Genomic DNA, 53,569 nt, shown 5'->3' with positions numbered 1-53,569 from the left:
TCTGTTTAATAGATAAGAGGTGTCAATATGTATCAATCTTCGTAAAGTATGCGGATCGCAAGCAACATACACACACTCACACACAAAAAGAAAGAAAGAAAGAAAAAGAAAACGCAGCAAGCAATTTATAAATGCTATGCCAATTATGGCAAACTAGAATGCAAATTTTGTGTTTGGTTGTCGCAAACCGATACGTAATGAAGTTGACTTCACAATATATTGAAATTTACAAAAAAAAAAAAAAAAAAAAAAAAAAAAAAAAAACTCGTTACAGTTGATTATTTTTGCGTGTTGAGCTAATTAAATAACAATTTGATAATAGAAGAGAACCAACTGACATCGTGCAATAGGAACAATGAACGAACATAGATTATAATATAATTTATTAGATAAGAAAGTGGTCATTGGGTCATGTACATGTAGTTCGTTGTTTCACTATTACACTGATGAAATTCGTTCCAAAGATAGACATATGGGTAGCCAATGTGACTAAAGAAAAAGAAAAGCACCTAATCCAAACTTCTTACTCAACAGTTGGTTGTTCAGTGAACCTTTGCAGCATATGTGTCACTGGTTATATCTGGATTACCGTGCGAAGCATACAAATAAAACTATCAGAGATTACCAGTCATTATTGGCAATAGTCCCAGGTTCATCTCTATCAATTGCCCTCCTCACTCTTCTTTGGTTAGTATCATTTTAGGCGGATTTATGTGCAAACAATCTTTACATGTTTAGCTATCCTTAATACATTAATTCATAAGAAGAGACGGATCGGTAGTGAATAGTTTACATCTGCAGGAGGTAAGATATTAAGTTTAAAAATCAAATTCAAATTAATTGCTTTGGTTTGATTTAACTACTGAAGGTCACGAAGTAGTTCAGATTTCCTTGTATGTTGTAACATAACAGTAAGCTCATGGAAGAGGACAAGGAAGCTAAAGCCCTTCCCAAGTAAAATACTAATATATATTTAATGGGGTATTATACTTAAATTCATGGGATAAACGAAAACACCATTTCAAAAGTTTTATCTTCTGTATTTGAGATCTATTGCGCTCCTACTGTACATTTAAAAGATGTAAGTAAGGATATGAGCGCATTGCATGGCAACATATAAAATTCCTGACATAAGCTAACACCTTACTTGCTGTCACAGCTTTTAGATTAATCAATTAGATAGTTGATTTATGGTAACCTAAAGCTATGGGAACTAGGGCCTTCTTAATGTCAGGACTAATCTATATACAGTATATATAAAAATAAAAGTGACTATGTTTGTGACTCCATACCTCTTAAACTACCGGTACCCGACCGATGTCAATCAAATTTTCAACATAGATGAGGTTCGGGCTAGTGATAGTTGTTATCATTTCATTTTGACGTTGCGATTTAGAGGAGGGGAAGGGGAGATATTTGAAACTGATCGAAAATGACCGATATTAGTGTCGAATCCATAGTTTTCGGGCCGCTGAGATGAATAGTGACACTTCTAATGCCGATTAAATCTAAATTCAGCCCCCATTGCCCTTTATGTCCAAAATGAAATGCATTCTCCCCGTGCGAAGAACGGGTATTCTGCTAGTTGTGTATATAAAACTTTTCATGTTTTTTACAGAAAAAACTAAATTAGGGTGGCAGGCATTAAGATTTTTAAAGTTTAACATCCCACGTTACACGCTGAGTTAGGGGAGGGGGTGATGAAGAGATAAATGATGATAGCGGAATGAAGAAATTGGAGGTAAATGAAGAACGCCAAGAAAACTCACGAACAAGGTGTTTGTCTATTATAAAGTTCACTTTGCGTGAATCAGGCTCGAACCAGTGATTCTACGCTCACTATCACTGACCCACAGCGACTCCATTAAAAATTATTCTAAAGAAACTTATTTTGAGAGAGAGTGCGGTATTTCCGAAGTTATATCCCGTAATTATGCTAATATTTTGATCATACTAGTAAATCTCTCAGGTTACTGTGGCAATATTTTACGCTTTCTCTCTCGGCAACTTATGGACATATTAAATTCGTGTACAAGAATGCCATATTAGTTTGAACTAACGTAAAACCCCAGAATAAACCCTTTACAAAATTTCATGTATTTATGTCTAAGTTCAGAAAAAAACGTAGCAACAGTAAAACTTATTGAGTTTTAGAACATCAATTATCCTCTTTTTCTCCTTCCACTCAAACTAGTGAAAACTTTATATACCGAATTTCGAGTCTCCAACTTAAGCGAATATAATCGCACCCTTATCTTTTGAGTAATTGTTCCCTTTTTCCCTATTAAAATCTAAATTTTAATAAAGGGTAAAATTCTGTATATCTTTGTTTATTTTAAATGAAAATTTTAACTGTTGAATTATGAGTTTTTAAAAATAAACTTTCTTTATTAGTGTGTCTATGCTAAATTAAAAAAAAAAAAAGTCTTTATGTGGAACATAAAAGCAGTATACTGTCAAAATTTCAAGTTGTTGAGCTTTTGTTGATGAATGAATCGCTGTAGCTTTTCCTCCCGAATAAATCTTCTGGTTTCTGAGTCCTAGAATTTGCGATTCCATTCTAAAATCTTTCTCAAACTATTAAGAAATCTGCTGGCAAGAAGTTTTTTTTTTCCTATAACTTCTTTTTAATCCCACTGTTTCCAAATGGGAACAATTTATTTTTATAATGTTTTGTCTGTGGATTATTTGTTGTGGAATTATTTCGTCTTTTTACAATAAGGACCTGATACCAGTCCACCTGCTACTACTAAAATGCTCAAAATAGATTAAATGAGGTCAGAATCAATAAGTGTAGAAGGAATTAAGAAATTCTGAAACAAAAATAATTTGGGATTAAATGGGTTAAATAGAAAAATCGAAATATTAGGTTCGTGCGAATAAAACGTCTGTTTTGACGAGTGATGAAAACTCACCTCAGCAACACAACACAGGGATGGATCAACATCACGTTCAACAAATACGCCGGGTACCCTGACAGTAATTGTGTTATTAAACAAGGTCGTATGTAAGTGCACCATGGAGAATGATTACAATTACGAATGTTTTTTTTTTTTAATTCAAATTGGGGCATTCTGAACAACAAACCGCAAGAAAGTACATTCGAACCAGGAATAGCGAAAGAATGATCCTCTCGCTGTTAGTTTGTCAAATTTCGTTCGAATAACACAGAATTGCCAAATGATTCCTGTGTTCACCAAATAACTTCATGTTTGGATGAGCTGCTCAGAAACACCATGGAAGGGGATCGTTGGAAAATTGTTCGTGCCATAACAAGTTTGATATACACCATATCATTGTTGTTCAGCAGAGCCGTACAATCGGTAACGTGAAAAAGCTGGAGTTGACATTGGCCAACAAGAGACGTGCAGTTTTCTGAGCGTAAACAAATAACCGGGAAAGTTTTCTATATCAAATTGTCACTTTTGATGAAAAATGAGATTGGTACGACAATCATAAATGGTCAGGACAGTGGTTGGATCTTGATTGATGTCCGAGATGGTTTCCAAAATTCCCAGAAGATGCTACTGGTATGGGTGGGGTTGATCCATCATGTCTTTCTCCGTACAGGAGGAACAATTACTCTGAACCGTTACAATTCCGAACTCCATGAAATGCACTGCAACTTTGCCGCAATCGTCTAGAAATGCTCCCAAATCATGAGATTCTCGCGTTGCACGACAGTGCACGCACAAATATCACACAAAAAAACGTTGTAGACTCTCCATGAGTTGCAGTATTCCTATTTCATGGATAGGTTAGAAATTAAAAGAATTAACCCATTGCATGCCAGTGACATTCATGTGGATGTCATGAAAACGTATCCCTTATTAAGGGTCGTATTAATCCTGGAGATGCTGAAATTTGTTAATGGATGCAAGGCAAGACTTAGTTCTACTATTTCTCCTTAGATGACAGCACCTTAATGACAGAAAAGACAAAAAGATGTGTTGTCTCGTAGATAGCAGGTCTAAGGGAGCATTCAATTACAAGCAGTGTGACCACCGCTAGTACTTTCGTACCAGATGTGGTACCTTTTGTAATATTTTAGTGTTCTAGTACGTTCATCAACAAATCTAGTACTTTTCTCCTTCTCTTCTTTTCTCATAAATACATTTGCGAGAAAAAAAGGAATCTCATGAAAATTTGGCAATGTACGAAAACTTCATTGTTAAGGGTGTCAGGAGAAAATATCCATTTCTATTGATTTTGTACTGTAACTTATAGTTCATTCTATTGAGGAAAATAGGAAGTACATAAGTATCAAAGAACGAAGGGTTAAAACTAATAAATGACCACAGTAAACAATATTACATATTTGGTGGTCCGCTTAAACACTAATTAAGGAATTAAAACTCCATTTACTCAATAAGTCCATTTATGATATTTCTTGTTTTCTCCCGACATTCTCTATATTTGTCACACTTGTGTTACTTTAGTGTTTTTACAGTGAGTTCTAATACGACAATTAAGCAGCGATTCCTCCAGAATTTTGTTTGGAGGTGTAAAGTCAAACTTGGGAGGGTGTAAGTGGTTTGCACGATTTGTATCGAATTTTGACCGTAAAAAAATTAAAGTTGGGGTTATTTCAAGAATGTAGAAGTCAGTACCCCACCCAAGGGGTAGGAGGAGCTGTCGGTAAAACTTCGTAAAATGTTATAAATCGGGTGAAACGGGAGAAGATAAAATTTTAGTACTTTTTCCCCAAGTCTAGTACTTTTTTCTGCACAGGTTAGTACGAAATATTTTTGCTGGGTGGTCATACTGATTACAAGACACATGTGTTTGTTTCGACGATAAACAATAAGCAACTTCGAGATCTAATTCGGGATCGGAAAAGGGAAACCTTTGACCTCCCGTCAGTGTTGCCAACCTGAAGCAGCATAAAATCCCTTTAGAACATCAGAATTTCCTTTTTCAGTTCAAATGTTTCATAATGGAAATGATTGTTTTCATAATTAATGTAAACACTCTCCTCATGCGTGCAAATAACTATGCCCTATATAACGGTCTAGACAGTATTTTTAACAGTAAATGAAATCGGTATTACAGCATGAACACAAGAAAATGACACCTGGAACGCAAGGGGATAATTAACTCCAAAGCGAACAGGTATTATTAAATTTCTAAAAATGATCCAAAATTAGAACTAAAGATACGACTGAAATTTTGTTTTCGTAGTGACAACATATCATAATAGCAGTTCGATGAAACATAAAAATGAACTTATGAAACTCATATAATGATCTATAATTGGAGCATGGTTTCTAAAAGTACTGGAGAGGTTTGAGAAAAGCCTTCAGGTCTCATCCTAAACGAAGAAAAAAAATCCCAATCTACAAATCCTCGCGGGGAAAAGTGGGCAACGTCTGTGGCGGCTAACGTAGGTAGGGACCGACCGATTCCCGGGATAAGGAGTCAGCTTCTACCAAGTGTCAACGGCCTTCTCAGAGGGTGGATGAGCGGGTGGAGGTCAGGGCACCTTCTTGTCCTTAGGAGGGGAACCTGTACTAAAAGGCGAATGAACCATCAGATGGTCAACGGCATGGAGATGTGGAAATGAAATGGGAATACTACCACACAAGGGCGCCGATTTCTCTGTAAATTTGGGGGGGGGGGGTCTAAGATACAGAAGATATATATATATGAAGATTTTAAGACAAATTGCACTCAAATTATGCCAAATATTGTATATTCACAAATACAGTAGGGGACCCACATGAGCTTTGGGGCCCAGGCCCCCTCGATCTCACCAGGATCGGCGCCCTTGCTACCACATTATCTTTTTCCCAGGAGGGACGAAGAAGGAGAATAAATAAATATGATGGTTCTTTCTGAGGTAAAAAAAAAAAAATCGGAGGTAAAGTAGTCCCCCGTTCGGATCTCCGGGGGAACTATTCCGGAAAGAATCATCATAGGAGAAAATAATAACTTTCATTTCAGCATGAGAACTTGGAAGGTACGAATTCTACGACGTGAGGAAAAACTTGAAAATTTAAAAGTGGAAATGGACAAATGTAAAGTGGACATAGTGGGCTTGAGTGAAGTGAGATGGCCAGGGAAAGATGAGATAGTATCGGGAAATTACAGAATATACTATTCGGGTGGCGATAAGGCCGAGAATGGTGTCGCGATAGCAAAAAGAACGAAGTAGCAAGAAGTGTAACCAAAGTGGAATGCTGTACTGACCGCTTGATGTTTGTAAAACTACATGTAAAACCAGTGAACATTGTGATAATACAAGTGTATATGCCAACAACCGATCATGATGAAAATGAAGTAGAAGTAATGTATGATCAGATTAGTGACATATTGCTTCAGGAAGGAAGAGGTAAGGTGAACGCCACTGTGATGGGAGACTTCAACAGCGTAGTAAGAGAAGGAGCTGAGAATAAGGTAATGAGACCATTTGCACTAGGTAGGAGAAACGAACGAGGTAAAATGCTTATTGATTTCTGTAGGCAACATGATCTGGTGATGATGAACACGTGGTTTAAGAAAAGAAAACACAAGCTGTACATGTGGAAAAGTCCAGGAGATAAGAAACGCTACCAAATCGATTACATTCTTGTGAAGCAACGTTTCAGGAATAGCGTACGAGATGTGAAGACACTGATTCGGATCAATCTCCTGGTGGCGGAAGTGCAAACTTGGTTAAAGTTGATCAAGAAAAATGGGAGGAAATATCGAAAGTGGAACTTGGAGCGACTAAGAAATATCGGCGATGATGTGAAAGAAGAGATTGAAGAAAAATTCTGTGCAATGGGAGATATGGTTGACAATATAGAGAATAGTTGAGGAAAAGTTAAACAGATTCCACAATAACATTGGCAGGATGGAAAGAGCACCGAGAAAATCATGGATAACTGAAGCAATGCTTAAGAAGATTGAGGAACGCAGAAGGGCGAAAAACACGGACAACAATGAATACAGAAGGCTGAATAATGAATTGAGAAGAGAAACGGTCAAAGCCAAAGAAAAGTACATGGAGCAAATATGTGAAGAAATAATGGAACTTCAACGGCGCGGCAGCTATGATGTGATATACCAGAAAGCACAAGAAGTAGGAGGGAAAGCTAACAAAAGTATACGAACGTTCGGCATCGAAGATCAACAAGGTAATGTAAGCACTGAGGATCAAAGAATCCTTAGAATTTGAGAGGGATACATAAAAGATCTGTATGAACAGAAAAACTGCCCCAAAGGTATTGCGATTGAAGCAGAGGAAGAGGTGGATGATGATGAAAAAAGACCCAGTATATTGAAAAGTGAAGTAGTACAAGCAATCAAAGACATGCGAAGGAGAAAGGCCACTGGAGAAGACGACATACCAGTAGATTTGCTCAAGGGATTAGGAGACAACGCAATGAAAGTACTGACATCACTTATTAACAAGATCTACCTGAGTGGAGAATGGCCAAAGGATTTTCTTGATGTTACAATGATTGCATTGCCCAAGAAAAAGCAAGCAAAGAAGTGCAGCGATCACAGAACCATTAGCCTGATTTCCCACACTGGAAAGATCATTGCACACATTCTGAACAGGCGGCTGGAAAGTAAGATAGATGAGAGGTTAGAAGAAGATCAATCTGGATTCTGGAAAGAAAAACGCACCAGAGATGCTATTGGATTGATGATAATTATATAAGAAAGAATTCTTGGTGTAAAGGAAGAGTTGTATTTGTGCTTCGACTGGCGAAAAGCTTTCGACCGAGTCAATTGGACAAAACTTCTGACAATACTTAAAGAAATCGGAGTCAACTGGAGAGATCGACGACTCATTCAAAACCTGTACATAGGACAACGAGTGAAGTTGCGCTTGAATGTAGGAGAAACCAATAGTGTGGAGATTGGAAGAGGAATCAGACAAGGATGTAGTTTGTTGTCACCATTAATCAACATTTACAGTTAATATTTAATGAAGGAAACATTAATGGGAATTGGAGATTTCAAGATTGGAGGACAGATCATTAACAAGATCAAGTATGCAGATGATACGGTTATAATATCTAAAACCGAAGGAGGACTACAGGAGACGAGTTGACACTGGAAAATTGTATGGAATGGAAATTAACATCGAAAGTCGAAATTCATGAGAATATCCCGTGGAAACACGCCCTTATGGATCAGAGTAGAACAAAGAGAACTTGAAGAGGTCGATAATTTCAAGTATCTGGGAAGTATTTTGAAGAGAGACGCTTACTGCACCAAAGAGATCAGGTCAAGAATTGCCATAGCTAAAGAAGCATTCAACAAGAAAATACCACTCTTAACTAGCAGGCTCAATATTGGACATAAGAAACAGTTAGTCAAGTGCTATATATGGATCATTGGACTGTTAGGCTCAGAGACTTGGACATTACGAAAGTTAGAGAAGAAATATTTAGAGAGCTTCAAAATGTGGTGTTGGAGGAAGGTGGAGAAGATAAAATAGGCAGAGAGAGCAACAAACGAAGATGTTTTAAAACGGATAGGGGAGAAGAGGACATTTCTAGCCACCATCCTTCGTAGAAAGGCCAATTGGATTAGACACACCTTCTTCACACCGCCATAGAAGGAAAGATAGAAGGGAAGCGAAGAATAGAAAGAAGAAGAACACAGCTGAACGATGATTTGAAAGATTGGAGAAAATATTGAGAGTTAAAAGAGGAAGCTGAAGATCGAGAAAAGTGAAAGAAACATTTCCAGGCCCAAATTTAAAATTGAAAAAAAAAATATCCTCATTAGTTCCAGGACCTGCCCAAAGGTAGAATACTTAATAATAATAATAATAATAATAATAATAATAATAATAATAATAATAATAATAATAATAATAATAATAATAATAATAATAATAAGAGAGCATAGGTATTACACTAATCAGAAAATGCTCGCAAGAACAAACGAGGAGTCTCATATCACCCTGCTTTGCCAAAACAATGATTTGTCAATTGAAACGTCTCCTATTTTATAGAGTCAAGGATATCATTATACAAGAAATGAGCAGTTATAGCCTCATAACATAGCTATTCAAATGCACATGGTTAACAACAATCCTTCTATAAAGCCACCCTTCCTTGGTATAGTGAGAGGAAGAATAAAAGTATTAAACTAAATTAGATTACAGCAATTTCAATGTGTTTTATTTACTGATACTAGAAAATATATTCTCTTTTCAGGAATATTAATTAATTCCTTTTATAAAGTAGATCCAGTATGGCTACCCTCAAATTCAAAGGAATTTCACCCTATCAACGTGAAGGTCCTCAGTTACCACATGAAAGTGATTTCGTATACAAACGGTAAGAATCATGCAGTTAGTACAGTCTTATTTATTGGTAAATATTCTAATTAAATATTTGTCAATACGTTATACCTTTTAGTGATAGAATATATTACAATGATACTTTTAGTAATAATAATAATAATGATAATAATAATAATAATAATCTATAAATTAAAATGCTAGGTTTATATGTTTGTAGCCAGTTCTTTTGCAATGATATCTCGGAAACCACAAGCTCTAGAAAGATGCCGTTTTCACTGATCGATTGCAAATTTTGTGTAGATTGTTCAGTTTTAATTGAATATTTAAAAAAATACCTGTGTTTCTTTATTATATTTATTAGTGGTACACTTGAAGTATTGACATTTAAAAATTAAACATCATATCCTACGAGTTATACATTCCAACACCACACATTTGTATACGGATTAGTATATCTCTGCGGTGTTTGTTTCATGGACAAATGATAATGAAAAACGAAGGATAACTATTTTTCCAGCCTAAGATGAATTGTTTGGAGTGTTTTGCCTAATGAGCACCATATATCACTGACATTATAATTAATTGTGAGTGTAATGTATTTGTGTAATAAAGAGTAGTGGAAGAGAAAACCTGTCACAATGGCAACAAATTGCTTCTAAATTGCGAAATTGCACTTTTTAAAAAAATATCATGAAAATTGCAATAATGGCGCTGAAGGCATTTTGCCATAAATTCCGGGCTTTACTTACTACATACTGCATCCAAGAACAAAGAAAATACTGATCATAGCGGACGGTAGTGTTCAGCAATGACAATATTTTTTTTTTTTTTTTTTATCTCGGGTACAACGAACCAATTACAGTGCTGAGCCCATGCTTGCACAATCTCGATTAATCTGAATTTTTTAATCCTTCGTATTTCATATCCTGCCGTAGAAATCCTGTTAATTTGGACACATTCCCATTATTCTGTCTTGGTACTGCAATTTTCATAAACAGCTGTATATGTAAGTAAAATTATCGTGAAAATTTTTAAAAAATTAAAATACAATATTATCCCTTATATACTTAAGTTTTCGTAATACTCTTGTTTGGCGTTTCCAAAGAGTAATTAAAAAAGAAAAGTAACTAGCAAGTTATATTCCTAAAGGAATCTTTATGTATGAGCGAATGTGCCCTATTGATTTCAGGGATAAACGTGCAAACAAAGAAACGCTACGTCCGACATGATCCACTTGATCAAATTTCCTATATTTTTACTGTTTTATCATATTTATTTATTCAGTTTTTCCCTGTAATGTCGTGTGGAAAAATGATTATATCTACTGGAGCAGAACTTTTTGATTTGAGCAGCGAAGCTATATGAGAGGTGATCCTACTGCTTAACGTCGGATCCGAATCACATGAGCTTCTGTGGAAATCGAACCCGAGTATCCCGCCACAAAGGCACGTACGTTATCCATACAGCTACAAAGGAGCTCCTTTCTTCTTTCTAACTATTTCCCTGTCTATGCTCATAGACAATAGACATTCTACAAGTAGTACAGGATTTAGTGTACAAAGTTATAAAAATAATTTTATTTATTATATTTCTTGACTTGATGCTTATAATTACATCACTTCTTTTGTTTTAGGTATGCTAAAGGCCTACATCTAGATCAATCTTCATCGTCCAGCAAAAATAGAATCGGAGTAGCCCTCTTCGGTTGTGGAAGAGCAGGTAAATATGATTGTGTTCGTATTATTTTTCTAAGACTACGTATTAGGTGTGTCATAAATTGACTTATACAACCATACTGTTACAATAGAAGTGTCATTTTCTATTTTTTTAAACTTTACTTTAAATTCTTTTCGCGAAACTTAATTCAAGGTTTAAACCAAATATATCCGGAAACTATCTCACCAGATCGGTGTGTCACGAACGTGTCCTAAGGTTTCTGAAACTGAAACCATACCGAGTGCAACACGTGTCCAGCAACTGGAGTCGGACATGAGTAAACGGATTACGTACTGCAATTGGTTAGTAACAATGGTTGCGGACGGATCTTTGGATCCTGTGCTGTACTTCATCGGCGAAGAATGGTTCCATTTATCGGGTTATGTGAATAAGCATAATAGCATAATGTTACCACACGTCACTGTTTATTGTTGGCAGTTCCCTTGTTTCCCGAGGAAATTGTTCCCATTGCGTGCCCAGAACTCCCAACTTTCCTTCTGTAAAGCCTCATTCTATGGTTTCCTCCATTTTTTGCTTTGTGTACATTTTCGATTCCTTGTAGAAGAGCATTGAAAGTTAAACGCATTTCTGTGGTTCAGATTACACTTTAAAACCTTAGTTCTATGTCTCATATAGCCCCAATGCTAAGAAGGGACACTTAACTTCAACAAACAAAACTTTGTATATATTTGTACATATATTTCCACTGCCAATGGTAGTACCGGTAGTTAAAAAACACTACGTGTAGAAGGGGTAGTTTCGTCTTTTATACATTTCATGTAAATGCTGATAAACAATAGGAAAAACTAAACCTTCAATGAATGGTAATCGTTAATTATATTCTATAGCATGGATAGCACGCAAATCAATAAGTATAAAAATAAGAGAATAATGTTTTTTTTTTTTTCTTTACTGATGTTTTCTAAATATTTAAGTAACACTCAGGAACAGAAAGCATTCCTGTGTTTCCGCGGCATGCGCATCTTTGTTATTGCAACCACTGCTTCTACAGATCACCTTCCAATACATATAAACTTTATTTTTAGGAACCATTCATTTAGGAAACTTAGTTCGTGGCTCTCGAGTAGATCTCTTGTATATCGTCGAAGAAGATAAGACCAAGTGGGAAGGTTTGAGAAACACATGGAATTTGGATAATGTTCGACTTCTCAAAATGGCTGATGCTAATATTGTGTATGAAGATCCCAGGTAATGAACTTTTTTTATGATTAGAAATTTTAGAATACTGTTATATGTAGTAGCAGGAAAAATTTTCACTGTTTAATGTATTCTACCTGATATATTAGATTTGTCTATTTATTTGCTGCTTACTATTTCCACCACGAAGCTATATGAGACGTGTGTAAACCATGTGACTACTGAATCAATGGTCCACACCACCACACCACCAAAAACAAGAAGACAAGTCGTTCCAATGTGTTTGGATACATGCAGGGTCAAAAAGTCCCCAGACATAGGGTAACTCTGTTATTCTCAGAGTTACAACAAAATGTGAGAGGAAAAAAACATCTCCAAATATGATGTTTTCAGTCTAAAGTGAAGGATTTTTTCTTTTTTAAATCGGACGAGCCGTTTGGGCTGGACACTCTTTACGTACCCAATGTTAAATGAAAGTGCAACGTTGCCATTTGCCTGGGCCCACAACATAAGTGAATGAAGTTACTATTTGAAATGGGGACAGGTCATCGACATGTTAGCGTAAAAGACAATAACTTCATTCACTTATGTTGTGGGTCCAGGTAAATGACAACGTTGCATCCATAACCGTCACCAGGTTATAGAAGTATTTTATGTGGACGCTCTGTATATTCTGGAAAGACAGTAATTATTTTTTCGATTTATATTATTCTGCGACGCAAATAAGTTCTTTCTTCGGTGGGAATTGCTTGTTTCCCACACAATTGAACAAAAAAGTATGTATATATATATATATATATATATATATATATATATATATATATATATATATATATATATATATATATATATATATATATAACGTTACTTTGTGGTGAGAACATTTTAGTAAACGACGAAGCTTCTCAGTGTTTCTCCCTAACTTATTAATACGCAAAAATTATGTTCTATGGTTATTTGGAACTGAATTAAATAAATGTATTCTCCAATTATTTATGGAAATACTGCGACCCAGAGCACACACCAGGTGTCTTGAGCATCAGGGCGACGCCAGCCACATCGCTTTAGCAGTTCGTTACCTGAATGTTCCCACAGTCAAGTTATCGCAATTTCTTGTGCGTCGTGGCCAGTGGACTAAAATTAACGTCAACTCCTTTTTATGTTCTATTTGCATGTACACTCATGTCCAAAATGATTGTCGCATATCTATAACTGTCTTTTTTGTAAGAAATTAATTTGATAATGATTTTGCAGGGTACTTTTAATACTGATACTATGTGTATAATCGGGAAATTTATATTTGTGGAAATTTTCATAGAAAAATAATTATAAATACGAAAATTGGAACGAGTAAAACAAAATGTTGCTAAATGGACAAGAAAGTTTTATTTTCGTTTTATTGTTCTTATTTACTGCTCTTTTCACATGAAATTTGCCACATACATGTCTTTGCCGATTATACACATACTAACATTATAAGAAATACCGGGCGAATTCGTTATCAAATTATATTCATACAACACATATATAGGCATGCGACAATAATTTTGGACATGAGTGTACATACAGGTGATTTAACCTGAGTGCTTTTGAGAATGAACTTCCAACATTGATCAGTCGATCAATGCAGCTCGTATCTCGGACCTCGGAGTTCGAAGAGTCTTACTCCGGAATTGTGAGCAGCAACCACGCACGTTACATCGGGCATCAAGTATAATGTTGTGCTAACGGGTATACGTTATTACCTAGCCCCAATCAGGAAAACCCAGGTTCAGACACCTTGTGTGTATAAGTTATAAACGCGCCCTCTAACATTATCATTCCACTTTGGAGACAACCTATCTTTACTGAGGACTAACGTCGACATTTGAGGATTGTTTGCAGTAGCAACTATATTATTTCGTGGGATTATCTCGGCGGCATTTCCCCAGTGCTAATCCCCCAAGTGCATTAGTGGTGTGAGAAAAGCATATCTAGTGGAATCATAATCATAACCTTTTCTACCGATATATATATGTGATAAAGGGCTATAATATAATGAAAAAGCAGTGATTTTTATTAATGAAAATAGTTATATATATTCAGTGTTGAGTGTTGTGATTGTTTTTTTAATCCGTTATTTTTTCATAGTGTCATTTAATCCAGTGTGCTTTTGTTGTGTGTATGAAGGATGTTTATGTGCGTTGTGGTCTGAGTGACCGTCTGATCGTCCGTGGGATTTTTGAGACGAAACATCCGAACCTGTCTATGCCTAATGCTCATCTCATTATTGAGACCGGCGGGCAATTTGGGAAGAATTCTGTAATCCCTTTTTGGAGATGTCATTCAACGTCTTACACAGCTAAGTCTAGATCTCCGGAAAACATTCATTGGCAGGAGAATGGAGGACAGATCACGGAAAGCTGTTATCTAAATAAATTGACACACGAACAGCGACTGGACCAGGCGATTACACATTTCACTTAACATTGGGCACATAAAGAGTGTCCAGCCGAAACTGCTCATCCGATTTAAAAAATTCCTTCAATTTAGATTGAAAACATCATATTTAGAGACGGTTATTCACTTACATTTGTTGCAACTCTGATAATAACAGAGTACCCTATGTCAGGGGACTTTTGAGATGCCCTATATATATCCAGGGGGCTATAGCCCACCCTTGACGCTCAGGTATACACTGGATAAAATGGGTTTCAATCCTGCTTTACACTGGGTAAAACGGCAAACTATGGTTTAGCCCGTCCCTAGATCATATTCTGGATCCGCCACTGCGTATATATATATATTCGTATGAGCCGCGCATATATATATATATATATATATATATATATATATATATATATATATATATATATATATATATATATATATATATATGTGTGTGTGTGTGTGTGTGTGTGTGTGTGTGTCTGTGCGGCTCAGACGAATATAATGCTAAGTGTCACCCCTGGTGAAATTGAGTAATTAGGTGGAATGTGTTGTGATCGAACCATAGAATAATAAGTATGTACTTTAATTTTGGAATTGTACCTGTACATTGTAGAGGAAGCTTGTTTTCTATGTGTTATTACATTGCATTGCACGGGAATGTTGAACTGCCTTTCCTATCTTACTCGAAAATTTGAAAATCTAACATATCACTATACTAACAAACTTGTTCATTATTATAAATTCTAGTTCTAAAAAATATAGTCATAAAAATTGTATTGAAAATATACCTATTTAATTATCTATATATTAAAAATGCTAGGCTTATATTTGTGTTTCCAAAGAAAAGTTTATATGTTTGTGTCCAATCCTTTCGACAATGAGATCTCGAAAACCACTAGTACTAGAAACGTGCCGTTTTCACGGTCGATTCCAAATTTTATGTAGATTGTCCAGTTCTAATTGAATGTTTAAAAAACATAACCGTTATTTCTTTATTACATTTTTTAGAGGTACACTGGAAGTGTTGAATTTTTTAAAAAAGCAAAGCGTCATATCCTATGAGTTATGTATTCTAATACACATAGTTGTATACAGTTGTTGTATACCTCTCAGGTGTTTGTTTCATGGCCAAATGATAATAAAAACCGAAGGGTAACCATTTCTCCAGGCTAAGCTGAATCTTTGTTGTTTGGACTGTTCTGCCCAATGAACAACATATATCACTGACAGTGTAATTAATTGTGAGTGTAATGTATTTGTTTATTACATATTGCATTCAAGGAGAAAGAAAACACTAATCATACGTGAATTAGAAACTTCAACCGGAAGTAGGCTAAATCTTGCAAACGGTGAGAGATATTGAAAAAATCGAAAAAAAATCTCCCCTTTATGGTACCCCTTGCCGATTTTTAAGACGTCTTTCACTTGTGTCTGTAAAGGGACATCTACAGATATTGTGAGAAATGACTAGATTTATGCTCACATGTGAATGATTCGCTATGTCAGGGGCGCAGGTTCAGCTAGTTATTTATAAAAATATATAAATGAATAATGAAAGAAAATATAATATTTATGGTAGAAAAGTATGTATATAACCAAAGAGAAAGAGATATTATTTTATTTTATAAATTAAAATGAAATTACTTCTTGCAGATTCGTACTATCCTTTTGTACTTTCTTTTAAAAATTGGAAAACAAGTGTAAAAGGCAACCTGTTTATTAGTTACAATTTACTTTCTTTTCTGAATAAATACATGAACACTATTTTTATTTCTTGAAAATTTTCTGTATTTGTTTTAACGAGCTACTTCAGTAAACTTTAGAATTTTGGGTAATGAAAAATTTACAGTTGATAAGTTATATTAGCACTACTTGTGTATATGAAACGTAGTAAAATGTTGAAAAATAGTAAAATTATGAGAAAACATTGCATTACTCGTATGAAACTAGTAAAACGGTGATGTGATTTTCTATTATCAAAAATGAATTCTATGGAAAAATTATATTAAATTCTTCGAACATATTTATCCAGAATCAGGGGCGGATCCAGAACGGACTTCTGAGGGTGACGGTCGGTAGTAATACTGCTACTTAGAGCTACTTTTAAGAGCTCGAAACTTTTTATAGATGGGTTTATTTATATATAAAATAAGAAAGTTTCCTCTTCTGGATCCGTCCCTGTCCAGAATTGAAGAATTGTTAGATTTGTTCTACTTCATGTAACTATATTTTCATAGAACTTCTATCACAAATAAAGTGGTGTACGGCTCTACAACGATGCAGGGTAAAATGAAACAACTTTGCATAAAACGGAAAATTTTCATCACTTACATACGTAATTCCACACAGCACTGAGTAATTTTGAATTCTTTAATTCGTACAAGCAAAACTCTGATTCATTTTGTAAGTCTATAATAAGTGCAATTACATTTCTTTCACTTTTACAGGATTCAAGCTGTGATCGTATCAACTCCAACATTCACCCATGAACAAATTATTCTATCTTCGATTAAACATGGGAAACATGTGTTGTGTGAAAAGCCAATTGCTGAAAACATCAACGATGCCCGACGTTGCTATGAGTTGGCAGATAAGGAGAACCGCATTCTGTTGTGTGCTTTCAACAGGTAAGTACTAATTAAGCCAACGAAAAGCTTATTAAAACTCAACTGCAAAAAAGTATAGGATTAGGCATTTTACTTAATCTATAATAATTATAAAGTAACTCTCATTAATTCCCAACGCCCGCAACTATAGTTAGAAACACAAAATTCTCACAGAAAACTTCTTTTGTTATGAAGGGAAGGAATAAGAAAGATTTTTTGAAATGGCATTCTAAGGAAGGAGTTGTAAATAATAATTAATTTTTTGATCAAGCACAGAGCATCTCAAGAATCTGAAATAAGGGAGATGAAATTTTACATACAAGCTTAAATAGAAGGGAACAGGTGTTTCAATGTTTTCGTAATTCCTATTTCTAAAAATGAGAAAAAGGCATCCATTTCTACACAAGGATACGAAATCCTGGGGCTTCAGAAATTCCTTCCAACTAATATTTTTGGAAGAAAATTCCCCACTAGCAACTTATTGGAGAGTGAATAAATTAACACTGTCAGAAGTTTACAAATGAATTATGATAATTCATATAATTAACATGATTTTCATACTGTATGTAATTAATGGGTAAACTAGTGGTTAGTGGTATTCTTAATCTTGCACACTTTAACAATTATAGATGTTCAAATGTGAACTCTTTATATTAAAACATTCCATTGCAAAGAAGCTCTTCATTCTCTACTATCTTGCTACTTTTTCAACTCCTGTCTTCTCTACACTTCGATTTTATGAGTTCACAACCTATTCTGCGCTATTCATTTCTGGTTTCATATTCATTAACCTTATTGATTCTATGCGAAGAACGGGGGGCGCGGTGGCTCAGTGGTAGAGCTTTCACCTCCGGTGCTTGGGGTCCCTGGTTCGATCCCAGCTCGCGCCGTGTAGACTTTGTGGTGGACAAACACCGTGCTCGTGGGTTTTCTCGGGGTTCTCCCGTTTCCTCCCACTTTCTTCATTCCACCATTTCACTCATCTCTCATTATCACCGTCTCCTTTAGCCTAACCGGCATAACCGTGGGACGTAAAACTTAAAGATTTCATTTCATTTCATTTCTATGCGAAGAACGAACATTTCTGCTAGTTTGACATATAAACTTGGAAAATGTATTGAACTTAGAAAGCAATAATAATAATAATAATAATAATAATAATAATAATAATAATAATAATAATAATAATAATAATAATAATAATATACTGTTTCTTCCTTGTTTCGTTGAGAGAACAAGTTTTTCATTATATGTATGTCTTACTTAGACATAGAGATGCAAGGACTCCAAAAAACGTTTTTTTTTTTTAAATAAAGATGAAGTTTTTTCGGTGCCTTTTTTGCCTGAGAAATTTTGGGCTTAAAAAAATTCAAGTTTAGTGAATAGATATGAGTAGGTTTCAACTTTTTTTTCATTATAATACGAAAAAAATATTTAGTTACTAATTTCTGAGGACAAAATCCTGAAAAAAAAATCAAGAATCAAAGAAAATTGATCATTCAATAGAACAGATAAAGTGAAAATCGGTGGACGCACTCTAGTTCCAATGAGTTGTTTATAGAGCTATTAGGTTAACGTTCAAGAATCAAAATGTTTTACTAAAAAGTTTAATGTTAGCAATAAATGAAGTAGAGTTCAGGGAACAAAATTATCATTTAAAATTTATGATTAAACTAAAACTTCATTATAACTATGTATAACAGTTACTGAATGGCCTAACATAGCTCTTGTCTTTGGTGCGAGTGGTTCCGGTTTCGATTCCCAGTAGGTACACACTCGATTGAAAAAGTGTAAAAAAAATTTCAGATCTGCCATCCTGAGTGAGGTTTTCCTGGGTTTTATTCATTAACACCAGGCAAATGCTGAGATGGTACCTAACATACAGTTCCCAGGCTGCTTCCTTCTTTTCCTTTCCTCGGATAGTGTGATCGCCAAGAGATGTTATCCCTCATATGTGACGGGTTAACATGGCCATAGATGACGGATTAATATGGCCCAGAAATCTAATTCCTAGTTCTAATCCTAACATTTATTAAGGCTGCTTAGACTCGAGAGAGAAAGAGAGAGAGAAGGTTTAAAACGTCCACAAATTTCTTGCTTCAAAACTTTTGACAACATTTAACAGCAGAGAAAGAAGAAATTATGCAAGTAATGATGTTAAACCCGTAACATCATAAAAATAGCCGTTTATAGCTTTTAATTTTTTAGACTGATTTAATATTTTATTTTAATAGACTAAACTCTCTGAAGATCAGAACAAAATGTTACTGAACAAAGAACGCAAGCAAGATAAGACCATATATATGTAAGTTTTGTATCTGTTTCTTGGTTTACGGTACTTTTCACGGTCTTGGTCTTGCCTGTCAGATTTCATTTATTCAACCAGTAAAACACATATCATGACGTATAACTTACAGAAACTTCATAAGATGTTTAGGCAATAAAAACATTCTGGATACGGTGCACGTTATGGTGGTTGCATAACGTACATTTACTAGAAACAACTCCAATGCCAGTTTGAAAACCAATGAATACACCCAGCCTCGCTTGTGAATATAGAACTCATAAATACTGGATGTTGTAAACACACTTTCTAAATTATAGAATTCACTGTAGGAAAACAAAAGTGAGACTCGAACAAGATAGTCATAAAAAGTGAAAAAGTTAAAAGAAAAACTCTGGACCCCAAAACTTTTTTTTTAACCTCTATTCAGATATAATGGAGAATCAACCATGTAGCAAAATTCATGGATATAGTTTAAAGTTGTTTGCTTTTATATATATATATATATATATATATATATATATATATATATCGTAAGCTATAACAGAATGCCGACTTCCACAAATGAATAACCATAAGCGATAAGTAGCAATAAGATATACAGATATTACAAACCAGAAATTACATATGAAGGTCGCTGGCAATAGAATGTGCTATAAAATACGTTGGGAAAATTTCCTTTAGAGACTTGGCAGTTACTGATGCGAACCGTTGAAGATGATAATTCGAGGGTCAGGTGCATGAGGGACAGAGAGTTGTCTCTGATAGAAGGAAAACTAGTAAAACAGAGAAGTCATGAGTTATCTAAACGGCTGTTTGAAAAATGATTTAATAGTAACAAACATAAATTATTAATGATTAATAGTTACGTACAAAAATTATTATCACCATTAGTACTATACAGTGGCGTACACAACGGGAGGTTCCGGGGTTTTATTCCATCCCCCTTGGGTAAGACATTATACAAAAATAAAGATTTATCATATTAAGATACTAAGACACTTGGAATGATATGAACTTAAGAACTTCGGCCTTGATGAAATTCTGCTACTGCTACTACAAATATAATTTGTTTGATTCCAGGAGATTTGATCCGTCTTTCCGTCAAGTTCATGACCGTGTTAGAAATGGAGAAGTTGGTCATATCCAAACAATTAAGACATGCAGCAGGGATTGTCCGCTACCTTCCATAAACTATCTCAAGATCTCAGGTAACAAGCACATCTACTTTCTATAACCTCAGGTAGTAAGCGTAAGCACATCAATTTTCTGCAACTTATCACAATTCCTCAGGTAATAAACGCACAAATATTAGGACTGTAATACGTTTTCTTTAGTAGCATTGAGAAAGTTTGATTTCCTTTCTTTTATAATTGAAAACATTATCAGAAATATGAATAATATTTAGTAATATATTTGCTAAACTCCAGATACACTATTATACCTGTAATGTCTAATAAATACTTCCTTTAACTGTGTTCTAGTAGATACAACTTCATTTACAATTTCTAACAAGTAATGCTTATTCGATGTACTATGTACAGTCAGCTACAAAAGTACTTGAACCGTTGACTGCTATAACTCCATTAGATCGATCCAGCACTTTTGTTTGTATCAGAAAGATATTTTCCAAACAGTTCGTAAGCATGTGAAGCACTGAAACAGGCTTTTGCTGTGCAATTGATGCACAAAAAAAGAAATCCTCTTTAAGATTAATCTATATTGTTTGGTACCTTTGGCGTGAGAGACCCGGGTTCGCATCTAGATAACAGCTCATGTAGTTCACATAACATGTCAATTTGTAGATCCACGTTTTATATAACCTTGTTACTGAACGCGGTGCTAAAACTTGATTCTAACTATTTATTGTTTAGAGCGTGTTGTCCAGTGAGTGGCATGGGATATTAAAGACATTATAACTCGCTGTGTGTATAATGTCTCATGTATTATTTCATTACACACTATATGTGAGAAGAAAGAAAAAACAGTGAAATATACATGAGTTAGAAAACGGTTGAAATAAACTGAAAACATCAAATCTGGAACAACTGAATGAAATACGAGTAAGTTTGTCAATCTTTGTCTTCGTTCATGGACCTACTCCAATCCCCTTCCATTCTCGTCATTCTAACATTTCTTTCCTTTTCCACAGAAGATCATCTTGCTTATCACACTGAGTATGGATTGAAATTGAAGCGTGTTGAAAAGTTCGGACCTACCGGGATTTGAACCCGGATCTCTGCTTGAAAAATCCAAAGCGTTAACCATTTTTAAAAAATCATCCCAACCGGGACACTTGTCTTTATGGTAATCCTCCGTAAATTCCACGTAATCCAAATATGACAGGGACACGAACACAGAAAGATCGAGGATTGTTAAAAATTCCGAGGCACTTGAACCTCCCAGTGGATTGCATCTTATGATTCCAAATCAAACGACCGAGTCCACTCGGCTATTGCCATCGACATCACTCACCTACACTAATCAGTTCTAAACAGCCCTTTATATTAGTCAATGTTGATCTAATACGTTTTATTATTGTTATCATTATTAACAAATAATTAACAAACGTTCTCTTAAAGAAACAAATTTATTCTGACTGTACCTGTCACTATTAATATGAAACTGTGCTACAATTTTATATGAGTAAGTAACTTTCTAAGGAAACGTAATTGAAATAACATTCTTATAACCAACCTGGATTTACAGTTAACTATAATATAATATCGAAATTTATAATTAAATAATTTCTTTGTCCTTGTGAATAAGTGTTTTTTTTTTTATTACTTCTCTGACAGGTGGTTTGTTTCATGATTGTGCTGTTCATGACATCGACTTAATCTGCTGGGTCCTTGGTGAATACCCTACACAAGTCTTTGCGGCTGCACACACACATATTCCAGAAATAGCAGCCATTAATGATGTGGATACTGTGGCCATTGTCCTCAAGTTCCCCAGTGGAACTATCGGAGTTATTGATTTAAGTCGCTGTGCTTTTTATGGTTATGACCAGAGACTTGAGGTAAACACAAAGGGAAAATAGTGATTAAGTAATCTGCTTCGTATGTACACTATTTTATGTGTGTAAAATAATGTATTATAGTTTCAAGTGCTTGTTTTTGATATAACCACTTGGATACTTCTACTAGAGGGACTTCTGCTTCTATTAAATACAATTTTGTGTGCTCTTTTTCATTAAATCTCTCAATTATCTTTCTCAATTTTTCTAGTTCGAATACATATTTGTTTTAGCTACATAACGCTGTTACTTACTGTTATCAAACCTCGAATGCAGTCATTGGCCCTGTTATAATCTTATTTTGTGTAGCCCTATAGAGGAGTAGGAACAGACGATTACTTTGAGTATATTATGTAAACATTGTTAACAATATCGCAGGAACAAACCAAAATTTCATATTTCAAATGTATCTTTCGTACACATTATTGTGGGCCGCATATATCAAACGAAACATGCTTCTCCACTTGTATATGTCTAAATAGATTTTATGGAAAAGAAAAAGGTTGTATAATAAATAAACAATCCGTTTTTCTTCATCAATTTACTAGTGTTACACACAAAATTGAACTTGCTTTATTAAATACTCGAAGTTACAATAGTTTTCATTTTTGTTTGAACTATTGGTGTTATTGCTTGTTCATAAACAAGTAACACATATGTTGTCGTAAATACCTCTGTGCATCTTTAAGGAATCTAAATCAAATAGCAGCGCATTAACATGTTTAATGGTTTTTATGTTAGGTTATTTACAAGTAGTTTCACCCTTCTAAATTTATGCTTATGAGGACTTGACTGGTTAATGTAACCAATGTTGTTTCAATATAATAAATGCTTCCGTTTCTCATAATCAATTTAATAGTATTACACACAAAACTTATTCTATTAAATACTCGAAGTGACAACAATGTTCTTTGTTTAACGTTATTAATTTAATAGTATTATATAGAGCCGGAATCTGTTATGTTAAATACTTGTATTCATTAACATTTTATGATTTTTTTTTTAAGATTTACTAATGTGATACTAAATGCAACATAGAAATCATAATGAGCATTTTTTTTAATGAACTTTTTAACAAAATTATTGATTCAATTGATGTTAACTACAAGAAAAATAATACTTTCAACATAAGCTTATTTGTTTATTTATGAATAAGATACTTGGAATAGAGGTGTTCACAAGGGTGAATCATGAATCAAATTTTAGAGTCAGAAAATTAATTCAAGGATTGAAACCGGTTAGCAACTAAAATCTGTATGAAAGGTGTATAATTTATACTAGAACACTTTTTAACCCAAATCCGTACCATGAAATGCAGAGTAATATGAAAGGTCAGAACCACTCAGCAAGTGAGTTTAAAAATGATTTGCTGTCTTTCTTCCTTAAAACACCCTCTGATGAAGGATTTCGATAGATTCGAAAAAATTTGGTTAAGTTCCCATCTCAAGGTTTAGAAAGTAACAGAGAGAAAGAGAGATGTCCTCTGCGTTTAATTACTAATACTTTAACAGCATTGATTTGATACTGAATTTATCATATATTTGTGCATTACTAAAATTTGTACAGTATATAAGACAAGCTAAATAATGTTCAAGAGCCTATATACATTTGTGAATAGCGATTAGCTAAGATATCCCTAAGGATAGGTAAAGCTGTTTTACATTTTCCCTCCAATTTAAGTGTTTTTATTTATTTATTTATTTATTTATTTATTTATTTATTTATTTTGCGTTATTTTCGTGATTACAGTTTGCTTCTTTTCATGTCGATATATAATTTACTCACTAAATTACAAATATTTTTTAGCTTTTTATTCAATTTAGACTTTAATAATAATTATATTACAAATTCAAATGTCCATTATTATTACTTTTTTTATTCATAAGAATTTAGGGTGGGGTTCGTCGTGGACTATCGGGATATGCGCACGTCTGGTTGGAATACGTTTAAATATTTATATAAACAGTTAACTTTCAATTAGCAAGGTTTAAAGTAATAACTTCAAATACCTATTACACGAAAAAAATTACAGGGTGATTATAAATAATTCAGCAGGATTTCAAATGAAATATGTCAATAACTATTAATACAATATGTCTGTACTAATGATAAAACGAAAGAATACATTTAAGTTTTACTTCTCATATTCGTGACCTTGGCTTGTAGCAATAATGCAGCACAACACTAGTTAAATATTCTTTATATGCCAGCTTTGCCTATTATATACTAATAATTATATAATAAATTAATCATTGAGCAAAGCAAACCAATTTTATTATAAAACTATAAACTAATGATAATTGTGTCTGATGAGGCCATATATTTAGTTGGCGAAACTGTCACAAAATCTTGATTTCATAATAAAATTGTTATTATTATTCCATTAGTTTATTATTTAATTAAAGCCTAGTTTCCAAAACGGTGTCTATGCAGCAGAAAGCATTCTGTATTTTGGAGTATAAGAAGTGTTTCTCCGTTGTTACCGTACAGCGCACATTGGTCCAGAATCAAATTCTAGGTGGCCAAAATTCATTTCAAATAGCTGGTGGCTAAAACTTGCTACAGAGGGGTTTTCAGGGTTGCTGATTTCAAATCTGGTAAAGTTTTGTTAAAAAATCAAGATGTCGGATCCAAGATGGCGGACAATTGAAACATTTCCTTCTATCGCTCAAGAGTGAGTGTCGGGGGGGTTTCGGGGTCGCTGATTTCAAATCTGATAACGGTTTTTTGTTTAAAATTCAAAATGGCGGATCCAAGATGGCGGACTATTCGTAAAATTAACTATATGGCTCCTTGAATATGAGTTAAGGTTATTGAAAATAAATAAATGTTACTGAAAACTGCAACAATAAGTTTTAGAAAGTAAACAAACAATTTGAAGTAAGATAATTTATTCTAAAATGAGATAATGAAGATCACTAAAGAATTTTAACTAAGAAAAAATATATCACATAAATCATCGTCTATTCAGCTGTCCAAAATATTTTCTTCGTCCTCGGATTGTTCATAGTTCTTCACCCTCACTGCTATCTCCTTCTGTTCTCGTGTCTGACTCTTTCGGGAGCAACAGCAGAGCTTTTACCTCCTCCGGTAGAGTTGTACGCTTATTTTTTGTTGCTCTCCTAAGGGTGGTTATTACTGGATCTGAATCCACGAGTAACCGATGAACTAAATCTGTCGTGGTATGCATGCATGAATCTTTTCGAGTATGATGCATACGAAACTGTTTGTATTTTTTATTGCAAGACTCATGAGCTTCTTCCGATAACATACCTATTGGAAAGATGGCGCTTTTAATAACTTCGGCTCCGTGCATTAAAATCTTGTGAACGCTAACAGGCATTCTGTACCACCCGTATAGATTGACAAATCTCCTTGCCGTTTCCTCTGTATATTTAGCGAAGGCTTCTCCATTGATAACCTCTCCACTTGAAATTGCAATCATTATGTTTCCAAATCTTCGAATCAAATCTTCATCAAATCCTGTTATATCTGAAGACTGTTGAACATTATGAAAAAAACGTCGGGCAACGTTGCCGTATTAGAAGTCCCGACTTTTTCTGCTAGCACCTTATCTATGTGTAGGCCTGTTTCATTCCGGAATCGGGTCTGAATTTCTTTTTTGATCATCTTCATTTCCTGTCGCTGAGCTTCAGTAGCTCCTCTTATTGTCGGAGCTTTTAAGTTTTTTTTTTTTTTTTTTTTTTAATACGAAACTTTTAACACTAAATCTAAAAATTTAATCCAACTGTCAAGAGGAGATAAACCATACTCTAAGGTTTCAAGATTAATATTAAATTTTTTTAAATTTTGTAAATCATTCATCTCTTTCGGTGTGCATTTACAAATATAACATATTTGACTTCCAGTGTTTGTCAATGCATTTATAATTTTTCCGTCTATCATAGTAAAAAGGACCTTATATTCAACTAAAATAAGATTATTTTGGAATTCTACATACACTTGAAAAGGAACTAAATCATTTACTTCTGCTTTCATTTGATTCACTTGGTTTTTAATCACCGGCAGTTTCTTTAACATATATAAATTTTATAGGACGGCACAATTTTGTTGACGATGGCCTATCATTGATCCAGATGACCTCTGCTGTTCTTCATTACTTAAAGTACCCTCAAGTTTTAAAGGGACCATAGAAAATAAAAACAGATTTCCACTTTGCAGACTTGAAGTTTTAGTCACCTTCTTCATGTTCATCGTCGATATCCAGTGCTTCATCTTGGTCTTGTGCTGCATCCGGAGTTTCTTCTGGTGCATATGGTCGTTTTCTCCCCCCTTTTCCTTTCTCCTTTTGTCCCATCGTGTCGGCTGCCAGAGGTTTACCTTTATCGTCTGGCAGGAGTTCATTAGAATGTACATTTTTTGGAGGTACATACATGTATTCGCTGTGTCCTGAGCTACCGTCGCAGCCATATTTTACAGTTAAAACCACTTTCTTTAATTCTAAATGGGGGAGTGCTTCCACTGTTGTCCAGTCTGCTATTTTTATAAGCCTTACGGCAGTGTGATCCAATAACTTTTGAAGAGGAATTCTGGCTCCTTCTAGACTCACTTCAATCCCTTCAGGATAGCAGCGATTTTTTGCTTCCACTATTTTGTTGTACGGAGGGTAAAAGTTTTTCAAATTATGTTCTATGGCCCCTTTTCGTAATGTGATATAGCTATGCTTTGACAACTTCCCATCCATCACCAATGCCAGGGCTTGGTCATCTGTGTATTGAGTCACTTCGGTTGACCTATCCACGCTTTGTTTGTATGCTCTTCTGATTTTTATAGGTCTCGTAGGCGAACCTTGCAACACATCTTTTAACAAATCAGCGGCTGCTCGCTTTCCCTCGTCTCGTAGATAAGACATTGACAAAGTAGTCGCTTCTTCCACTGACACATCACCTTTCAATTTTTGTATTTTTCGCCTTTTCGAGCGCTCACTACTTTCCTCGAAACTCTTTGAAGGTCTTCCAGGACACGCTGCAACGTTCGGTTTTATCTCGAATTTTGTTTCTAGCCACTCCGAATGTTTCACTAAAAATTTGTTTCTGCTGTGATCTGCTGTTTTCCAATATTTGTGTAGTGTTGCACAAAAGTTAGCTACTTTTGATGTTAAAAGTTCTTCGTCGATTACACCTGTGTTCAAATTTTGTATATAGGCGACAAGATAATCCCTTGTGGCTCTTGTAGCAGGCCCCTGTAGGTTAATTTGGTTCCTCCACTGCTCAAAAAGAGTCTTAAAAGTAAGAACTTCTTCCATGATCAAATAATATAAAAAAAGATTTATGTCACACAGTTTTAAACAATAATCATACAAAGTCGATTACATATAATTTTCCTCGCGGTTTTCACCTATAGCTGCATTATGTCCATTTATCTGACACCGGCGGCGCACGGCGGCAACGAAACCCACTTCACTGCACTTAATATTGACAAAACAATATGAAAATGTCGAAATCTTTTGGCAGTAATAGGCACTTTTTTCTCTCAGTCTAATAATTACGAAATGTAAACAAAAACACTATGTGTTTACATCACTCGTCCATCCTTTAAAGCAACTTGACAAAAAAGCAAACTGATTACACAAATTATATAAGCTTTAGGAACTTATTAACTAAAGAAAATCGCAAAAGGCTTACATTCGACTCGTAAACGACAAGCCACAGTCACAACAACTATGAAAATCATGACTAAGCGAACGCGTCATCCGTTGCTCTTTCTTTCAGCGACAGTGGCGCCATGCGGCGAAGAGAAGAAAACTTAAAAATGTACAGAATTATTCAGGTATATAATAAAGAAACACTGTAGCACAAATTGCGCCTAAGAATTGCATTTCTATTTTTTCGTTTTTGGCCACCTAGAATTTGATTCTGGACCAGTGTGCAGCGTGCATTCCGAAGATAGTTTGGGGCATGTGAAAGACGCAATGTATGTGCATTCATTACCAACAACTTTGAGTGAGCTTCAGGATCACATTACAGCTGCATTTACGATCATTAGTAGCGATGTGCTAGAGCACGTATGGGGCGAACTAGATTCCGCATATACATGTGTTGTGTAACGAAAGAAATCCCATTGAACATTTGTAACAGTGTGTATGAAACTTGGATAGTTTCTGTACATTTTCATGTATCATTTATTATTTTATATGCTACACATTTTTCTGTAGTACATTTGCGATGAATTATATATAATCACCCTGTACATGTAACAGCCGGAATTTACAGATCTCTCTGAAGAACGTAGCTTCTTTAAAAGTAATGCCTGCAGTAACCTTTTTATTAAACAATATTCTGAACTTAACCTAATAGGTTCTCATCAAATTTTCTTCGTCTTAGTTCTCAGTAACATATGAAGTCATCTGTTTTATTGTGATATGTATCAGATCTGTCTATTAAAGAGCTAAAGTAAGAAATATTTGGCTCAAAAATTTTTATTGCTTCATTAAATAGAATTTTACCTTTTCCTTAGGTATTTGGAAGTGGAGGAATGTTAATATCTGCCAACGAAAGACCAGTGGGTATTGTTGCTCATAAAGAAGAGGCAGAAAGTTTAGTCCCAATGTGGCATTCTTTTCCATCTCGCTACAGAGAGGCGTATTTTACTGAGCTGGATCACTTCTTGGATGTAGTGCAAGGTAAAAAATTATAAGCATTCTCCGTAACTTTTCTCAGCCTTTCATTTGCAAGAGAAATTAATATGTCTGACTTTTAATATTTTCACATTCCTTTTCACTGTTTAGTTTAGACGTCTTCAACTCAGAGCTCTGGCAGCAAAGATGTGGCAGGAAAGAGATGATAGTCACGGAGATTTTGCTAGCGAAATACTGACATTGTCTAATTAAGAAATACCTATTCATCACCAGATGGGTCAGTACAAAGAGAGAATGATATATTAGAATCATCAACATTTTTCACAATATCAAGCGACATCCTTCGTCATAGCATTTTAACCCGGGAACACATAGGGAAATTTTACACACGTGCTTACATAGTGGGGTGCTCTAGCACCCCATAAGTATATGTGGATCTCTTGTAGATTTTTTTTTTTAATTTTTGAAAGAAACACATTTTCACCTTTCTTAAGAAGCATTTAATGAATAATTTCTTGAAGTACACCTCAGTTTTGATTACACACAGTTGCCACAAACAAACTTCTTGTGTTCAGCGCAAATTGGCTTGCTGCACCCGGTACAGAATGATTTTGTCTTCCTATCTGCAGATCTCGGGCACAAGTAACACCTGCCTTGCTTTGGTGTAGGTACATGAGCCTGTCCTACGTCATCTTCTACACCAAGTACTTCTTTGATCATGGTTGAAGGAGGAGTTGAAAGGGGGTTCCTGAGCCTGTTTTGCATATGGGGAGTCACTAGCTGCATTCCCAACTCACGCAATAGATGTTGTCGTGTGAAGGACATTCCCCTATTCTGCGTAGCATTTCTAAAAAGTACCATGCTATTCACCTTCGAGGATGAAGCCTTGCAAGTCCACATGATTGTAAAGCCAACCTACACTCAATGTCTTATCTCTAATGAAAGTGACGTATCAAAAAATATATATACGTGAACACATAGGCGGGGTGCCACAACACCCCAAACAGCAAAATAACACACTTTTTCCGACTTCTGACTAAACTTTTTCTGTGCAATGGAACGGCGCACCCCTCTCTGCTGCAGTCAGATGATAAACTAGGAATACACAAGAGGGTAGCACCGTCAGTGGCATATTCCTTATTTCCACACTGTTTAAACACCGAGTGGGGTGCGTGAGCACCCCCCTATGTGTTCCCGGGTTAACACCCTGAGTAAACACTGGAAAATGATTTTCGGTTTGAAGTGTTTACTGGCATTTATAAGGTAATCTATAAATGCCAAAAGAAGTATATGTGGCAGAAAAATGACGAAAGCTGGTAACAACGCTTTTTCTTGGTCATAGTGGATCTCTACTTATGCAATTCATGGAGTAGATACATCATAAGGACATATCATCGTTGTGGTAGGAGATCAAGACTATGTCATCTAAGAGACAATATCCTCCATGATAACGCAACGTCCCACCCAATCTGTAGTACCCCATTTGAATATCATAGCCCATCCAGCCCAAAACCCTGAATTCTCCTCATATGATTTGCATGAGGTTGATGAATTAAAGACCAAAAATGAAGCAATGTTTCAGACACCAAAAACACGAAAATATTTCCACAAAGAACCGTGACCTTGCTCCATATATATATGTCCTATTCGATAAGCTAATACACAATATATACATCATTATGTGTTTCAGCGTTTTCATACAACTAACGGCCGTTTCAGCTTTACTATCTTCTTCAAGTCATAAATTGTTCCATTTTAAAATTTGGTTGTTTATTGGGTCTTAAAGAAAATGTAACTTTTCTTTTCATAACCAACTTAATGGAGTTCTATTTTTTAGGCTACTTTGGTCAGCTATTACTTACTAATAGCTCGTTAAGTATTGAAAATTAACTCATAACTTGTAACTTGAAGCATTTGTTGTACATTGTTTTTGTAAAAGAACTAAATTCGGGTAAAACAATAAAATTACTGTTTTTCAGACATACTTGTTTTTCGCATGGTTGAATTTCTGCTTATGTCCTCATTTATTTTCATTTGTTTATTGCAGGGAAAGTGGAACCACAAGTGACAGGAAAAGAAACAATGGCTGTCACTCGTATTGCAACAGCTTGTGAGGAGTCTCTGGCCTCCGGTCGTTTCATCGATATTAATTGGAGTCCAAACGAACTACCACCACAAAAGTAATAACGAAAAGGGAAAAAGTATAAAAAATGAAAGTATATGAAATAAAATAAAATTTTAATAGAAGACTCGTATAAACTCACCCCTTTATTATTTGATAGTTCTAGTAATATATATTTTCTTTTAATGAAACTATCTACTGACTTCTTATTTGGAAAGTAATTTTTTCCTCCATTTTTTAGTAAAGGAAGACATTTTAGCAAATCAGTGACTTGTTTATGTATCTTTTAAAGAAGTAAACAACATAAGAAGATGTGTTTGAACGGAAAAGTCTTTGGAGTACTAAGCTATATACAGTAGGAAGTCGAAAATCCGAACTAATTAGGACTACAGGTAGTTCGGATTTTCGAAAATGAACAAGAAAATATCATTTAGGCTTAAATATACTGCACGGTATGCTCTTTTATCAATACAGTAGTTATACAGTACTACAGTAATTACAATACCGTACGTAAGGCTACTTACATTTAATGTTTCTGAAGAACCTGCTCATACACTAAATTACACTGTAATTTAGTGTAACTCACACTTAAAACTTAACTTGTATAGGCATAATGAAAAATAAAAATATGTATGACAAACAATTACATATGAATGAGCTTTTGTAAAAGCACTGACTTCACACAACGCTGACGGACAACTTTATTGTTTGTTTATCGCTAGTGCTAAGACAAAATGTAAAAAGCATCTAGGGACCACTTTTGACGTTTCGGATTTTTGACGTTCGGATTATCGACGTCCTACTATATATATATCTCCGAAAACGGTCATGGAAAATGAATAACCAAACAATGTGAAAACGTACAACACTAAACGAAAGAAAGGAAAAACATGTAATGTGAGTGCTTTCTCTATATGCTTCATTAGATTGCGGAGAAACCAAAAATGATGTGAAACGAAAATGCTATGGATATACCACATTGACTTGATACCTAATCTTCCGCTAAAGGCGCTGCTATCGGCTGAAGGAATTCCACTCCCTTTCGTGTAGACGGCTGCAAGGCTCTCTCGTTTAGCAGCGGCCGAATACTTATTGGCTCAACGCGTGGGTGTGAGCTTTAGTTCACACTTTTGCTACGGCTCAAGACATTTTGGCAGCACTATAGTTTGGTCTAAAGAAGACAGGTGATTAACGAAGTTGAATAGTAATGAAATAATTGGTGGAGTAATAATGGGGATGAAAAAAGGGTAAAAACACGGACGTGTTGTGATTGGCAGGATTGGAAGTAGGAAGAAAACAAAAAAACTCAAAAAGTAGCTGTGAACTGTCCAATAAGGCACCATTTTGGCAAATAATCATGTAATAGTATTGTCAGGAACCCATGTAATAGTATTGTCAGGGACCCATTTCAAAAATCTTAAAGTTCTAGAAGTGTATTTACAAATTCTAAAGTATTATGAAGCACATACACTAAAATAATGATAAATGAACTTTCTAAATACTAGTGGTGTAACCTTTAATTTGTCAATTTGATATTCAATTGCAAAACTTACGATTTTGATCAGTTCTACGATACATCTTTGTGAAACAGGTTCCATGTTAGGGAATAAAGTAAAGGAAGACAAAATTCATAGAACGAGTTAGTCGTTAAGAGTACAAAGGACAGAAGAAGTAATATATGAAGAAGGAAATTTATACTTATGCAAAATCATAAGAAAATTACAAAAGAGAATTGAGAAAATATAAAAACATGCAATGTAGAAATTAATAAAAAATAAGATAAAACATAAAGAATGATTGAAAAATATGTAATGATAACAATTACAAGTAGAGGGGATTTTTGATAACAGTGGTATAAGTGTCTTTGTACCTGTTTCTCAAGGAACGTGGAAAAGTTTTGAGGATATTTACATAGTTATAGCTATCGAATACACTGTTGTAATGACAACTCAGTAGATAGATGGAACAAGTAGGTGGGGAATTTGAGGAATATAAATGATTATTGATACGGGTCGCAAAGAACAGTTCGACATCAAAAAAAGCTCAAATACATGTTAGCAAATATGTCCCTCAACTGGATGATTCACAGCTACTTTTACGTTCTTTAATTTTCTTTCCCGTTGATTTTATGGAATTTGTCAATAGAGGAAACAGATGTGCAAGAAATTTATTATTTAAAAAAAAAAAAAAACACTTTTATGACATTTTCTTTTTTCTTTTCTTTCTTTTTAAAATTTTTTAGACTTGAAGGCAAAATTTTCCCGTTGTGAATAGACCTCCTCACTTCAGGAAATACCAATATATTATTCACTTGGACGAAATTAAAATGGTGCAAATAGGGGGGACGAGGAGACTGGTATTTGAACAATTAAATACACAGTCAAAAAACTTGATGTATGGGGCATTTTATACACATACTCGTAATGCAAACATGTCACTCACTTGAACGAATCTTAAAAATTCCACCTCAAACGTGTCAGTGTAACTAGGAGTGGGGGATGTAAACGGAAATGTTATTTTTAGTACATGCTTCTTTATACCGTTGGGTATAAATGCACTAAATTTGGATATAGAGACTATTTTATATAGAATGTAAACACACAATTCATTTGCACATATAAATTTCGAAACTGAACATTTAAGTTGTCGATTTTCGAAACCATTCGATATAAAAACACTGAATTTGGAGCATGGATGCCTTTTAAAACTGAGATTCTGCATATGTACTTCTGCTAATACCACGTAGTTGCTTGTAGATCATGAATTCCATACTTCATAATTGTTGGTCTCTCAGCATAACGTTGAATCTTCTTAATTATTATGTTTCTCTTCATCTTTCTCGAAAATCATATTTCCAAAACTCACAGTACTTGAAACCAATGGCAAGGACTGATGGATTCATCAGGGTAGGGTCAATGTTTTAAGAAGAAACCAAAAGGATAGTTGATGTTTAGAATAGCCGAACACTCCTTTCTTCTTAGTCCGACAGTTGATAACTGTATGATGTATGGCGTTGCATTCCACTCTTCTAAAATCTTTCCTATAAATTTACTATCAAGAGATTATTTATATTATGAGAAGTTACATTTTCTCTTTGCACGAAATTCACAACAGTAAAACTTATTTTCATTATTAATTATTATTAATTTTCATTATATGTTCGATCAATTTTTCTTTCGGCTTTGATATTTCGGGATATTTTTGTTTTAGAAAACTATTGACTCTTCACAAAAAAAATCAAAATCCTTCCGTGAACCTGAGAAATTTCAACAACTAGTTCAGGGAAACTGGTGCAAACTCGCTGAACGACGCACTACACTGGTACTATTCCTAATCCTAAATCTTAGTCTTTCACTTCGGGTATGTGCTATTTAGTTTCCATGTACCCCTTTTGAATCAGGGGAAAATGAATGGGCTATCTTAAACTTGCTATACTGACTCAGAAATAGGGTTGCCAGATTTGTCAGAGAGATTTACGATTTTTCGGTGGTAGGATATGTGATATTCAGAATTTACCTAGTAAGGTACAATAATTTTAATTGAATACTGGGGCAATTTCATTTTAAAAAAAATTCCAACACATAAAACACAAAAGAATATCTTGCAATTCTCGGTGGGAGCTCATGAGGTTTGGATCCCATATTGAGCTGTAGGTCCTCTCATATAGCCTTGCTACTTAAAAGGACGCTGGATTTAAATCCAACCAATCAAGTATATTACATAAATCTTTGTTGCCTTGTAACTGTATTTTAATGAAAACTTTGTACCATATAACAAACAATCACACTTCCTTTTTTAAACTTTCAAAAATCTTTGCAGGACATTTCGAAAGTGAAAACCACTTATATTAGCTCACAATAGCTTCTGTTATTGATCAGTATACCACGATCGATTTTTTAATACGATATGGTCAAGGCCAGTGTTGAATTCAGACATTTGTACAGTCACCCACATATGTACCTGGACCCCAAGTGATGGAATTATAACGGTCAGGGGTCCAGGTACTTATGTGGGTGACTGTACAAGGGGGGCAATAAAAATTTAAGGGGGCTCTGTTCTACATGGCAATAGAGCAGCAGGAATCTGTCGCAACAAAACTTGTGACTTCTTATTGCCTGGTAGATTACAATAACCAACATATATTCATTTCTTTTATTTATTTTAAAAAGAAAGAACTTGTTTTAGGGAGAAAAGAAAAACACACAACGTAAAATGTTCCAGGAAAACGTAAAACTTATGTGAAAACGTAAGATTTCACAATCCAGCTCAGAAGTCTACTAATTACGTTGAGTAAATAGATGCAAGAAGAAAACTCCAAAAAGGCAAGATAATTACATGTGTTACATTTAATGCATAAAATTAAATTTTATTACAGAAGCTCAAATTTTGCCCACGTATGAAACCTTGTGAATCTTTCTGCTTATTAAAACAAAGCAGCATATGTATAAGAAGGTTACCAACTGTCCTCTTTTCTCTGGACATGTCTTATTTTCTTTTTCCTGAAAAATACTGCATCTGGGCGATTTTTTAAAATATAGTGAATGTGCGGGATTTTAAAGAGAAATAAATCAAAACAAGTTATTTATTACAAGTAATCTCTTAAATGAGCTTACACAATCCTACAAGAATTGTGTCGTACCTAATCAGCCAAGTATTCAAACGACTAGTGGTCATGTTATATTTTCAGGTTGGTACTGCTGATGATGTCATATAACTTGTCATGTTTTATATTTCAGGTCTGCATTGAGTTCACTTTTGTCATGCTGATTGATGACAGGTCTAATGGGGACATTAGCAGTTAGGCTAATCGTTCCCGTCCGAATAAGATTAATGACCCACATACGTTGTGCAACAAAAATTCAAAATAAAATTTTGTAAAACGTGTAGTTTGTATAACTTCTACAAATTAAAAGAATAAAACAAAAGAAAAAACTTTAAGCATTAAAACAGGGGTTATAAAGACTAAAAGAACAAAATATACATAAAAAAACTGTTAAAATAGTAATATTAGTAACACAACAGGGAAAATTGAACGTGTCATTTGAAGATGGGAACATTTCATTAGCTGATTTTGAGAAAACGAAACTTCCTGATGGGCAGTTTTTCTATTTAAATTTGTGGGTCGGTGTGGCCTGGCACGAAGTCGGCGTTCCAAAACATCCCAAAGGTGTTGTATAGGATTCAACGCAGGACTCTGTGCAGGCCAGTCCATTACAGGGATGTTATGGTCGTTTAACCATTCCGCCACAGGCCGTGCAGTATGAACAGGTGCTCGATCGTGTTGAAAGATGCAATCGCCATCCCCGAATTGCTCTTCAACAGTGGCAAGCAAGAAAATGCTTAAAACATCAATGTAAGCCTGCACTGTGAGAGTGCCACGCAAAACAACAAGGGGTGCAAGCCCCCTCCAAGAAAAACATGACCACACCATAACACCACCATCTCCGAATTTTACTATTGGCACTACACACGCTGACAGATAGCGTTCACCGGGCATTCGCCATACCCACACCCTGCCATCGGATCGCCACATTGTGTACCGTGATTCCTCACTCCACACAACGTTTTTCCACTGTTCAATCGTCCAATATTTACGCTCCTTACACCAAGCAAGGCGTCGTTTGGCATTTACCTGCATGATGTGTGGTTTGTGAGCAGCCGCTCGACCATGAAATCCAAGTTTTCTCACCCCAAGCCTAACTATTATAGTACTTGGAGTGGATCCTTATGGAGTTTGGAATTCCTGTGATGGTCTGGATAGATGTCTGCCTATTACACTTTACGACCCTGTTCAACTGTCGGCAGTCTCTGTCAGTCAACAGACGAGGTCGGCCTGTACGCTTTTGTGCTGTACGTGTCCCTTCACGTTTCCACTTCACCATCACATCAGACACAGTGGACCTAGGGATGTTTAGGAGTGTGGAAATCTTGCGTACAGACTTCTGACACAAGTGACACCCAATCACCTGACCACGTTCGAAGTCCGTGAGTTCTGTGGAGCGCCTCATTCTGCTTTCTCACGATGTCTAATGACTATTGAGGTCGCTGATAATGAGTACCTGGCAGTAGGTGGCACCCCAATGCACCTAATATGAAAAACATATATTTCTGGGAGTGACCGGATACTTTTGATCACATAGTATATATATATTAAAACAGCAAAGCTCTTATCGTAGGGCAAAAGACTTTGCCCGCGTATAATGTAATATTGATTGATACCATGAAAACGATTAATCAATGTCAGTATCCTCCTTAACGTATGGTTTCTATTTTGATCTGCACACCCATCACTAAAAAGATGCAGTTTCTTTACTTCGGCTGCTAACTTTTGGATATAGTCAAGTGTGAAGTTACACACCTCGTCAGATCCACTTTTAGCAACGTCTTCTGAGTACGTATAGAATACAGCCTTTTTTGTTCCAACCTCATACACATTAAGAATGTATAATCACAGTTTTCGTAGGTAGAATATTTCCTGTACGATTATAATGCCAAAACCCTACACACCTTAAAATAACGTTAATCAGAAAATTTGTTTATGGCTTTCACTCTATATGGTCACAAAGACCTCAGCTATGAAACATTTAACACTTTCGATCCTAGGCTAATCTGACCTTGTTTATTTCAGTATCCTGGGGTTTTAAGGCCTTTCTTAAAAAAATATAACACATTGCTAAATAATAATAGACGCGCTAAAAACAATGCAAACAAGTTTTTGGACTTTAGATTTTATTATGAATATATAATTTGCTGATGTAAGAAGGGATAGTTCGGTCCACTGGTGTTTGAAATATGTACTTTTGAACAAACGAAAAAAAATTACAATAGAAAAATAATACTCCGGCTGCGTGTGAAGTGCGAGCAGTGACAATGGTGTGTGATAAGGAGCGGGAAATCTTCGGGAACTGACTGCTGAGTTCTATTATTTTGAACCGTCAATTCTGCATGATGCTTTCCCGAACAAGATCCACAAGGTCGTCTGTGATGACGGTTTACCTCCCACTGCGCTCCTTATCATTCACATTTTAGCGTCCTGCTGCAAATTGTCTACACTAGCAACACACCATCTGCTTGCTCATGACATTAGGTCCATACACCTGGCACAACTGACGGTGGATTTCAATCGGCGCTGTGCCCCGTGCATTCAAAAAATTTATAACTTCTCACACTTCACACGCGGTGGGAGCTGGAATAAGAAACCACTTCCATCTTCAACCACTGCCACGACGCTTCTGAGAGCAAGGGGAGAAAGTCCTGTTTGCGCATGCGCCAAGCTACGACCTTACTCTCTCACGTCAACGCAGTCGCTGCGTGTTACATACGGTTTCGTAGCTATGAGAGTTACTTTCTGGATAGGCCTCATACAAATATTTTTATATGGGTATTCCCATGTGCCATGGGGGAGGGGGACGAGCGGGAGCGCAAAATTCGGAAGGAAAAAAGAAAATAGATATATAAAATGGAAGGAAAGGTTAATAAAAAGTGCTAAAAATCAAGGTAAGGCAGGGTTTATTTTTGAAAATTTTCTTGCGCTTTGCACCAACCTTCGAGGTGTTTTGCGGCTGGTTTGTCGACTTCACTCATATGTATGAGGGGAGGGCACCGTCGTATACTCTCGCCCCGGGCGTGATTTTCCACGGCACGGCATTGCTCATGCACTCACTTATTTTTTTAAATTTCGAAATCAGGATCTAAATCTGAATCATTAATTTCACCTTCTGAACGGGATCTAAACGGTACTCTTCTAAAATCTTTGGTATTTCTTCTACATTCATTTTACGTGCTTCAAACAAGACAACTGTAAAATTAAACAGTTTTCGAAACAAAATATTCCACTATTTTATCGAAGGTGCTGCAGTCAAACGCAGAAAGTTGATCACAACAATCAACCTGCAAAAGTTTGTTTATTCTTCGCTGGATGTCAAGTGAATAGTATTTCTTCAAGAACTGAGTCTCAGTTAATATTTAATATGGTCGACAACCTACCGGAACCCATAATAAGTTACAAAGGGGCTATTACGTAAAAAACAAGTTACACTCAGGCTCCGGCGTTTTAGAATAAACATACAACCCGAGTCTGATTCGGGCTTAGGATGGAAAATATTAAAATTTTGTAACACCAAGTAGTATCAAGCCGTTTCCAAATCAAAACGATACCAGATTCCAGATTCCAGGTTCTTGTTCACTATTCACTTAGAGCTTACAGAAAGAACTCCTGAGAGCAATGGTCTGTAGCTCGTAGGGGTCGTAGCAAATTTCTCTGGCTTTGAGATCAGAAGGGTTAGAGGTTCATTCCACTGAGGGAGGAAGTGCTCTATTCTCAGATACGATTGAATAGGTGCAATAATGCGAGCTGAGTATCGCAAGAGACATTTCGCAACTATCGTAAGATCTTATGATCAATCCCTGGACCAGTATTTAAAACTCACTAAGGAAGAGTCAAACTCAAGAACTGTGAAGGGAAGATTATAATCTTCCGAACTGGAGCTACGGAAATTTTAAGGATTCCTCTTGGTACCGGTACGAAAGCGATTTAAATTGATCAAATAGTGTGCCAAGTCAGAGATAGAAGAAAAGTGTCGGCCCAAAATGTTAGCTATCTCTGTGGGCTTGGTCTCCAAGATCTCGTCTGCCGATAGAGCCGGCACACTAGTAATAGAACAGTGGCCATTAATTGAGTGAATTGACTTCGAACAGTATCCAAAGACTTCGACTAATGAGAGACCTAATCTTTCCGCAATGCACCATGAAGCTTGTCGTTGTAGGCCATAATCTCCACATTCTGAGATGGTAAGATGAGCAGGGTCGATAACAGTCTGCTCACATAGCTCTACCACAATAGGCCCACACAATAAAAGCATCAGGAGTATACAACTGACTGAGCTCCCGAAATGTTCGCTAATTAGCATGGAAAATGAAATATTAGTAATAGACAGTTCCTCAGGCCATATTGAGGGATAAATCCCACGGCATAGGGATTTTTCTGGGGAAGAGGGATTGAGAAATTATATATTGAACCACTATCCTCAAACCCCATTGCTCTTTCCTTAAGAGCCTCCTTCAAGAAGCAATACATTTTTCTCACTATCTTTATCCACAATTGTTAGAATGGTTCGGAATAAGGAAAAAAAAAAAAAACAGGATGAATAAATCGGACCCATTGAAAATCAAGTTAAATATACCCTTGGTTATCAGCAGCAATATCAAAGGATAAAAACTAAAGTAGTAATTTTTATTGTGTACAGATTTAAATTTATTCATTGAAATGAAATGAGATGAAATCTTTGAGTTTTACATCCAACGATTATGCCGGCTAGGCTAAAGGAGACGGTGATTATGAAATAATGAATGCAATGGTGGAATGAAGAAAGTGGGAGGAAACGGGAGAACCCCGAGAAAACCCACGCACACGGTGTTTGTCCACCACAAAGTTCACTTTCGCAAGCTGGGATCGAACCTGAGATCCCAAGCACTAGAGGTGAAATTTATTCATTGAACTAGTCAATTTGTACTCTAGTGTGTGATGTGGCAAGATAAACCCTTTTGTAGACTTTCAAATACCAATACTTGCTTGAAATGAGGTATCCTCTTTTCAGTTCCATGAAATTTGGTAATCCCCTTTGTTTACATAACAGAAATTTTGGAAGAGCCTTTAATAATTTAAAAAGAAATGTTCTAAAAAACAAATACCATATTGGTTTTATAAAACACAATATTTTTTTTAAAGTACACAAATCAAGAAATAGTAGGAAAATTGAAAAATTATAACTAAATTGTCACTATAATTAATCTCCAACAGTCACTTCTTTTGTAGAACCATAGGTTATTCATTACTGTGTCGTGCAATTTAGTTTTATATCCTTACTACTTTTGGTTCATAAGTAATTTCTATAAATTTAAAGTGGGACATTTTGGCAGGTACATCCCATTTATCTGAAATCTACTAATTCAATATTATACAATCCGGTTTCATCTATTTGATAATTAGTAGCAGATTCATATAATGGGAGTGTTTCTTTATGCCTATGAAACACCTTTGACTTACATGAATTAATTATTGCCATGCCGCGTTCAGTTAATGTAGTAAATATTACAGAATTATTTAGAGGTAGACAAATGACTGCTATTGCTGATGGAATTGATTTTTGTAGATCATGCTGGGAATGGAGGTCCAAACAAGTCATAAATGCCGTTCGTTGCAACTGACTGCGAATCCATCCGTATATATATAGTTCTTTTTGTGTAATGTAATCTTGCACTTCAGCTGTACCATATGCCCAAAACGTAACATTATTTACCTTTTGCTTGGGAATTAGCATGTGAGAAATATGGATTACACCTCCTATTTGTCGTTTGCCGCATAAATACGCCATTGCAATTTCTTTTCTGGTTGTGTTGTTTTGAACAGCTGTTGAAAACATAGTAACGAATTTTTTAGGGAAAATCAGAAGATCTTTTCTTACTTTTTCATCCAATCTAAAACCTTTCCGTTCTGATAAGAGAGAAAATTCAGATAAGTCGCCTTTAAGAACTGTTGAAGAGTTATCAGAAATTCCTAATTTTGTTTTATCTTGCTCCATAAGATGTTTTGTTGTTGAATCCGGTAGGAACAAGGAAAAGGAATCTGCAGGTAATTTGTCAAGTGAGGTATTTTTGCTAAAATTTGAGGGTGCCATTACAGAAGTCTTCTGGTGCGACGGACGATATTTCGAATACGCTGAATATTTAGTCTGTGCTCGAGTTCGAAGTGTTTGTAGATATGTAGTATATTCGTTGGTATAAATATCAAAAAGCAATTTCCGTAAAATTTTAATTTCGTCCTTTAAATCATATACCTTTTGATAAATTAGTTTCTTCTTTTTGGATTTTAAATGGTATTCGGGATGATTTGGAATTAGTGTCAAGAATAATACTAGAACTTTTCTAAGCATTATATAGCCATTCTCATACTGTTGTTTTGCCACATACACCTTACCTAACCTGTGCATTTCGAGGCCTGCATTGTAATAGTTCTTAATTGGCGTATTAGGATTATAATTTACTTCACCTCCAAGAACGTCAGTATTCTCCAGTCTTTGTTGTGGAGACATAATTAGAAAATCAGGGGGAAAAATGTTCAAGTTCATTTGATTCATATCTGCTTCTCTGCTTTTAACCACTACAAATTTGTTATAAAAAACATTCAGAAATATGGGTGGCTGCGAGAACAACTTTACAAACTAAAAAAAATAAGTTCAATTCACAATACGTTGCTAGAAACTACTCAGCTCTTAACAAGATTGTCTTTCTCTTTTTCATTTTTTTCTGAACTTAGAGATTAAATAGGCTAGTGGCATTTTTTTAAACATTTGAGCGCTTTTCGTTCAATATAAAAAAATGAATACTTAGTTCTTGATAGAGAGAAAGAAATAACTTCAAAGTTACCTGATGTAATTGCACTCAGTTACAAAATGAGATGAAATTAAATATTAGTTTAACGTCCCATACGGTTATAACCTGTAGGTTAAAGGAGACGGGTAATTAATGAAATTGGGCGATTGTGAAAATGGCTTTTTTGTGCTCTTCCACCTGGAATCAAACCTGAGGACATGTGCATCAGAGACACACGTGGTAGCCACTTCTAGATTAGCGGGATCAACGGCGCCGACTTTCCAAAATGTATGTGGTTGCATATCAATGGCGGGACGTGCTAGCCTATATGTTTTCAGTTAAGTCTTGATATTTGATTGATTTATTTTAGTTAAAATCTTTTACGAACACTATCATAAGGGCTGTGCTGCAGGGCTGTAGCCAGCCCAAAAATGTAGGGGGGGGGCGGTAGAAGTTAGGGAGAGCCCGACCCAATCATATTATAGTTCATTTGCAAGCCTACCGTAAAATTTTAGGGGGCAGTAAAAATTTAGGGGCCCGTGGATACGGGCCTGCTGTGATGTGATAAAGTAAAATATACCGGTACTACAAGGATAAGTTAGGGCTGCCCTAGCTCCGGCGGTAACACGGTTGATTAAACGTAAGAGAAACAGGTTCAAACCCGGGTCCAAACTAAAAGTCTTGTGGGTGCGCCGCACCCACAAGATTATTTGTGTGGGTGCCGGAGCCCCGGAGCACCCACGTAGTTGGCGTGCGTGAGCGGGATGACTTCTTTCACTTTACATTTTGGGTTGAAGTATTGTTTTTCACTATCTCATTTTGCTGTAATGAGAGAGATCCTCTCCAAATCTTTGAAAAATAGATTTAGAAAAAGAGTCACCATAATCTTAATTTGCACGCTAAGAAATCTGACTAGAGCACTTAATCCTATAACGTGATGGAACGTTACTGGCCTCACGTGAGGATGATATGACAGTTACTTGTATCCTGAAGTAATTTTCCCTGAGAGATGAAGCATAAATGTAATGTGGGCCTTATTTCAGTGAAACGCCAACTGGAGCCCCTGGAAGTAATAAAAATATTTATTAATGTTTTAAACGCTAGAGGAGAAAATTTAATATTTTATATTTTTCTAGAACGCCGAACATTTACCAATATTTAGTTCTTGTAATTTCCGAAATTTAAGGGTGGGCCAATGTACACCTCCCTAAATTTCAAAGGAGAGCATTAAGCTACCTGTGTTTTATTCAAAACAATAAGCCAATACTCCTTCATACGATCGTATGTTGCAATAAAGGCTCATCTAATTGAATAAATAGCGTCGAAAACCGATTACTAGGTAAAACGTGTTAACTTACGTGTATTTTGGCAAATTGTTATCTATAAAAGGAAACATGATGAATCACAAAAATTTACAGATGGATATACATGAGTCCTATAGAACAATTATTTATTTATTTATTTTGACAATTCCCAAGTTTATGGGTGGTCCAAATAATATATTCTTTCCGAAATTTGATATGAGTGCATCAAGGTGATTGGTTCCATGTGATCGTACGATGTAAGAAAATTGCATCCTAGAAGATACCGACAAACTGTAAGAAGTGATTCCTTACATCAAAATAAGAGAAAAAATTCATATGGACCTGTGGGGAAGGGTGAAAAGTTTCAGAGCTAGGGCTGTCCAAAATTTAAAAAAAGCCAAATTTCAATAGGCTATATTTCGAATTTCAGAAACTGTGGATGGTGGTCCTTATCAGCGTAAAGGAAGTCACACATACACATTAGAAAAATGCACATTTCATTATTTTTTAGTGTGTGTACAGAGTATTCCATACAGGGTGAAATTCCCATACATGCCATCAACCGAATTTTGAGATATGCTCTTACTTTAAGATTGGACTAAAGTAGGCAAACTATAAGCCTTGATAGAAGTGAACACAGAATCCTTTGGAGCGGTGTCAGAAATGTTGAGAATCATCATCAGTACTTTTTTTTTTTTAACACAGGAAAACGCATGCTGCAATGTTTTCTTTTACGCTTATAAGTGAAGAAAACGTGAATTATACCTTGACGAAATACATTGCATCACACATTATTCCGAACATAAAAAAAAATATGGAGCTACCGGTTCCTAACACTTCCGACTTCCCTCCAAAGCATTGGATGTCCATTGTTGTCAAGGCTTACCTTCTGCTTACTTTGATACATTTCTTCAAACTCGTCATCCCATGCTTCGAGACACAATGCATCATTTTGCTTTACATCCTACATCTGTCCTTCTCCGACATACCCCTCTTTCACTCCTCTTTACCCTCTACCACTTCTCCTTACCCCCTGACAGTCCAGACCATCTATTCATCACAGACTACATCACCGCTACAGCATCACCTTGTATCATTCCATCCAGGCACGTAGCCAGGCTTTCGTGAAGGGGGGGGGGGGTCCGTCACATGAAATATTGAGGTCATCACATCAGGGGCTCGATCATTCTAAACTATTTTACTGGCAACATATATTGGTTCGTTTAGCCAGGGGGGGAGGTGACATGAAATTCTGAAGGCCCAGGAGCTCGATCAATCTAAACTACTTTACTATCAACATGTATTGTTTTGTTATTACATTAAAATGAGGATATGTTGGTAAGCATTTTAATAACAAACTATGAAGAAATCTCGAGTAAAATAAAAAAGTATCGAAAAAGATTTTACAATATTTACGTCCTTCCTCTGTTCATTCAAATATAACAATTTCCCTTTCATTATGACTTCAACTATTACAAAAAGTATATATTCACTGTTATAAAAAGTACATATTCAATAATGTCTTGTAAATTATTTTACAATATCTGTGTTTCTTTCTCTGTTGAATCAGATGTTAACAGAACTTTCTTTCCACAAAATTTTTTTGTTTTTATTATTCCGTCAACTTCTGTCTGTTCCAAATGACAGGTTAAAGGAGTAGTAGAAAATTGTTTTTGAAATAACATGTTTCACATTGCAAGGATGCGATGACGAAAAATTATGATAAAAAATGGCCACGCTGTTACACAACGATACTATGCTTTCGAAAGTTGAAATCTCCCTGACTAGTAGCAGAAATTCTGAGAATTCCGTAACTTTTCTAGAAATTTCAAATTCCATGCCTCTTCCAGGATATCTCGCTCACCTCGCCACCATGTATTGCAAGTAATACAAATCTCCTCATAAGAAAGAGTATTCAAAAGCTTCCTGTAGTTTTTAATTTTTAACGCTGATCCTTCTTTTTTTCATTTCATTTTGTTTCATCCTTCCTTAATTTTTTTCATTTCTGATCTCGAAAGGGGGGGGGTCCGGACCCTCCCTTGGCTACGTGCCTGTTTCATCTTATGCACAGTAGTCCTCTTGTTTAACTGGGCTTCCCCAGTCTCCATCAGATCCGGAGTTGCCCCCGGATCAGAAGATAACCTACATCTGTTCTGCTAACAAAATCCATTGTCGTGACATCTAGTGCACCTCATTTCCATTCATCCCATCCACCTTAAGCTATGATTATGGTTAACGGCCATAATGTCCATCTCTTCCTTTAATATATGATTTACTGCTCTCTTGATCAGTAAGTCCTCCCAATATATTTATGATTATGAAGAATATCATGTTGGAATAAAGTTTAATATCCTCCCCCATATATTTATGATTAGTCTATGTAAAATATAATGTTGAAATAAAGTTTAATAAATCTAACAGTACCCATCCACACTTTCCTAATAGCCATCATTCCTTCACTCCACATCCCGATATAAAGGGTACCCTTTAGGCGGGAGCTAGTCGTCCGTGACTAGCAAAAAAAAAAAAAAAAAAAAAAAAAAAAAAAAAAAAAAAAAAAACTACAGCCACCCATCCCTGGATGGGAGTAGAATTCTTGAAGAAAAATGGGGTTAAATCTTTGTATTTTAACCATGTATTGGTATAAAGGTTTCAGCGCTTAAGTGTGTAACAGACTGTTTACTCTGTTCCAGTTTTATTTTGTATAGATAGTTGTATTCAATGTTTAATTATTAACCTGTTTATTTGTCTAATTTTAATTACGGAAGGCTATTTTAATGTATTTAAAGTTTATTAGAATTTTGCATTCATGTTCATAAGCTTTATGTACTAGCGATCATGTCATTTCTTTAAATACTGAGTAGATGCATTTTCTTTTCTTCTAGTTTGTGTGAGAATAAGTTGTAACAAAGTGTGTTTCTTAAAAGGTTAAATATTATTTTTTGCAGTTTTAATAATTCAAAAGAAAAGTGATATTGTCGTATCATTGAAATTATTGTAACAAACTGCTTATAAGGTTAATTAATTTTGTGACAAAAATATTTAAACAAATAATTATGCATTAAATAGCTTAAATTTCCCTCGATGTTCGATATGTTAGATTGCTTAACTTCATGGCTAAATTATCCATGATTATGATCATAATACAATATATTACTCATCATGCACTTTGCTACGACTGCGTATCTATTTGTATCGATGTAGGCATTAAAATAAATTATTAGCATCAGACAAAATGTCAACAAGTTTTGAATCTAAAAGTTAATCGCCATACTACCAGTGCATATCAGAAGGGAGAATTTAGAATATGATCAGAGATGTTTTCCAACATTAAAAGATATGGATTTAATGAAATGAAATAAGGTTTGTCTTTATATAATATGCTATTAAAAGTGAAGCTACGTCGTAATGAATTTCTTATAAGATTAAACGAATAGAGTCTACGGTGATTAATCGTCTGGGAAACGTATGGTCTGATTATGGATATTCTTTTTCTATCTATGAATTTAAAGTAATTTAAGAAGCATGTAATTCTCCCTATCTCTTTAAGTCTGATGGCTAACATGCATTCTGTATGTGTCTCTTATCATTAACGAAAAGCATGATGATGCCTGCAAAATATAAGGTGTAGCAACTAATATAAGGAAGTAATCTGCATGATTTATGTGCATGAATATGTTAGATGTACATGAGCATATGGTTTATATCGGATGAGTATTTCGTACATATCGATTTGGATGCCGAATGAATAAATGCATGAAATTAGCTATAAGGAAATTTGAATGATTTTCATGGCTTGTGTATAGCCCGCTCCCCCCAGTTCTTTGTCACCGGAACTGGAAGAGTCACTACTACTACTTATATTGAGAACAGAACCCAACCAACCCCTGCGGGGCTTCTAACCCGTTCCTACTACTACTACTACTACTATTGCTACTAACTACCACTACTACTACTACTACTACTACTACTACTACTACTACTACTACCGCTACTACTACTACTACTACTACTACTACTACTACTACTACTACTATTTATACTAAAACTTCCTTACCACAGAATTTACATCTTAAATCTTTATAACATGCGGTTCCGATTCATTATGAACTAGTATGAATCGTTAGAATCATTATGATTCGTTAAAAATCACTGGGGGGAGCGGGCTATACTCAATCCATTTTCATTATTAGAAATTTTAGATAGTTTAGTTAACTGTTCGATTAACTCACTACTCGTGCCGAATTTGCTCTTCAAGTCGAAGTCTGATAAATCACTCCCAATTACAAGCTTCCCATGACCGGAACAGGAGCCATCCGGTTATGAGAGGTGGTAATAACATAGAGAGGTGAGAGGCTCATTACAAGTGCTAATACGTTCTTGCCAAAATTGAGAGTAGATTATTAAAGGTGGCATGAAGAGAATTTTTTAGGGGCAATCCGCCGTGGTTTGCGGTAGATCCGATCACGTCTTGCACCTGGGGAAATACGTGGGGGGATTTCAGCGGCTGGGTATTGGCTAAAGGCGAGGGAGCAGCGGGATTATAGCGGATACCCCGCCGGCGGGACGAAGGCGTAATTACTGTAATCGAACAGGTGGCCCGGCAGCGGTGTCCTCCAGCGGCCCGCCATTCGCACTTCGATGGGCCTACGGCAGCCCGCTGGCGGAACGCTTTTGGGGCTTAACCTATGAAAACCAAATTTTGCATGAATGTTGATCAGTAGGTGACGAAAAAATACGAACTATCCATAAACATGACATCTTGATTTGAAATGACGCACTATGAATCGAACTCATGTCCAGCTGAAACCACTGAAGTTGGAGAAGCGAAATGTGTTATTTACGTTTATGGTCAATATACCTACAAAACATCAAAGACGTATCATCTGTAATCCAATATGTCTGCCAGCGTGAAAAATGAGTTTGTGTATAATGTGACCAAACCAAGAAAGTTTGACGCAGCTCGATGTACTGAAATGATTTACACGTGATTTTGTACTTCTCGTCAATCTTGTAAATGAACGTTTTTTTTTTTTTTGTATATTTGGTATTGTTTAAAATATTCTGATTAAACCAAAGAATGGCATACAAATGTAATCATCACGAATACGTTACAATAGAGTCCTCAACCTGACTGGTGCAGCAAGTCCTTTATGTATGAACTATGTATGATAAAATTTGAAAATTACCGAAGGTATTCAACATTTGGTTAGCAGTATGTTCATCGCATATTTGTTATATTCACGTAAATTATATAGAAAAAACCGTGACGAACGTGCATTAGGAACCAGTCTTGGGAAGTAACGTAACGCAAGTAACGCGTTACTTGTAACGCGTTACTTTTTAAGTAACGTTTCCTAGTAACGCGTTACATTTTTTCCAAAGTAACTGTAACGGTAACGCGTTACAAATTTTTAAGTAACGTACCTAGTTTGCGTTACTTTTTTCGCGTTACATTTCGGATGAGTAACTACAATATATGTATATTTTTTTCGGAAACAAATGTTTGTTTCCTGTAAGTGAATTTCTCAGAATGGAACAATGGAGCATGAACGATGTCAGTGACCGACAATTCCTGCACTGTTCGCCTTTTCCCGTTTCGCCTTATGATCTCTAGCAATGAAATTTGCATGTAAAACCCGTTATCACTTTTCATCTTAATGTAAGGTGGAACGGAAAATCTCGATGTGCATTTTCCCGTTTCGCCTTACGAACTTTATGCTGGTAGGCTTGCAAATACATTCATAGATACAATTTGATTTGTTTATTTACATAACCAAATATAGTGCCATTTGCTGTTTTTGGAAGATGAGGACAGCCTCAGGGAAATCACGTGTACTGATTGCAAGCACCTGGAAATTTTGTCTTAGATTTTGACAGCTCCAAATCAATATATTCAGTGAGTGAACTACGAGTGCAATGGTACTGGTAGTCTATTTTACTTTCATTGGTGGTGTTTTTATAAAGATGGAGAACGAAAATATTTTATCGTTCGAACATTTGAAAGAATACTTTTTCTTAAAAGCTGAAGATGATGGTGAACAGAATTTAAAAGTAAAGTGGTGCCCCGGCGGGAAATATTAATCGACAACTAGGGTGCCATAATTAACGACATTCAGTAAGGGGTTAATATGAATCAACTGTGTTCTGATGAGCAGGCCTACTTTATTTTGTAATGTTGATGGTATGTAATATTAGAGTTCTTTTAGATCAGTTTGTAAAGTCCCGTTGATTATGAGTTTGAAACAACTAGCTTTAAAAAGCATGTATCGATTTTAGAGTTATTGGCAAAATTTGATTCACCCCCAGTTCATGTGTTCTCATTTTGTCAGTTGTAGTGTAATGTTTCTCTATATTCTGTATTTTTAATTTTACATAGCAACATTGTTATTATTATATAATTAGTTTAGCAGAATAATAATAAGCAACCATTTTTTCTAACGCATAGGGATGGGCACGAGTCAAGCTAAAACTCGACTCGAATCCAAGTCGAGTTTCGAGTCGAGTCAAAAGTAATATTTTTGAGTCGAGTTTCGAGTCGAGTCAAAAGTAATATTTTTGAGTCGAGTTTCGAGCCGATTCACTGTTTTTGGCGTCGAGTTTCGAGTCGAGTCGAGTTTGATAAATGGCTCGCTCGTTTTAACTCGTTTTGAAATCATGGCTTGATTAGACTGGAAAGCGAAAGCCATGAGAAATGTAAGCTAAGCAGTAATATGGAATACTTTTAGTGTAGCTCACGAGAGGGGACACTGCTCGCATCTCGTCTCGTCTCGATAGCGAGACTACAAGAGATTTTTTATAACAAGCTTAGCTCGGCTCGGCTTAACTGAGCCGATGGCTCGAGCCGGCTCGTTTGGGGTGAACTATCGGCTCGAGCTTGCTTGGTTGGGACGAGTCACCTGCTAGGTTCGACTCAACTGAGCGAAGGGCTCTAGCCGACTCGGTTGCGTGAGCTGTTGGCTCAGCTCACTTCTCGGTTTGAGTCGATAGTGAATGAGCTGTAAGCCGATCTGCTCCAATTGTTGATAATTCTAAACCTGGGCCGAGCAGTTTTTGAAGATATTTGGCCAGTGCCCTATAACATTTAACAATGTTTGGCTCGAGCTCGAATACTCAATCTAGACCCTGAACCCAAATTCAGAAGCTCGTGAACAATGTCTTTGACTCCTAGACTTCACGACTACCGAGGTTGGAAATCAACTACTTTTTTAGTATTCATATATAAACCGCCTATCTTTCATGTTTATACACAGTGTTGTTATAATAATAATAATAATAAAAATAAAAATAATAATAATAATAATAATAATAATAATAATAATAATAATAATATGTTGTAGTAGTAGTAGTACCATTGATAATAATTATATTGTCTATGTAAGATACTTGAAGAGAGTATTCGAAACTATACGCCAGATTTGGCTCGACTCGACTCGAAACTCGACGCGAATTCGAGTCGAATTGGAGGAAATTTTTCAAACCGAGTTCTCGGGTCGAGCTCAAAGATGTCTGTTTCTAGTCGAATCGAAAAAATGAAATGAAATCTTTGAGTTTTACGTCCCACGGTTATGCCGGTTAGGCTAAAGGAGACGGTGAAGATGAGAAATGAATGAAATGGTGGAATGAAGAAAGTGGGAGGAAACGGGAGAACCCCGAGAAAACCCACGCACACGGTGTTTGTCCACCACAAAGTTCACTTGGCGGGGGCTGGGACCCGGGACCCCAAGCACCAGAGGTGAACGCTCTACCACTGAGCCACCGCGGCCCCTAGTCGAATCGAGTTTCAAAGAAAAGTTGCTCGAGTTCACTTCTGCCCATCCCTACGAGTAACGCAGTATGGCATTTTAGTCAATGTTACATTACATTAAAATGTTCATATAGTTGTCAAGTAAAAATTTGTCCTTGCATTTACATAAATTGATTCAGAACCTGCTATAATAATAATAATAATAATAATAATAATAATAATAATAATAATAATAATAATAATAGCGGTAGTATTAGTAGTACGGAAGACTGAAGTAATAAGATATTTTTCATATATTCAAAGTTTCGAACCTAAAAGTAATGCGTTAGTAACGCGTTACTTTCGAAGTAAAGTAACAGTTACTTTTTTGAGGCAAGTAACGCGTTACTAACGCGTTACATTTTAAGAGAAAGTAAAGTAACTTGTAACGCGTTACATTTTTACAAGTAACTTACCCAACACTGTTAGGAACAATGGATTGAAATAATAGTTGAAGTAAATCGAACTTCAATTGTTCCTTACTCTGTAATGTATGTTTGACTCAGCAAATTTTATTTTGCGCTGTTATTTAAAGTGTATGGTAACGCAGACGACACTGAAACGTATATGATTAGCGCACAATCACTGATACTAAACCACAAAAAGTTTACTTTCATATAATTAAATGACAACTGAATTTACGATAGCTCGACCCATACAGGAGAGCATATACGAAAGAATGCGTATCTCCACTTTAAAACAAGGCATCCTACGCGCCTCCGTGGGTGCTTTTCCGAGCGACGACCGTAAGGGGTCTCGCGTCCAAGCGTTCGTGTAAAGCACTGAGGGTTCTTTTAGTTGATTATCTCTTGTATATGGTCAACCGGGAAAATCCCAATTTTCACTCCTAACATCGGGATCAGAATTATCGTCCAATTAGCTCTTAGCTATAACGGTGCGTAGGTGAAGGGTGATTGTCTCGAAAATCAGACACAAAGAAACAGTCGCCAAGCATGTTGCTGTTACGTGATCACTTCTTCTGCCGTATAACCATATATTAGTGTAGAATCGAAGCTGGGCTTACGAACACAAATGTACAAAATACCAAACAGATGAAGTCTTGGAGATTGTTCCTGTATATACGAGGCTTGGTTAATAAAGTTTAAAATTAACACTGTCTTTTCCAATTTCTTTTAAATTCGAAAAAATAGGCTTAAGGTCGGTGATATCCTATTGGCACCCGAAAAAGTGACCGAACAAATTGATTCAATTTGCGAAGATAACCCTGGCCGTTAGAGGGTTAATGGTCTGTAAATGTCACTGACGAAATCACTATACTGTGCGACACTGTATATGAGTTCAAGTTACTGGGGACTCACTATGAGAATCGGTATATTGGGACGTCACCGTATATAGTGGGACACATTTTACTTGGTAACTATAAGGTTGTTCAACCTGCATGATGATAAGCCACCTATCATATTTACAGAGTCACCCTTTGGTTCTCAATGAGCCACCTTTTGTTAAAGCCATCTTTTAGTTTTGAATAAGCCATCTTTATGCCACCATTAATAAAATGTTCATTATTATTTCATGTATGTATATATGCAGTTTATATTTCCTTTTCCTTCTTTTATATATATATATATATATATATATATATATATATATATATATATATATATATATATATATATATATATATATATATATATATATATATATATATATATTCAACTATGGATTTCTCACCTGAATGTGTGTTTGAATTGACTTTTCAATCTTTTTCACTGAACATATAACATATTTAAAATTATAGTAAACACATGAAACTAAATAGATATACAGATAAACATTAACACAAAACATTTAATTAGTAAACAATAATGGAAAATGTGTATATTGATTTCGGAAATGTTGCCTGACGACAATATGAACGGTAAGGTCGAAATTTCTAATATGTGTATCTGGTGTAATGTGACATGT

At 35.5% G+C, this 53,569-nt stretch overlaps 2 protein-coding genes across 3 annotated transcripts; one reads left to right on the top strand and one right to left on the bottom strand.

Moving 5' to 3' along the window:
* Positions 1-573: 573 nt before the first annotated feature.
* Positions 574-31,377, top strand: LOC145668802 (myo-inositol 2-dehydrogenase-like). Of its 2 annotated transcripts, none has more exons than XM_081736969.1 (9): positions 574-687; positions 9,162-9,284; positions 10,884-10,969; positions 12,013-12,175; positions 17,002-17,181; positions 20,528-20,655; positions 22,243-22,466; positions 28,941-29,106; positions 31,109-31,377. In XM_081736969.1, the coding sequence occupies exons 2-9, from the start codon at positions 9,199-9,201 to the stop codon at positions 31,243-31,245; spliced, it is 1,170 nt and encodes a 389-aa protein (XP_081593095.1). In that variant the 5' UTR covers positions 574-687; positions 9,162-9,198; the 3' UTR covers positions 31,246-31,377. The 2 variants fall into 2 exon arrangements, with proteins under 2 accessions (XP_081593095.1, XP_081593094.1); XM_081736968.1 differs by having other exon boundaries at positions 672-804.
* A 9,735-nt stretch (positions 31,378-41,112) lies between these two features.
* Positions 41,113-42,273, bottom strand: LOC145667867 (AMSH-like protease). Its single transcript, XM_081735299.1, has one exon. It carries the CDS (start codon positions 42,271-42,273, stop codon positions 41,113-41,115), a length of 1,161 nt encoding a protein of 386 aa, XP_081591425.1.
* Positions 42,274-53,569: the final 11,296 nt, after the last annotated feature.

Source organism: Thermobia domestica, chromosome 13 (genome assembly GCF_964235325.1).
Source record: "Thermobia domestica chromosome 13, izTheDome1.hap1.1, whole genome shotgun sequence".
In the NCBI taxonomy this organism is placed as follows: Eukaryota; Metazoa; Arthropoda; class Insecta; order Zygentoma; family Lepismatidae; genus Thermobia; species Thermobia domestica.
This window is presented reverse-complemented; position numbering and strand designations above follow the sequence as displayed.

Excerpts from the sequence above, each read along its gene's own strand:
- LOC145668802 (XM_081736969.1), top strand. The coding sequence starts at position 9,199 with ATGGCTACCCTCAAATTCAAAGGAATTTCACCCTATCAACGTGAAGGT. Across the intron at positions 17,182-20,527 it reads CTGTTGTGTGCTTTCAACAG|GAGATTTGATCCGTCTTTCC; the intron begins GTAAGTACTAAT and ends GTTTGATTCCAG. Across the intron at positions 20,656-22,242 it reads AAACTATCTCAAGATCTCAG|GTGGTTTGTTTCATGATTGT; the intron begins GTAACAAGCACA and ends CTTCTCTGACAG.
- LOC145667867 (XM_081735299.1), bottom strand. The coding sequence starts at position 42,273 with ATGTCTCCACAACAAAGACTGGAGAATACTGACGTTCTTGGAGGTGAA.